The sequence below is a fragment of the Furipterus horrens genome, unplaced genomic scaffold (genome assembly GCF_987537825.1).
Source record: "Furipterus horrens unplaced genomic scaffold, mFurHor1.1.pri manual_scaffold_2, whole genome shotgun sequence".
In the NCBI taxonomy this organism is placed as follows: domain Eukaryota; kingdom Metazoa; phylum Chordata; class Mammalia; order Chiroptera; family Furipteridae; genus Furipterus; species Furipterus horrens.
The window spans coordinates 89,512,196-89,574,950 of record NW_028327172.1 but is presented as its reverse complement, the minus strand read 5'-3'; the positions used below and the strand labels follow the sequence as shown (position 1 = coordinate 89,574,950).

At 50.5% G+C, this 62,755-nt stretch overlaps 2 protein-coding genes and 1 long non-coding RNA gene across 5 annotated transcripts; 1 reads left to right on the top strand and 2 right to left on the bottom strand.

Annotated features, from left to right (window-relative positions):
• Positions 1 to 5,244: 5,244 nt before the first annotated feature.
• Positions 5,245 to 6,797, bottom strand: LOC150019041 (uncharacterized). Its single transcript, XR_016509028.1, has 3 exons — positions 6,417 to 6,797; positions 5,614 to 5,719; positions 5,245 to 5,507 (listed from the first exon to the last, which is right to left on the bottom strand). It is a non-coding gene; the product is annotated as an uncharacterized LOC150019041 (long non-coding RNA).
• Positions 6,370 to 31,563, top strand: BCL9L (BCL9 like). 3 transcript variants are annotated; one of them, XM_090266051.1, is made up of 10 exons: positions 6,370 to 6,469; positions 21,459 to 21,560; positions 22,773 to 23,158; positions 23,255 to 23,296; positions 23,708 to 23,827; positions 26,568 to 26,772; positions 26,943 to 27,027; positions 27,126 to 29,421; positions 29,761 to 30,045; positions 30,410 to 31,563. In XM_090266051.1, exons 2-10 carry the CDS (start codon positions 21,535 to 21,537, stop codon positions 31,501 to 31,503), a joined length of 4,539 nt encoding a protein of 1,512 aa, XP_090122177.1. In that variant the 5' UTR covers positions 6,370 to 6,469; positions 21,459 to 21,534; the 3' UTR covers positions 31,504 to 31,563. The 3 variants fall into 3 exon arrangements, with proteins under 3 accessions (XP_090122177.1, XP_090122179.1, XP_090122178.1); XM_090266053.1 differs by lacking the exon at positions 21,459 to 21,560; XM_090266052.1 differs by lacking the exon at positions 23,255 to 23,296.
• A 2,066-nt stretch (positions 31,564 to 33,629) lies between these two features.
• CXCR5 (C-X-C motif chemokine receptor 5) lies at positions 33,630 to 45,262 on the bottom strand. The gene is made up of 2 exons (XM_090266054.1): positions 45,149 to 45,262; positions 33,630 to 36,358 (listed from the first exon to the last, which is right to left on the bottom strand). The coding sequence occupies exons 1-2, from the start codon at positions 45,203 to 45,205 to the stop codon at positions 35,291 to 35,293; spliced, it is 1,125 nt and encodes a 374-aa protein (XP_090122180.1). The 5' UTR covers positions 45,206 to 45,262; the 3' UTR covers positions 33,630 to 35,290.
• Between the last annotated feature and the right edge of the window lie 17,493 nt (positions 45,263 to 62,755).

Below are 62,755 nucleotides of genomic sequence, written 5' to 3'. Positions count from 1 at the left end.
TGTCCTGCAAAGTGAGAGGTCACCTGTTCCATTCTCAGTCAGGGCACATACCTAGGTTGCAGGTTCTGCCAGGTTGGGACGCATAGGAGAGGCAACCAATAAATGCTTCTCTCACATCAATGTTTCTCTCATTCTCTTCCCCTCTCCCGAAAAGTAAAAAGGTAATAAAAAAGAAAGGAAATGGCAAATATTGATTTAGATATCACAGTTGACAAGAGGGATGAATTGTCCTTGGTTGGGTAACCTGCCTATGCAAGAGTCTTAGATAATGGAAACAGGGAGATGGAGGGAAGTGAGGCAGTTTTTAAAAAAGAAAAAAGGAACCCTTCAAGATCTGGCTTTTGCTAACCTAGGAGAGTTTCTGGGTAGAGCGGAGAATGAAGCTCAGCCCTGCTGGGGATAAGAGGAAATGGTTGTGAGCACCTAGAATCCCTTAAGAGGGGTCTTTTTATGGGGAGAAACCCAGAGGGCAGCTTGGGTGGAAGGGAAGGAAGCTGGTGGGTACAGATGGTAGTGTTATGGTACAGGAATGGGGGTGGGGGGGTGTTCTGCCTTGGTCCAGGCTGTAGTGTGTGGGTTCTCAACTTTGTGTAGAGATTTCACAACATGAGTCCAGGTGACTTTGAGAGTATGCTTATTAAAGCTGGTGACAGTGAAACAAGGAAGCACTTAGGACAGAAGAAGCAACAGGAGAGAGCCTAGGTGGGGCTGCTTTGGCTCACTGAAGTTTAAGAAAAGGGGCCTTGGCGACAGGTTCAGACAGTTAGCTAGGGATAAGCTGTCACTGCCCATTACTCCTCTAACCAGGGGAATCTCGTGGGGACCCTTAGAGTTTAGGAGATGCATGCCTGAGATGGAAGAAAAGCATGCTCTGGGGAGGGAGAGTGAGAGGGAGAAGTAGTGGGTCCTGGGACCTTCTTCTTGAGGGATTTAAAGGCTAGGAGTTTAGGCTTGAGGTTTTAGGGGAGGACCTCAATAGAATATTTATCAGCTTTATGCTGATGCACAAAAATGAGATTTATTCCCTTAACTCCATCCACAAATGGCACTAATGGGATTTCTGCTGTGTATCTCCCTGAGTAGGGTGATTTAAGATATTTACCCTCTGATTGGGGAGAAGTGTAAACTATTTACTCTTAAGTGTCCTTGGTTAGGGAAGATAGAAGGTGAGGGGCAGCTTCCTTCTATGGACCCCTCTATTATGTTCAAAGCTTGGGAGGACAGGGCCTGTGTCTTCTGTTCGTCTTTCTTCCAGGTGTCTGGGCACCGGGACCCACTCGTTGAGTCCCTAGGGCAAGGATCTGGCAGTGGCTGAAGCAGCCTGGTGCGTGGGGATGGCATAGCCCGGGTTGTGGGAGCTCCCTCATTCTGTCAGCCTATCTATAGGAGTCTCTTTCTCTCCGAAATTGATGCAGGAGTCCTGGAGCCGTCTCCAAAGTCCTTCCACCAATCTCCAAGCGAGCGAGCTTTGGCAAGAGACTGCTAAGCCGGATCTGGCCACCAGGGGGAAAAAAGCAGTCCTTCCCGCTTCAATTCCCCACCCACACACACCGGAGGGCCAATAAGGGCGGTGCCAAACCTGATTCTAGAGCCTGGTAGGTTAACCCTCTCCTGCCTAGACTGAAGTACTAGGCAGTCAGTCATAGCAAAACTGAAGAGCAATTCTGATGATGGAGGGGATGTTGCAGAGGAGTGGGGCCAGGGCGGAGATGAAATTACCGTTTCCAATCACTGCGGCCCTTATCCTAGCTGGGGAAGGCTAGCCTGACCTCACTCCGTTGAGTAGCTCACCCCGACTCGCACCCGCGTGAGGGTGAAGGAGGCGCCTGGAGGCAAAAAAAAAAAAAAAAAGCATTGTTTACTAGCGTTGGGCCTCACAGGCAGGATATTGAAGAGAAGGCTGAGGCAACCACAGATCCCATACTTCCGGGTTCCCCTCGGGCTTCCATCTTCCAGGCCCCTTTTCAAAAACTAGTTGGGGTGATGGTGGGTGGGTGGACAAAGAGTGGAAGGAGAGACACAGATACGATTTGGCAAGAGAAAGGACTGGATTGCACAGCTCTCGGGTGCCCGGTTGTGCGGCTTGTCGGGTACAGGGTAGCCTTCCAGGGCTCTGAACAGTCCAAAGTCCAAGGTTGCGTCAGGGCTACAAGGTGTTAAACGGTGGGTGGGCGTGGGGTCGGGAGTCCCTTCCTCCTACCCTCCCTCTCAGCGTCGCTGCCTCTTACCCAGACTGGCACTTAAGGAGTTAAGTTAGTCCGAAATCATCAAGACTAGGGTAAAGGAGAAGGAAATGGAAGGGGAGGGGTAGAAAAGGAGAGAAACTGACGGCTGGGAGACTTCGCCAGGAACCCCTTCCCCAGGGACTTGGCCCCTGGACCCCCAGCGCCAAAAGAGGCCCCGCCCTCCCCGGGGTCTTACTCTGCTCTCCCGCCCTCCAGCTCAAAGTCCCCAGGAGGGTGGGCTGCAGGATTTCTAGACAAGCCTTGGCTGCCTGTTCAGTTTTTCCAAACCCTCCAGTCCGGGAAGGCGGGAGCCTTGTCAGGATAAGAGTCCCTCCCCCACTGCCCCTAGGGCACCCTCTCCCAGCCTTGCCTTTCCTGCCCCAGCACCCTTTCCAAACTTCTTTCCCTTTCCGACCCAGTCCCTTACACCCCTTGTCCCTATCTATATTGGCTCCTAAGATACAAGTTCAGGTTGGAAGGGCCGAGTGGGTGTCACAATCCTGGAGAGGTGCTGGTAAAATCAAACTGCTGGCCGACCCTGAGACATGCTAGATGCCAGACCCGCTCACAGTCTGGCGCCCGCCCCATCCCAGGATATAGCCCCAGGGTTGGAGGCGGTGCAGCGGGCGCTGTACAGTTGGTGCCAGGACCTGGGCAAGCTTCGAGGAGGAGTAAAGTGTTCCGAGCGCTGGCACGGTTCTGTCCAGAAGGTCTATTATATAATAATCACCATCTATCAGGCAGTCAGGCCGCTGGAGTGAGTGGGATAGCCAGAATGCCCGGAAGGTCCTCCTCCAGGCCCAGGAAGTTGTCTTCATCAAGATGGGGCTGTGGGTGCAGCCCAGAGTGAAATGATGTGGGGGTCGAGGGACAAATGAGGGTCCCCTGGCAGTCCAAAGGCGCGCCCACAAACCCTGCCCCTAGAACTCTGACTGACAGTACCCTGAACCAATAACTGAAGTCACTGTGGCTCTCAAAGTTAACCCTTTCTTGGGTCCTAGTTACTTTTGGGGATAGAGTCCCTTCCCAGGATCCGAATCCCTTCCAGTCCAGAATCCCTCTACCAGCTTGAGGTCAGTGAGGAGTACCGGCTGAAGATCCTTTTGTCCTATCACCGCAGGAAATAATCTCAGATAATCAGCAGCCCTAGCGCTGCCCCCCTGGCTCCCCAGCCCCAAAGTAAATTGGATTACAAGACGTGGTTGTGTGCACGCTCTGTGATTCCAGAAACAGGCCCTCGTGGTTCTGCGCCACAAACAGGCATCCTCACACACCTATACCATTGCTGACACACCTGGGACACACAGATACACAGAAACATCTGGTGGTTCTCTGAGTTCGCCAGTGGAGGGAGCCGCTCGATTCTACCCATGGGCTGCCGGCCTCTGTCAGCCTCTCCTCGCTCACTCCAGGATTCCACCCAGAAGTCTTGGCCGCCTGGGGCTCAGCCCCGCATCCCAACCTGAAATCTACACTGGGGAATGAGTCATAGCCACACCCAGGGGATCGTTCTACAAGGCTGCTCCACAGGACATGCCAAATACAGATGAATTTACTGTGTACCACATTTAAGAGACAGCTTTCATCCCCACTAACATTGTGTTCTGGACCCACTAGGAACTGGGCGTTGTGCCAAATGAATCATAACAAGCCCATGTGGGTTGTCATGTATGTAACAGGAGACTGATCTACATGTATGGGGTGAGCCCTTCCTTATAACAAGCATCCTGTTTGAGAAATGGTCCTCTCGCCCTGTAGCTCATATTATACCCACAGGATCCTGGTGAAGGGAAAGGAAATTAAATCCTAATTCTATGGATCAAGTACTAGCGTAGGCCCTGAGATTCTTTCACACCAGAGCTCATGCTCTCTGGGCTTCAGTTTTCTTTTTCTTTAAGTGGGAATAATACCTAGCTCATAATACCTAACCCAGTTCTGTGCTTGGCACAGCAGTTAGTTAGTAGGCACTTGGGGAAATTTTGTTAACTGGATCAAAGCATGATCAAGATGTCTTGTGTAGGAAAATGCTTTGTAAACTGTGGTGTTAGGCACCCATAGGGTTATTATTTTCCCTTCTTTCAGGATTTGTCCCCCTTCTCCTGTATACCCTTTGACCTGGCCCAGTGCTCAGTTGCTGGCACCAGCCCTACTATGACCCCAGCACTTGAGTGTTGTAAGGAATATAGAGGCATAGGAGGCATGGTGTGGATCCTGAAGAATCTTTTGGAGCAACTATATATATATGAGAAACAAAAGAAACATTTAAGTAGGTACCTAGTGGGTATCATAGATATAATATGTGGTCAGAAGAGAGGGAGTTGGAGAGGGCTAGAGCTCTCTGAGCAGGAGCAGAGGAGCTAGCAGAGGAATCAAATAGCAGGAGCAAACAGGCATGCCAGTGCTTTTCCCTTCAAAAACAGTCAATGCTTGTTACTTGCTGGTATTAATTCTGGGTGGGTGGGGGACAGTGGGATACAGGGAAAGTGCCTTGGGATAAGGAGACTCAAATTCTAGTCCTGGGCTTACTGTTTTCTAGCTGTGAAACCTGGAGTGAGTCCTTCACTAGTTCAAACTTCAGTTTCTTCACCAGTGTAGTGGGGCCATAACATCTTTCTCTTGGGTTTTAAACATTGAAATAATATATGTGAAATGCTTTACTATTTATTTGAGAGAGGGGGAAGGAGGGAGAAAGAGAGGGAGAGAAACATCGATCAGATCGGTTGCCTCTTGCATAGCTCTCAACTGGGGACCTAGCTCACAACCCAGGCATGTGCCCTGACTGGGAATCAAACTGGCGACCCTTTGGTTTGTAGGCTGTAACCCACCGAGCCACACCAGCCAGAGCTATATGTGAAATACTTTTAAAAATGTGCTTTACAATTTCTTTTTCGTTGCATCTACTCTCATACTGGTGTGTGTGTGTGTGTGTGTGTGTGTGTGTGTGTAGCAGTATGAGGTTAGGAGAGGGATTTTCTGAGAAGACAAAGATCACACTTTCACATTTTCTTATCGTCTATTTTGTACTGAGAATTGAGGAAAAAATTCAAATTCAGTCTATGTCCTCAAGAACTTCATAGTCTGCTAGGAAAGAGAGAGGAATAAAGGAGATGCATAATGAATGTGTTTGGGTACAATAAAGAGGGGACCCAGTAGTGTGTGTGTTGAGGGCTGAGGGAGTCCAGGGATCCTGCTCCTTCCAATCGGTGTAGATAAGAGGGTAGGGTAGGTTGCCAAACTTCTCCCTAGGGTGGGATGTTGTTGGCACATCTCTTCCTCAGTCCTCTGGAATCGGGAGGAAAGAAGGGTAGAAGCTCCCCCGCTCCCCGCGGCCCCCCGCCCCCCAGTCCCGGACCAATCTGCTTCCCCGCTAGCCCGCGCGGCGCCTTACCAAGTCAGACCACTGGGAGGCTGGCGGAGCCGGGTTGGGCGAGGAGGCAAGAGAGATGGGGGAGCTCTTATTTTGACAGGGGCCTCTCCGGGCTCTGGTATGAAGGCTGAAGGAGGCAGCCAGAGAGCCCCAATGCTTATTCAGGCTAGGGAGAGGAGCCGAGTGGAGGAGCAAGCGAGGCTCCGGCAGCGCAGGGGAGCCCGGCGAGGCGGCGGCGCGCGGTGGAGCCAGTGGCCTGACATGCCCCGGACTCGGGGCCGCTGCACCACCACCTCCGCTGCCCGGAGCCAGCCGGCCGGACGCCCGCACGCCTGGGTCCCTCCGCGCCACGCCACCCGGGGGCTGGGACCCAGACCCTCGGCGACTAACCAACAATAAACGCCCAGACAACCCCCACCCCGCCCTGCACTCGCTGTCCCCGTCAGCCTCGGGGAAAGTGAAAGGAGGAAGCGAAGGAAGGAAGGAAGGAAGGAAGGAAGGAAGGAAGGAAGGAAGGAAGGAAGGAAGGAAGGAAGGAAGGATCAGTAGCTTGAGCCTTGAGGTTCGGGGCCGAGACCCCAGCCCCGAGCTCAGGGCTGGACGGGTGTGCGAGCTCTTCCGCTGCTGCCCGGCGTCCACAACCATGCTCCGCGATTGGGAGGCAGGAACCTAGGCGCTCAGAGACCCCCGGATACCCTTTCCCGGGCCGGGCTGGTATAGAGATCAAGGCGTCCAGGATCTAAAGATTACCTCCTGCCCCCCCCCCCCGCCCCGCACCTCCAAGTGGCGAGCAGGAGGACCCCAATCCACCCACCGACCCTGACCTGGTCATGGCGTCCAGCTCCGGCCTGGCGTGAGGACCCCCGACCCACAAGAGGTGAGGGGTGGGCTGGGGCTGAGGGTAAAAGCCATGCCAAGCTAGCAGAGGAGCGAAGAGGGAGATTCAGTTCGAATTGGGGAGGGGGAACACAGTCTGACTGTCTCTTGCCCTCTGGCACGCGCCCCGGAGCTGTGTAAGGGGTGGGGGGTACCCCCAGGGTTAGTGGAGGTTACTCTTGGGCCCCCAATCAGGTAGGCAGCCCCAGAGCACTGTGGGGAGGGCTTAGGGGCAGCCGGGGGACCCTGCCACCCTAGCGCAAAGAACAAGGCCGGCCTTGGGCCAGCTGGAGCAGCAGCCCTGCCCTGGGGGCTTCTGGGAGATGTAGTCCCCCTCCCAGGCTTACCAACCCTTTGAGTCCCAGCACCCCTCCCTTCCTGATGGGAGCCTCCAGAAGAAGGTGCATTGAGATTGGGGTTTGCTGAGGTCGCCCTCTATCCCCAAGCACTGCCTAGGAGCAGCAGGGATTGTGACTGGAGGAGTCTCCCCAGCCAAGGATTCTTAGTGGTGGGGGGTTGGGAGTGGGTGAGGTAGTCACACAGTTCCTTGGAGGTATCTGTGCACTACTAAGGGGAAGTGGCCCCTGCCTTGGTCCAAAGGAATGTGAGGAAGAAGAGCAGTGAGGCTTAGGGCTTCTTGCTTGGCTGAGATAAGTTCTATCCCAGGGCTGCTGGAATTTGGTTTAAGGAGGCACTGAGGTCTACTCTTCTCTTCTTGAGTGGTGAGAAGGAGTGTTCCTCACAGTCTGGGAATCGGGAGTATGTCTCATTGGAACAGTAAAGCCAGGATCAGCTTCTGTCTTGTCTGTCTGTCCAATTTCCTTCCTTCCGGGTTTTTCTGACACCTCTTTCTCCCTGCTCGTTCTGTCTGCTGCTTGGGGTGTATGTCTGTGTCTGTTTCTGCGGCAGGGAGAGACCTCTGGTGAAGGAAGGAAAAGTGTTGCCTTGGGAGAGGTGAGCTAGGCATGTGATTGTGCTCTGGGAAAGAGCTTACGTAGGAAAACTGTCTTTTCACTATCTGCTGTAATCCTCCTGATGTTTCTAGGCAGCTTTTCAAATGAGACTTCCAAGGTGGGTGGGCTTCCACTCCCCTTCTCCCTCCTGCTCAGCCTTTCCAAGGAGCCGCCCCTTCTTCTGGGACAGGGCTATGTGGATCCTTGGCTGCGTTCAGTGGGGCAGGACCATGATTTCATGGCCCCAGGTGAAGAACATGTCTTTCTGGTGTCAGCTCTGGAGTGCCTGCTGATTGAAGCCTCAGGACAGGGTGAGGATGACAAGGAAGTTGAGGGGTAGGGAGAGTCTATGCCAGGAAGGAAGATGCTGCCTCCCACAGGTGATTAGACTCCTTAGCCTTAAAGAAGAACTGGGCCTGAAGGCCAGCCTTCTGACTACTTCCCTCTAGAGGTTCTCTGCTTACCAGTGTTGCTCCTAATTGGGATGACAGGGGGATTAATGTTGGATAGTCTGTTTGTGAGGGCTAGAATACCTATAATCTTGGATCCAGAGTAACTCTTGTGCTTGGGGTAGCAGGAGATAGATTCTGGAGGTCCATATGGAGACTTAAAATGAGGCTCTAATTACTGGGGTTGATGGTCAAAGTGGGAAGAGATTACAGAGTCCTGGAGAAGGATCGGGGGTCCACAAAAGTGTGGGACTAGCACAACAGTGGGAATGTGGGACCTAGTGAACTTGCTTATTGAATCTGTGTTGGGCACTCATGACTTTGGGTAGTTCTTGCCTCCCAAGTTCTGGGTACCTGGGTTAAGAAGGAGCCCTGGGCTGGGCGCTCAATTTTCATTAACAGATAGGGGTAGCACTCTGGGCAGAGGCTTACTGGGTGGTAATGTCCACTCAGTAAGGGCTGGAATGCCTGGCACCTGCTTTAGATTTAAAGGAGATGCCTGCAAAGAAGGGTTGCCTCCCTGTGGGGGGCGTGGCCAGGATGGAGCTCCATGGACCCCAGGCGTGGGGTGCAAGGAAAAGACTAGGGTTGCAGGCAGCAGCAGCATTAGCAGGATTGAGGGAGCCAGAAGTCACCTAGTTTTGCATCCCCTCCAGGAAGTAAGTCTAAGACAGGAGCTGGGAGCACCCCCATACTAACTCTGGCACCATGGGCTAAATTCTGCCCCAGTGCCTGGGGGGGATAGTAGGGAGGTGGGGCAGCAGTGGAGAGCCAGGATGTTGAGTGTCTAGTCTTCCCAGGACCAAAAGAGGCCTGAAAGGAGGTGGGGGGCACTCTGGGGTTCTTATTGCCCTGATGCCATATTTACTCTTCCTGGGGCTTCTTGGTTCATCATAGCGAGGTTCCCCAAGAGCCTGGGCACCCAAAGGTGATGGGGAAATAGCATCCCTTCCTTGTATCAGGAGATTTGGCTACTGGCCAGGTGCTGACCTGTGGGGAGGATGCAGAAGGGGATGGCAGCGTGGGAAAGTGGGCAACTGTGGGAGTGAACTGGCTACAGGCTGGGTGCCTTGGGCAGGGAGCCTCTGCCAGGCCTGCTCTCCCTGGGGTGGGGCTGTTCCAGGGACTGGCTCAACCTGTTGAGTGCCTGGCTGCTCTAGCTTGACATCTGTGCCCCTGCTTGTCAGCCCTGCCAGCTGCCCACCTACAGCCACACTCTGGGGCCAGCCCCAGAGACCTGGGGAAAGAAGGCTCTGCCTGGCCAGGGGCCAGGATGGGGCTGGTAGAGGCTCACCCAGAGAGTGCTGGACTTTCCCTGATCCTGTCCTGTAACTATTAGAGCTGGAGCTAAAGCAGCCAAGTAGCTAGGAGCTGAGGGGCCAGGGAAGGCCACAGGACTAGAGCCCCTGAGGTGCTGCATGTCACTTGAATGAGTAGCCCTGAAGACAGCAGCCTAGAGGTACTGCCTGGAATTTCCTCTGCTGGGTGCTAGGGCTGGGCCTCCAGATCTGTACACCCAGATTGGCCTGAACTCCCCTCTCTGGGAGAGAGCTGCCTACTTTCTTTGAAGATCGGGGGAAGGGTAGTAAGGGTACACTGCTATCCTGGGAGAAGAAGGGTGACTTCTTATGTGTGGGGGTATGTTGCACTGCCTCAGTCTCCCAAAGTCTCCCCTTATGAAGAGGAGGGAAGCCGTGGATTCTCAGGTAGCAGTGTGGAAGATCCCTGACCCCCGCAGGCCCTTGTTGCCCCCATCCCTACCCACTTTAACCCCTTAGCATTAGGTGCAACTTGGGGCTCTGCTAGGTGGTGGGGATGGGGTTTCAAGGTTCCAGTCTGTAAGAGAGAGGGGGTTACTACCATGGCCTATGAGTAGGGGTAGGGGCACAGGACAGTTTCTCTTTCCTCTCAGTCCTGAGAGGAAGAGAAACCTTTCCTGCTTTCTTTTCCAGTCAGTGGTAAAAGCAGAAGCCTCTTCTTCTTTGCTTCCTTTCCATGCCAGACCCTCCCTGCTTGGTCTAGGGTGCCTTCCTTTCCTAACTTTGGTGCCTTTTCTAGTCCCCTTTCCTCAGGGGCAGGGTCTGTCCAACCTCCTCCTCCAATGGGCTGGTTGGTGGCTCTGCACTGGCCTGCCTTCCCCTCCCCACTTCTCCCCCTTCCCTGAACTTGGAATGGCCCTGAATCCAGCATTTCAAAACCAGGATTGTTTTGAAATCCCTGAGCACTTCTCCACCCCCTCTGACTCCTCTCCTCCCCACTAGCCAAGAACTTAGTCCTCTAACCTGACTTCATGCTGTGCAGTGCCAGGGTGTGTGTGTGTGAGCTTGTGTGCTAGCACATGGTCACATGTGTATTACTGTGTGTGTGTGTGTGTCCTGGTGTGGGTGTGTCTTCTTTCTGTCTGTCAGTAGTTCTGTGTACTGGCCCATGTCTTTTGTTTCTGAGCTTTCCTTGGCCTACTCTATGAGTATGACAGCCTCTGTGGTCTTGAGCCATTCTTGGGGAGTTCAGGGTTATTTTTAGGAGATATCTTGGATGTGTGTCTTTGTCTTTGGGAATTGTGACTGTGTATCTCTCAACTGCACATGTCTGGGAATATCTCTTGGAGTGTGCATGCCTGGGGTTGTGTCTCTCTGATGGGTGTATGTGCATGTGTGTGCACATGCATACAGTCTGCTTCTGGTACCACCTCTCTCCTCCTCCCTGGGAACATGTTTGTGGTGTGTAGTCACATGTCTCCTCGAAGCTGCCTGGGACATGGAGTCCTCTGTTCTTTAACAGGGAGCTTTCCTGGAGTAGGGCCAAGCCTTCTGGCACTTTTGTGGTCCTTGGAGAGAAAGTGGTATAGTGAGGAGACTTTGGGATAAAGTGTCCCCAGGGCTGGGTTGTCTTCCTCTGTCCCTCATGGACACCCAGCACCTTGAGGGATCCCAACACAACCACTCCACCCTCTTCTTGTCCTGAAGATACAGTGGTGGATATTATAGGGAGGCCCAGTGCTCTAAAGGAAAGGGCTGGGGAAAGGAAGTTAACGGTCCATACCTGAGGTCACTTGCTGCTTTGAGGACAAGGAACAGCCAGCCGCATCAGACTTGGGAGCTTGTTGGCTAATTTAAGATTCAGAAAATTGACTTCTCTACCTAGGGGCAGAGAGCAAAACAAGACTAGACACTCTTATTTCCTGCCTCAGAAGAGGACAGAAGGGTCTGAAGTCCTGAGGGGATAATGTGTCAACCTAGAAGTGTGAAGTGTTTGGGGTGGGGCCAGCTGCCATTGTAGTAGATCCTGGGAACTTCTTCTTCATCTTCTTCCTCTTCCTCTTCTTTCTCTTCTTCCTACTCCGTCATTGATTTTTAGAGAGAGGAAGATGGAGCAGGTGAGAGAGAGAGACAGAGAAATAGGAAGAACAACATGTATTTGTTGTTCCAGTTATTTGTGCATTCATTGGTTGATTCTTCTGTGTCCTGATCAGGGATTTAACCCACAACCTTGGTGTATTGGGACGATGCTCTAACCAACTGAGCTACCTGGCCAGGGCCTGGGAAATTCTTGATGCTTAGTCTTATTCCTTCCATTCGCAGTTAAACAGCGTTCAACAGGAGAGCAGGTTGCCAGGTGGGTTTTTCTTTTTGTTTGTTTCTTTTGTCATGCCAAGGGTATTGATGATAGCAGAGTTATGTCTGCATGGGATATGGGCACTGAAACCCCTAATACCTCACTATGACTCAATTTGCCATCCTGGGATCTCAGGCTATAATTGAATGCTTTCCTATAGAAACATTTGTAGCAAATCAGTGAGGAAGAAGAGGACTGGGGCAGGGACTGTTTTAAAGAGTCAAGGGCTTGTGGAGACATTAGCAGGCAGTGGGCAGAAGGTAAGCTGTCCTCTTTATGTATTTTGCATGTTCCTTTATTGCTGCCCCCTCCATGGCCTCTGGTCCCAGGATGAAGTGGGAGGGAGGGGCAGAGGCACAGGTTGGTACAGTGCTCAGTGACCCAGCATGGGGAGGGCCTTGGCAAGGAATTTTCAGTTTATTTCTCAATCTCTGTCTCTGAGACACGCACACACACGTCACTGCAGACACCTTCAGGAGATGAGCCCAGAAAAATCACCCACGGGTAGGGCAGGGCAGTCCCATTTGGGGCCATGTGAAACCAGCCTTGTTCTGGCAGATGCCCTGCACTTGCCCTAGAACTTGAAGTTGAGCCCAGTGAAGGTCTTCTCCCCAACTCCCCCATCCCGTGCCTGGGAGCAACACAGGCTAGAGAGGGTTAAGTCTGGTTGGCAGGGACACCCACTCCCCTCCTGCCAGAGAGAGAGAGAGAGAGAGAGAGAGAGAGAGAGAGAGAGAGAGAGAGAGAGGTGGTTAGCAGCTTGCTCTAGTTGGCCTCTCTCCCAGAATTCTTTGGAAAAGAACTCCCCTTTGACCCCCAGTACAAACTGAGCCCAGCCACCAGCCTCCTGCCTGCCTTTGGGAGCTTCACCCAGCCCCCTCCTACTGAACTGCTATGCCTGATTCTCTCACCCCAGGCCCTCGCAGCCAGGTCTGGTCCCCAGGACTTTGCCTCTTCAGGGGATAAAGGGTGTAGCAAAGGAGACCACACAGGGACATAGGACCTACACTATTCTTTTCCCTGACATAAGATAACCCTGGGGGTGGCTGGTGCTGAACCTGGGGTTCTCAGGCCTACATATCCACGCCTTCCCTCAGGTCCTCCAGCCAGGTTGTGGGAGTTCTCTGTCTGCTCTCTCAGTGGGGCTGAACTCTGAGGGAGTGCTAAGGCATCTTCCTGAGCCTTCTCTCTCCTGCTTTCAGGATGGGGTGGGGGGAGAAGTGTGGTGGGAGAGCTGGTTGGTCCTGGCTCCCAGCTAATCCACTGAAGACCTGGAGGGAGCGGGTGTCTCAGTAGCTGAGAGACTTCCAGGAGCTGCAGGCCATGTGTATGTGTGTACATGTGTGTGTTTACATGTGGTATATGTGTTGGGATGGGACGGGGGTTATGGGAGAAGGAGGGACATAGATTGCTGGCCTAGGGCTTCTAGCTGTGACCCTCTCTCCACAGGGAGCCCCAATTCCAGGCCACACCATTGAACCTGAGCCCAGATATACATTATCCCTGAGGGGAGAGGTCCTCTGCTGTTGTGTGGCCCTTTCCCCCTGCAGCCTCCTTGCTAATCTCTGTCTGCCATGGCCTCCTGCTTGGCTTTTTGTCTTGGGTGCTTTCCTCCTGGCTTTCTGCCCCCACTGCTAACAGCCTGGCAACCTGGACTGCAACCTGGTAGGGAGTCAGAGCTAGACCAGCGCAGAAAGAGTTAAAGCAGCCACTCTAGGGAGAAAGTCCCCACCCTCTTGTTCACTGGATACTCTCTTCAGGTGGGAGGTGAGAGGTCCAGTCCAATCACCCCTGGAGGGCAAGGTTCAATTTCCTGGTCATCCCAAGCCCTTCTCCTTGTTGCTGGCTTTGGCCCTAGCTGGCTGTTCAAAGCCAGGGTGGCTACCCAGCCACTGTAATGTGGTTTCTGCCTTGGCCCCTAGAGACACAAGGCTCTTTCCCTACTGCCACCCCCCTCTTTTCTTCTCTCCCTCCCTCCCCTCCTTCCTTACTTAGCAACAACTCCCTGAAATCATAACAAACACGCCTGTAAGATCCTGATCTGACTAGGGAAAGCTGGAGAAAGCTGTAGACCAGGAGACACTTCTAAACTGTCCTCAGGAGGGAGGGGCTTCTTATCCCCCCATCCTTGCTGCTGGAGCACACTGCCCTTTAGGGACTTGGAGGAAGTGTTTCTTGCTTCTAGCTCAGGCAATGAGAAAAGTGGGGAGCAGTGACAAGTGTGGCTGAGCAGGTTTGGGGGCAGGGTTTGGACTGCACCCCTCTTGACCTTTGACCCTCACCTACAGCATAGGAGGGGCAGCAGACTGCTTTCCTGACTTTGGGCCTCTCTCAGCTGGGGCCCTGTGCTGTTGTCACGGTAACTTGCCATGATTCCTTTCTTGATACTTAGGGATCAGGATCATAATGCATTGAGAGTAGTTGGAATGGGGGCAGCCCAAGAAATTTGCTCTTAGAACACTTGTGGGGCTGGGCACCTGTGTTGAGGGAGTGTGGAGTGATGTCCTCTCTTTGATCTTTTCCCTGGGCAGGAGGAACTGGCCTCTCTAGCTAGCACCTGGTTCACATCAGGCATGGAGGGACTGGAATGAGTGAGTGAGATGCCCATTCTTTCATCATAGCACAGAGGGCTGATACTAGGGTGAATTTGTATTGTGAAATTGTTAAGAACCCAATTGCTGGAGTGTCTGGGTTCAAATCCTGACTCTTCTAACTCTGGATGGTGTACCCTAAGCAAGTTACTTAACTTTTCCATGCCTTACCTGTAAAGTGGGGTCAGGGCACATACAAGAAGCAACCAATGAGTGCATAAATAAGTGGAACAACAAATCGATGTCTCTCTCTTCCCTTCTCTCCTTTTAAAATCAATAAAATAAGTAAAAGTTCTTTTGCACAGAGTTGTTCTGAAGGTTAACTTAGATAATGCATGTGAAGCATTCAGGACAGCTTGATGTTTTAGAGTAAATGCTCAATAAATGTTAGAGATCACCCTCATTATTAGTCATAGCTCTTCACAGGGACTCTTGACCCTCCCAGGGGATTTAGCAGGGGAAGAAATGAGGCAGGATGGGGTTGGGAAGAGAACCTTGCCAGCATTTCAGAGTCCTAGATTCTAATACCCTTCCAGACCTACCTTCTTGCTGCCTCAGTCTCCCCATTGTTGGTGCTGACTGACATTAAAATAAAAAAAGCATTTTTTAAATTTATTGATTTTAGAGAGAGAGACATTGATTTTGTTGTTCCACTTACGCATTCATTGGTTGCTTCTTGTATGTGCCCTGATGAGGGATCTAACCCACAACCTTGGGGTATCAGGATGATGCTCTTAACTAACTCCACTACCTGGCTAGGGCTAGAGCTAGCTGGCTGATAAGTTGAGTGCAAGTTTGCCAAATAGCCATAGGCCTGAAGAGGGGTGTGGGGGACTTAGACATATCTTCTTCCCTATCTCCCAGCACTTTTCAGGGCTGAGCCTTCCCTCCCCCAGGCTGTTAGCTTAGATCACCTTCAGCACCCCTCCAACCATCCCATCCCTTGCTGCTCTGTTCTTTCACCATGCTGAACAAAACATTCTGTCCTTAAACAATTTAAATGGTTGCCTCCTCTCTTTCCTGGCTAAGGGCTCAGGGACCTTCTTCTTAGGCTTGCCTCAGTGCTCCGGGTTCCCTGGATTCTCTGTGACCCACCTGGGCATTTTTCCTGAGTGTGGTGAGGCAGTACTCAGACCTGCAACATGTGTGGAAGCCCAGATGGGTATATCTGACACCTACTGCACACAGATGGGCAGGGAGGAGGCACCCTGAAGTCCAGGGGAGGCATCCTGAAGTCTATGGTGTCCAGAGGACACCCCCAGAATCCTTTCCTGGGCTGGATGGGTGAGTGTGGGCTGCCTGGAAAGTCTGCCTCAGCCCTCTGTGCCCTGGAGCAGGGGAGAGTACTGAGTGATGCTGGGTGAGCAGGGTTCCTAAAGGCCCAGGGATGGGACTGGAATGGTGGAGGGGCTGAGTCTTGGGAACTTCTGGGTAAGGATCCTAGGAGTGGGCAGTAGGGATGATACCTACAATGAGGGGAGATCTACAGATAGGTGGTTTGGATCTTCTGGGAAGTAAGTGTCCAAATCCCTGGAGAAAGTTGATCAAAATGTGGCATTAGTGCCTGGGATACCCAGGCTCCTGAGTTTGAGGCCTTGGCTTGGCTAGCAGGTGCCTTCTCTGGCCTTGTACCAAGAAGAGTGGGCTGAAACTCATTACCTCCTTCTGGAATCAGAGGAGGACACCTCCTTTCCATGGGCCCAGGGGTGAGGGCTCAGAGTTGGCTTGAGCCATGCCTTACTGCTAGGCTAACCATTCGATTGCCTGTGCTCAGTCCCTGGAACTTGTTCCTTGGGCAGGCTGGGGCTATTTTGGGGATTGGGCTGGGACTCTGGGGCTGGTTTCAGATGTTCCAATGTGAATAGGAGAAAATGGGAACAGATGGCTGGAGGGTTCCATTCAGTGGGTCCTGCAGAGAGCAGGTTATTTTTAGGACCTTGTTAACCCTTTTGGGGGCTTGGCGGAGCCACCTTGAGAAGCACCTCTAGTTGAGAAGAGAACAGGTCTTCCCCTTGGACTCTTGATTACCAGAACTGCATGTCCCAGTTGCTCTTTCCCTCTTAGGTCCTCCACTGTTTAAAGAGGTCCATGGCAAGAACATAGGCTCCAGCTTTCTCCCAGCCCAACCCTGCAGAGCCTGCCAAGGGGTCAGGCAGGGAGAGGAGTGCTTGGCATAGGGGATGCAGGACACTGTTGAAGGGAAACCCCCCTTTGCTTGCCTCCTGGGGTTTTGAGACACAGACCTGAGGCTAAGAGAGTAGACAGCTGCTCTCTGGGTCTGAGTGTTTGTCAGTAAACCCAGGGATGCCCAGGGGAGTGCTAGCCAAGGGAACTTGGCCTCTGTGAGGAGTGTAGAGGAAGAGCCAAGTTTTTGTACTCAGTACCATGAATATGATGCCCACGAGCCCTTGAACACTTCAAGGACAAATATCTGAACAATGCCCACCTTTACCAAATGCCCACATATTTGGATGCCATTCAGGGAGTAAACAAGGGGACATCATGGCCAGAGGTGGTCTGTTAGATAGTCTTACTAGCAGTATTTCACTCTATGAATTTATCCTCGTTTTACAGAAGAGGAAACTGGGGCTCAAAGGACCGAAGAGGTAGAGAAGATCCTGTAGCTCAGCAAGGGCAGCATGTGACTGGCACCGTCTGCCTGTCTATAAACCCAGTTCTCATTCCACTGCATCACTCATGCTGCCTTCCAGTGTCCCAACCCTTGGACACCTGGCACTGGACCACCTCAGGGAGCAGGTTTATGGAATGAGTGTGCGAAATGAGGCCTGGGGGCAGGCAACCCTGCCTGTCACTGCTCTCACAATCCCCTAAAGCCCTTCTTGCTTGAGGGTGCCAGGACTGACACCAGCAACCCCACTTGGCCTTCCTGTCTTCCCTGCAGGAGGATCACAGGCATACAACCGGTCTTGTCAGCCCCTACCCCTACCCTATCCTGGCCCACATGCCCCTGCCTCCTGTAGGGTCATGGCAATCCGGATGTCAATGTAGATGGAGCTTGAGGGCCCTCCAGGTAGTGCTGGTGCCAAGAGTTTGGGACAGGCAGGCAAGGCGAGGGGGTTGGGAGGATGTCTCTGCCACTGTTAGTACCTGGGGGAGAGAGCAAAGTAGCGGCAGGCAGTCTTGGGTGAGGTCCCGCCTGTGGTATAGGTTGGCTGTGCCAGCAGTCTGCCTACACTCCACTCCTCCCACAATGGCTCCATTGTTCCTGGCCGCCAGGCAGTTTGGAGGAGGTGGTGCCTAGGCCACCTCTACCCCCCACCCCCCAAACAGGGGCCAGATTAACCCCTTGGAGGCCAGAGGCTACGTGAGGGCCCACACATTTCCATGCCCATTCCTCTCTTCTCAGAATACAGGCTTGGGAAGTCGCACTCTACCTTCCTGTATCCAGCAACAGGGCATCCCCAGGGATTGGGGTCTCCCACAGGGTAGGGAATAGCATTGAGACCCTCTCCCACCTCCACTGTGGTGCAGATGCCAGGGGGAAGGAAGTGCCAGTGGGGTGGCAGGCAGAGACCAGATATATTTGAGCTGGTGGGGCTAATTCCAGCCACCACGGCCTGCCCTACTGGCTCCTGAGCTCCTTTCCTTCCTGTGAAACCAGAGCTGGGTTGGGCCTAGCTCAGGATTTCGGTGGATTTAAAGAGGCAGTACCATCCCTGACAGCTTGGCTTCCTTTCCCCCTCCCCAGGTAGGTCTGGGGCAGATAGAGGACTGGACTGCTTCTCACTCTTCCCTTACCCCGGGCTAACCGCTGGCCCTTGCCCCTGTTGGGGTATCAGGCTTTTGGCACTCCTCTCTCCCAGAGCTTTGGGCGGGTGGGGTGGGCGGGGGTAGGCTGTGGTTTCCTGTGCTGGCTGTTTGTGCCTGGCCCATAGTGCCCGCTGCCTGCCTGGGCTTCCTGCCCTGTCTTGGTTCATTGTGCCCGTCTTCTGCCTCTCCCTGCTGGGGGAGGGAGCAGTCATAGATTGGGCAGCAGACTTTGGGGGCACCTCACTGCCAGGACATGACTGTTTCCCCAGGCCTGGCCACACGCAGTGGTTGAAGGAGCCAAATGAAGTGACCTCAGGCTTGTCTAGGCAATGTTACTTGTCTCTGCAACCTCCAGAAGGTACAGGAAGGTACAATGGGCACCAGAATGGGCAGAATCCCCTGTCGAAACACCTTGTTCAAAGACCCCAAACTAGAAAGGTCTGAGACCAGGAGTTTCCATGTCCTTTCAGGGCTGGGGTAGCCTGACATAACCCTGGAGCTACAGGTGGGGTCAGGCTGGAAAGTCCCAGACAAAAATGGTTGATCTGCATGATCTCTTTAGGCAGGAGGTGGGGGAAGTGAGGAACCTGGACAAGGGGAAGCCTGCCACTCCCCAAACCTGGAAGTTCTCACATAGAGGGTCCCAGAGCAATACCTTGGTCCTTGAGCAGATTGCCTGCTGGGCTGTGAATCCTTGACCTCCCCACCCAGCTGCGTCACAACCTCAGGAAGAGGAAGTGACCTGGGTAGTAGAGAAGAACTTAGAGGGACCAAGGAGTCCTCATATCCCAGAGAAAGAGGACTTAGGACCTTGTTGTCTTGGGGGCTGCATCTCCCTGAATCAGGGGCCAGGGGTCCCATCCCTGTTGCTCCCAGCAGAGCCCTGTCCTTTCAGCCATCATAGGGGTCCTAGCAATCCATTTCCTCTCTAGAGGTATCTGCCCACTGAATGGAGAAGCATGGGCCCTTCAAGCAGATTTCTTACCGCCTCTTTTGGGTGGTTTTGAGCTAGGCAATGAGACCGGTGGGCTAGCCAGAGGACCAAATAGGCTCCCAAGGTGGGGGTAGCTGGAAATAGGTAGGTCGAATTCCCTCTGCCCTCTACCACCCCGTGTTGTACAAGGAGGGCAAAATATTTCAAGCCCTTTGTCTCATCTGCCTCCTGGGCTCTGTTCTGATGGGTATGCTCCTGGCCTTTCACTTAGGAGACTGGCGCCAACTCCCTGCTTGTGAACACTTGTCTCCACTCCCTACCCTAGCCCCTGAGAGGTAACCGCAGCAGTGTGTTGTGAGTCCCATCCCTTTCCCTTTTACCCATCTTAGGGGCTCCTGGCCTAGGGTTAGGAAGCCCCCTTAAGTCAGTGTTTATTTAGAAACTGCATCCACCAGGAACCAGCCCTCCTGCCTGTCATTCCTAAGGCATTCTAGGTCTTTTCTGGGACTGTGTGTAAGGAGGAGGGGTCTCTGGAAGTTGGGATGGCTCCTGAGGGATAAAGGTAGGGGGTGGGGGGTGAGATGGGAACTCTGCTTGTCCTGTGGCTAGGTAGGAGCAAGGGGGTAGTGTTCTCGAGGAGAGTGCAACTCTGGGATTCTTCTGGGGCAGAGCCTTGGCCTACTTGGGACACTGGAGAAGACTAATTTTCTAACAGCCCCTTCCCAAATTATTACGGTCCCAATATTTAAAGCTGTAAACATAGGAATTAGTGGTGTTCCTTGCCCTGCCTCCCAAAGAGGGCTGGGCCCAGTGGCTGGCATGTGGGAAGCCCACCTATCTGATGCAGGCTCAGATGAGCAGTCATGACACACAGTGGGGACGCTGTGGTGTTTGGGAAACACCATGGAAACAAGGGCTTGGTGTTGTCACTTATTGGCTATTTCCTTTTCCTAGACCTCAGTTTCCTTGTGTGGAAATGGGCATAATAAAACTACCTACCTCCCAGTAGGCGGTAAGTAGTAAGGATCAGTGAGGATGGGAGCCTGAGACCCTTGTCAGCCACAGGCCTGCTCTTTAGCCCAGTGCGGACTCCATCTTTTTCCTGCCTCTGCCCTAAACTGAGGTGATGAAGGAGATGGGGGCTGGCAGTGGGCTGCTTCCCAGCCAGGCCCTGGACTTTGAAACCTTCCCCTGAAGCACCTCCCTTCCCAGAGACAGAGCTGGAGCCCAGAAGGCCAATATGCCCCAGGAGTAAGTTATGGTTAGACTCGCAGGATCATAGGCCGGGGCCCCTCAGCCAGAGGGCCCAGCGCAGGCTGCCGCAGCTGGGCAGGGAGCCGCAGCATTCTGCACCGGTGTCTGGCAGGGCCTGTCACCTGTACCAAGCTTGGGCCCAAGGCTTCTTCCCTCCCCTCCCCCACCCAGTACCAGAATCGGCTGGGGGCGGGGGAACGGGCAGGGCAGGGCAGGGGGGCAGTAGGGTGAGGCTTCTGTTTGTTTGTGATGTAGCTATGGCCCTGTGTTGTTTTTTCTCTGTGACTACCAGGTTCAATTTTCTAGGGCTCTCTCGTGGCCGGACTCAGTCTTTTCATCTGTTCAATGAGCAGGCGAGAGCGCTCGGTCTCTGCCTTCTGGCAGCCTCGGTGGCCACGGGCTTGCTCTCTCGGCGGCCGCTCCTTGGGCCGGCGCCTCCCGCGTCCTCCTGCACACCTCTGTGAGGGGGCTGGCGTGGGTGCGCCTCCAGCTTCCTGGGCTCCGTGCGTGTCTTTGTCTCCCGGTCCACGTGTGAGCTGTGAGTGTGTGTGAGGCAGAGTTCGGGTGCTGCTGGCTTTCGGAGCTTGTGCCTCGCGGCACCCCGCGCGAAGCCAAACCTGGGCGCTGTTGGCGGCGCTCGGGCCCTTGTAGCCCTGGGCCGTGTGTCCACCCCTACTGCTTGTGCGGGGCCCCGCGGGGCGATGCAGTCCTGTCCACCTCCCACTCCATCGCCTGTTGGCTCGCTGGCTGTCTCACTCGCTCTGCCTTTCTGCTCTCGCTCTGCCGAAGGGGGTGGGGTGGGGTGCAGGGGCGGGGGGAGGGGAGGCTCCTGCATTCTTGCGGTTGGGGAGGAATCTGAGCCAGCTTTACTGGCCTCCAGAAGAGCCCAGCTGCAGCCCGGGGGCCCCGCCAGGCCTCTCGCTGCCCGCCCGGGCCTGCTGGGATGGGCATGGGCTAGGCTCTGAGTGGAGGGCGGAGCAGGGCCCTCATCCCGATTTCACCCCCCGCCAGGGGCGCCCTGGGTAGGGCGCTACGCTGGCAGTGGGTGGAGGCCGTGCGGGGTTCCCCACCCAGGGTGTGGGGCGTGCCCTGGGAGAGCAAGTCCCGCAGGGTGCCAGAAAAGACCTCAGGGCCGCCACACGTGGGTGCCCTGGCAACCTATCTTCTTAGTGCATTCTGCTTCTGCCGCGGCGGCGGCCGGGCCTTCCTGGAGACTGCAAGCTCCCTGTGGGTAACGTGTGGGAGGGATGGGACAGGACTAGCCTCTAGGACTGAAACCCCACCTAGCAGTCATTTCTTTCCATCCCAACCCTAACCTATCCAGTTCCCTAGTTTCAGGGCTGGTGGGTCCTCCCTCTTACCCTCCCTTTCTTACACCCCCTCCCCAAGTCACAAGTTTTCTCTTTGGGGCTTGTTGCTGCAGTCCGTGCTCCAGTACCGAGTACCTGGCTGGGCCCTGGGCACGCACAGGGGCCGTAGCCCCACTGTGTGTGGGAGCCATGAGGATCCTGGCTAACAAGACAAGGTGTGTGGGTGTCACGGAGGGTGGGATATGTGGAGTGTGGGGAAGGGAAGGGCCCAGTAGTGCCCGGGCTGAGCTGTGCTGGCTTGAAGAGTGAGCCTCCCTGGGCACCTAGCTTCCAGGCCACCAGTGGGCTCAAGTGGGGTCAGAATGGGAAGGCCTGCCCTGAGGCAGGAGCCCACCGCCTTAGTGTTTGGGAGCAGGGAACAGAGGGAAATGGCAACCAGCTATGCCTGCTGTTTAGTCCCTTCCAACCCGTTCCTCTTAAAAACAGTTTGAGTAGGACCCCCACCCCCCACTCCACTGTCAGGTCCAATGGCGCCCTCTGGCTTCAGTCTAGCTGGGAGGGAGGGGCAATGCCTGCCTTCCTCCCCTTCCCCAGGAGGAGCCTGCAGACAGGGCCAGGCGGCAGCAGCAGGACAGCAGAGCTGAAATAAATCTGAGCTGGTGTGGAATGAGGGGGGATAAATATCCTCTCCCAGTGATGTGATCTTTCCAGCGGCTATTAATAGGTCTCCCGGGAAGGGGAGGTGGTGGGGGGAGCCAGCTGGATCTTAAAGGGCCCACAGTTTAGGCTGCCGGAATCCTTGGCTTTAGGCTGCTCTCCAGTCTGCTCCACACACCACTCCCCTTCCCCTTTCTTCCTGCTTCTGCCTGCCTGCCAGGCCTACCAGCCAGCTCTCTTCAGGCTTTCCCCTTCCTGCTCTGGGGAGCTGTCTGGACCAGTGGGTACCACTCAGTTGTGCTTTTTCCCACTTCCCCAGGGGAATGGGATTGAGGCATGAACAGTGACTGTCAGGTCCTGTGCCCCTTTCTGCTAGTGTTGGGACACATGGAAGTTGAGGTTTGGGACCTTGGAAGGAATCTGAAGACAGAAACCCTAGGTCAGGTGCTAGTGTGTTGGGTAGTGGTGCCCTGGAGGCTTGTAGCCTGATGGATGCCAGGGGTGTGGGTGGATTATGCTAAGGAAAGCCTCTAGTTTTCATATGAATTATGGGGACTTGAGGGTGGAGGGGGTTGCCCCATCTTCACTCTCCAAGGTGACTGGCATCAACTTTTGTCTGAGGAGCAATGGAAGGAGGTAGGGAATAAGCTGGTAGTTTTAAAATGCCACTCACACCTACCATTAGGTGAGGCAGGATGGGGCAGTTAAAATCCAGGCATGCTAAACCCCTATCAAGATTAACTTCTCATGTCTCTCTTACCTTCTCCCAGGTTACCCCACCCCAGGAGGAGAGAAGCTCCAGGGAGCCCGCCACTGTCCCCCCGCGGCCACTGCCCCCCTGCCCCATCTAAGCCAATGCACCCAGAAAATAAGTTGACCAATCATGGCAAGACAGGGAATGGTGGGGTCCAATCCCAGCACCAGAATGTGAACCAAGGACCCACCTGCAACCTGGGCTCCAAGGGTGTGGGGGCGGGAAACCATGGGGCCAAGGCCAACCAGATCTCACCTAGCAACTCAAATCTGAAGAACACCCAGGCAGGGGTGCCCCCTTTCAGTTCTCTAAAGGGCAAAGTGAAGAGGGAGCGGAGTGTATCTGTGGACTCTGGAGAACAGCGAGAGACTGGGACTCCATCTCTGGATTCAGAGGCCAAAGGTACTCTATTTCCTGTTCCACAGTTCAAGGCCCAGAGTTGCTGGGAGACCATCTTACTGTCCCCCTTGCCTAATCCTCATCCCCTGCTTCCCTTAGGTTCCACCCATGATGGGGCCACACACAGTGATGGGGTTTCTGGTCAGTCTTCTTCCTCTCCTACTTTCCCACCAGAACCCTCAAAGGGGAAGAGGGAGGTGCTCTGGGATGAGAAGCAGACCTACACATCCCAAGAACCTCCTAGTATCTGGGTTGGTGGGAGCTGCTGAACAGCCACTGGACTGCAAGAGTAGCAGCGGTGTCTCCCCTCCCTCCCCCCAGCCCTAATTAGAACCAGTTGTGCTTTGTGCTGGGTGGGGGAGGGGAGACAGGCAGTTGGGCTGTAGAGAGAAATCAGAAACAAATGGTGGTGTGGGGGCCAAGGGATGGCTAAGTGCCCACCATAGCCTGGGCATTGCCCTGGGATATCTAGGTGAATGGGCCTGGGTGTGAGAGGACAGGGCCTTTGGGCATTCACTCTGACCCCTGCCTCTCACTGTCCTGCCTGGGCAGAGGTGGCACCCCGGAGCAAGCGGCGTTGTGTGCTGGAGCGGAAGCAGCCATACAGCGGGGACGAATGGTGCTCTGGACCAGACAGCGAGGAGGATGACAAGCCCATTGGGGCCACCCACAGTGAGTGCCCATCATGCCATGGTGCTGTTCCCCGTGGTGCCCCTGGAGGATGGCTGCCCTAAGGGAGCCTTTCTCTCTTCACCTAGGGCTTTAGAGAGAGGGCTGAGCCTGGGGAAGAAGCAAGGCTCTGGAGCTTATGCTTCTCTCTAATCCCACCTCTCAGGCTCTGTTGCTCCCTGCACTGTGACAGCTCTGACCCTGCTTTCCAGGTGGCCAGAGGCCGCCTCTTCCTAAGGACTAAAAAGGCGTGGGGTGAACCTCGAGTGGTTTTGTCACTAGTACCTCCTTCCATGAATTCCTGGCCTATGCTGCCACCTACTGGTCAGTGGAGGGAGGGCTGCAAGAGTCCAGCATCACTTGGCGTGAGACAATTGGCTCTGTTGTGCAGTCTTGCTAACTAAGCCTGGGTGTGAGCTGACACACTGGCTGTGTCTCTCGAACACTTCACTAACCTCTAATTGACTCCTAGCAAGTTCCCAAAATACATTGCTAGGACAAAGTGTGGGCATGGGTGGATGATCACTCCTCTCATTCTTTCAGGGGTCAGCATGTATTTGGGACTTGCACAAGTGATGAGGGGGGAGAACCAGACACAACCCTCCCCTTGGGACACCCATACAAATTTTTTTTGGTGCTTTCCCTCAAGGCTTACATCTGTTTGGGAGGTAGGATGAGACAGATTAATGAATAAGAAACCAGCCAGAGAATGTGAAATTGTAGACTTGTTGAAGGCAAGGACTTAGAAAGAAGAAAGAAAGAAAAAAAGCTTGCTACCTTACCACTCTGTGATATTCAGTCCTTACAAAAGCTCTGTGAGGTAGGTGTTACTATGATGCCTATTGCAGAGGAGGAAACACACTCAGTAGGTGCTTGTGGAATGAGTGGACTGTGCCTATGGAGGTGGTACATGGTTCAAGACCTGAATGAAGCCTCTGCAGCTGGCTGGGATTTTAAAGGTCATCTGGTCCCAGGGCTCTCCAAAGGATCTGACTGGCAGTTCATGATCCCCTGGCTGAACCCTTCACTGATAGATGGGGGTGGTCACTGCCTCCAAAGACACTCCCCCCCATTCACCATTGCAGAAACATTGAAAGACACTGGGAAGTACAAATACAGTATTGCTAATATCCCATACCAAGGCAACCACTATTACTGTTCTAGTTTTACTGCCATTAGATTCTCAAAGAGTTCTTTTTTTTTTATTTTTTAAAAGATTTTTTAAAATTTATTTTTAGAGAGAAAGGAAGGGAAGGAGAAAGAGAGAGAGAGAGAGAACCATCTTTATTGGTTGCCTCTCTAATGCCCTCAATCAGGGACTGGCGACCTCTCAGTTCATAGGCCAGCGCTCAGTCGAGTGAGCCACACCAGCCAGGGCTCAAAGAGTTCTTAATGTGGGGCAGTATAATGTAGAAGTTAATAGCACAGGCTCTTCAACCAGATCACCTTGGTTTATATCCTAGGTTTTCACTAATTATTTGTATAAATTAGGGAAAGAGCCTCGTTTTCTTCATCTATAAAAATATTTACCTCATAGCGTCGGTATGAGGAGTAAATGAGTTAATACATGTACCACACTTAGAACAGTATTTATTTTTAGTATTCTTATTATTGTAATAGAATTTCCCTATTGAAATGAAACCTGCCTTCTTGCCTATAACTTGTAATCAGGAGTCCTTGTTCTGTGTACTGAGTATGTATCTTCTTCCCCAGGGTGGTCTTCACACATTGAGGTTGGCTCTCAAATTTTCCCCACTCCAAACTTTTGGCTTTTCTCTTCTTTATAAAATTGGAGGGACAGAGTCCAGAGCAAGGTCCCTATGAGTTAGGACTATCAAAGAAGGTTTATTCAGGGAGAGGAACTCAGTACTGGTCTTGTGGGAAGATGGCTGCTGTTCTGGCTCGAGGAGGCAACTTCAGGCATTTTGCCTGGTATGAACTGAAAGTGCTGTCACTGCCCATCTGCAGGCCAGACATTTTGTCTTCTTCTCCCTGGCATGGGAATGGGTCCACCCATTCACCTAGACTGATTAATGACCAATTGTAGATTTTTTCTAGGCTTGGACTTAGAGTCACATTTGTGACTGTGGAACCAACTCTGTTTTCCCAATGATTTTTTAAATTTGTGATTTTATTTATGAACTTGTTAGAAAAATAGATTTCTTTGACCTGCCCCCTATGCAGGGCAGTAGTTAGTGTTTCCATTTTATAGATAAAGGAATTGAGGCTTAGAGGAGCAAAGTGTCTTGTTCATAAGGTCGCAGAGTCAGTAAGTGGTGGGCTGGCTTGAAGAACCATTAATTGTTTGAATTATCAATTTGTGCGATCTCTTTGCCTTCTTCCTTCACCTGGTCAGTGTGCATACACACAGGCAAACTGTAGCATGATGGGGCAGAGCAGGTCTAAGAGCAGGCTTTGCAGACTCTGTGGGGAGTCACATTCATAGTTATCCATCAGAATGCCAGTCGCATGGTAACCTGTTCATAAGGGCCACACTTCTACTCCACAAGGTCCCCACAATTTCCGTCCTGGCCAAAGACGTGTCTAGCACAAGTAAGAGTGGAAACCAGGCTAGTGAAAACACCAGATTGTGGCAACAAATGACCCTGTGGGCATCAGCTGTAAAGCAGAGAGCCTCTGTCCTTGGGCACCTCTGGGATGGGGTGAAGGGGGTACCAGCTGGTTCTCCTTTCTAAATCTGGGCTGCTTAGCCTCTTACCATCTTTCCTTTTCTTTTATGCAGATTGTAATGTAGCAGATCCAGCCATGGCGGCCCCACAGCTGGGTCCTGGCCAAGCCACCCAACTTCCCCTCAGTGAGAGCAGTGCACCAGGGCCCCCGCATGGGCCCCCACCGGGCCTTCGACCTGATGCCCCAGGGGGCGGAGGTGTCCCTGGAAAGCCTGCCTCACAGTTTGTGTATGTCTTCACCACACACCTGGCCAACACGTAAGTGCCTCAGGGCAGTCCAAGTTTGCTCTCTTTACCTAGCACCCCTAAGCCTGGGGTTATGAGTGAGCACCTACAGGGGGCCAGGGTTGGGTTGGGTTAGGTTGGGTGAAGACAAGGGCTCCCTCCTGCCTATCTCTCTCAGCTGTTTGTGCCTGACTCCTGTGCAGGGCTGCCGAGGCGGTACTGCAGGGCCGGGCCGACTCCATCCTTGCCTACCACCAGCAGAATGTGCCCCGGGCCAAGCTTGACCAGGTGAGTTTGGTGCCTGGTCCAGGTATGGCGCCTCTTAATTGAGAGATTGGCTGGTGTGTCCCCTTACTGTCTCATGCTCTCCCTTTGTCCTCTTGCAGGCCTCCAAAGTGCTGCCCACCCCAGAACCGCTACCCTTGAACACATCATCAGCAGGCACACCACAGTCCCAGCCACCTCCACTGCCACCACCACCACCTCCAGCCCCTGGCAGTGCCCCCCCTGCTCTGCCTTCTGAGGGACCTCCTGAGGACACCAATCAGGAAATGACACCCAACTCAGTGGGAGCTGCCAGCACGGGCGGTGGGACTGGGGGTACCCACCCTAACACCCCTACAGCTGCTACCAACAACAATCCTCTGCCTCCTGGAGGAGACCCCAGCAGTGCCCCTGGCCCTGCCCTACTAGGGGAGGCCGCCCCCACAGGAAATGGGCAGCGGAGCCTGGTGGGCTCAGAGGGCCTATCCAAGGAGCAGCTGGAGCATCGGGAGCGTTCCCTCCAGACACTTCGAGACATTGAGCGACTGTTGCTCCGCAGCGGGGAGACTGAGCCTTTCCTCAAGGGGCCCCCGGGAGGAGCAGGTGAGGGAGGACCACCAGCACAAGCCCCTCTTGCCCCCCAGCAGCCACCCACGGCCCCTCCCAGTGGGCTGAAGAAGTATGAGGAGCCCTTGCAGTCCATGATTTCTCAGACACAGAGCCTAGGGGGCCCCCCGCTGGAGCATGAAGTGCCTGGGCACCCCCCGGGCGGGGATATGGGGCAGCAGATGAACATGATGATGCAGAGGCTGGGCCAGGACAGCCTGACGCCAGAGCAGGTGGCCTGGCGTAAGCTGCAGGAAGAGTACTATGAGGAGAAGCGGCGGAAGGAGGAGCAGATTGGGCTGCATGGGGGCCGGCCTCTGCAGGACATGATGGGCATGGGGGCCATGATGGTGAGGGGGCCACCGCCTCCCTACCACAGCAAGCCTGGGGATCAGTGGCCACCTGGAATGGGCACACAACTGCGGGGGCCCATGGATATCCAAGATCCCATGCAGCTCCGGGGTGGACCTCCCTTCCCTGGTCCCCGTTTCCCAGGCAACCAGTTGCAGCGGGTGCCTGGGTTTGGGGGCATGCAGGGCATGCCCATGGAGGTGCCTATGAATGCCATGCAGAGGCCTGTGAGGCCGGGTATGGGCTGGGCCGAAGACTTACCCCCGATGGGGGTGCCCAGCAATTTTACCCAGAACCCCATGCCCTACCCAGGTGGGCAGAGTGAAGCAGAACGATTCATGACCCCTCGGGTTCGTGAGGAGCTGCTGCGGCACCAGCTGCTGGAGAAGCGGTCACTGGGCATTCAGCGCCCTGTGGGCATGGCCAGTGGTGGTGGCATGGGGCAGGGAGTGGAGATGGAGCGGATGATGCAGGTGCACAGGCAGATGGATCCAGCCATGTTCCCTGGGCAAATGGCTGGTGGTGAGGGACTGGCAGGCACTCCCATGGGCATGGAGTTTGGTGGAGGCCGGGGCCTTCTGAGCCCCACCATGGGGCAGTCTGGGCTGAGGGAGGTGGACACACCCTTAGGACCAGGCAACCTCAACATGAACATGAATGTGAACATGAACATGAACATGAACCTGAATGTACAGATGACCCCGCAGCAGCAGATGCTGATGTCGCAGAAGATGCGGGGCCCTGGGGACATGATGGGGCCTCAGGGCCTCAGTCCTGAGGACATGGCCCGAGTACGGGCTCAGAACAGCAGTGGCATGGTAGGCGGTCCGCAGAAGATGCTGATGCCCTCTCAGTTTCCCAACCAGGGCCAGCAGGGGTTCTCTGGGGGCCAAGGACCCTACCAAACCCTGCCACAGGATATGGGCAATACCCAGGATATGTTCAGCCCTGACCAGAATTCAATGCCCATGGGCAATGTGGCGACCACCCGGCTTAGCCACATGCCTCTGCCCCCTGCATCCAATCCTCCTCCAGGGTCTGTGCATTCAGCCCCAAACCGGGGGCTGGGCAGACGGCCTTCGGACCTCACCATCAGTATTAATCAGATGGGCTCGCCAGGCATGGGGCATCTGAAGTCGCCCACACTTAGCCAGGTGCATTCACCCCTGGTCACCTCACCCACTGCCAACCTGAAGTCACCCCAGACTCCCTCACAGATGGTGCCCTTGCCTTCCGCCAATCCGCCAGGACCTCTCAAGTCGCCCCAGGTCCTCAGCTCCTCTCTCAGTGTCCGTTCGCCCACTGGCTCTCCCAGCAGGCTCAAGTCTCCCTCCATGGCGGTGCCTTCTCCAGGCTGGGTTGCCTCCCCCAAGACAGCCATACCCAGCCCTGGGGTCCCTCAGAACAAGCAGCCGCCTCTCAACATGAATTCTTCCACCACCCTGGGCAACATGGAACAGGGTGAGTCAGCTCAGCTGAGCAAATGAACACTGGACGCTGGTACTGGGAGTCTCCCAGGCCAATGGCTCTGCTTGAAGGGCAGGTGTTGGCAACTGGGTGAGGGCTTTCACAGGGGCACTTGTTAATCTCCCAGGCATTTAGAGAGGGTCACACTTGGGATCTCCTCATTGCTTGGGGCCCTGCAGCTGCAGGAACTGTTTGGAGAAGGGGGGACTGTAGTGATAACAGTGCGGGGCTCTGTTCAGTGGGGTGTCTGAATCAAGGTGTGCCCAATATGAACAGCCAGATTCATTTCCCCTCCCCAGTCACCCCCTGATCTTTGTCTCCCCGCTTCTATAGGTGCCCTCCCGCCTAGCGGTCCCCGGAGCAGCTCCTCAGCGCCTCCCGCCAACCCTCCCAGCGGCCTCATGAACCCCAGCCTGCCATTCACTTCCTCCCCAGATCCCACACCTTCCCAGAACCCTCTGTCATTGATGATGTCCCAGATGTCCAAGTATGCCATGCCCAGCTCCACCCCGCTCTACCACAATGCCATCAAGACCATCGCCACCTCAGATGATGAGCTGCTGCCCGATCGGCCCCTGCTACCCCCGCCACCACCACCACCGCAGGGCTCTGGGCCAGGTGCGAGGACAGGAAGAGGGCCACAGGGAGAAGAGTTGATCCGGGTACTGGGGGTGGGGAGAGTGGGCATGCTGGCTTTCAGGTGCTTCCAGAGGGCCCTGGGAGTTGGGGTGCAATGTCCTGGAATTACAGTTCCCACTTGCATAGTCATTTAGTGAAACCAAACCCAGGGCACTTGAGCAGTCTTTCTAGCATCCCCACAGTGTCCATGGCAAACTGGGCCAGAAATTGGGTCTCTTGGCTTCTAACCTAAATGCCTCAAGTCCTTTTTCTTGCAACCAGGGCAGACCAATGGTGAAAGTCCTCACCCCTGGTACCAGCTGGATGCACATAGTTCCTCATCCCCTTTTTTCTTTCCCTACAGGGATCAGCAATAACCAGTCCAACCAGATGCACCTGAACTCAGCTGCTGCCCAAAGTCCCATGGGCATGAACCTGCCAGGCCAGCAGCCCCTGTCTCATGATCCCCCACCTACCATGTTGCCCTCCCCCACCCCTCTGGGTTCCAACATTCCACTGCACCCCAATGCTCAGGGGACAGGGGGAACCCCTCAAAACTCAATGATGATGGCTCCAGGGGGCCCAGACTCCCTGAATGCCTCCTGTGGCCCTGTGCCCAGCTCCTCCCAGATGATGTCCTTCCCACCTCGGCTGCAGCAGCCCCATGGTGCCATGGTGCCTGGTGGGGGGGCAGGAGGGGGGCCTGGCCTGCAGCAGCACTACCCTTCAGGCATGCCCCTACCCCCAGAGGACCTGCCCAGCCAGCCACCTGGCCCCATGCCCCCCCAGCAGCACCTGATCGGCAAAGCCATGGCTGGGCGTATGGGCGAAGCATACCCACCGGGCGTGCTCCCTGGGGTGGCATCAGTGCTGAATGATCCCGAGCTGAGCGAGGTGATCCGGCCCACCCCGACGGGGATCCCTGAATTCGACTTGTCAAGGATCATTCCCTCTGAGAAGCCAAGCAGCACCCTCCAGTACTTCCCCAAGAGCGAGAACCAGCCCCCCAAGGCCCAGCCCCCAAATCTGCATCTCATGAACTTGCAGAACATGATGGCAGAACAAACGCCCTCACGGGCCCCTAACCTCCCAGGCCAGCAGAGCATCCCGCGGGGGCTCAACATGTCCATGTGCCACCCTGGACAAATGTCCTTGCTGGGCAGGACAGGTGTGCCCCCACAGCAAGGCATGGTGCCCCATGGCCTGCACCAGGGGGTCATGTCCCCTACACAAGGCCTCATGACCCAGCAGAATTTCATGCTGATGAAGCAGCGGGGCGTGAGCGGCGAGGTCTACAGCCAGCCCCCCCACATGCTCTCCCCACAGGGCTCCCTCATGGGCCCCCCACCCCAACAGAACCTCATGGTGTCCCACCCTTTGCGGCAGCGCAGTGTGTCTCTGGACAGCCAGATGGGCTACCTCCCTGCACCGGGCAGCATGGCCAACCTGCCCTTCTAGCAGTCCCTTTATGGGGCTGGAGCTGGGGCAATATTGCAAATATGGATAACCTGAAAAATATTTCTTTCCCTCCAGTGTTGGGATGACCTGGGGTCAAGGGGTGGGTTGGAAGGGGTGGGAGGGGCTTGTGTGGAGAATGGCATTTGTGACAACCAGATGTGCTGGTAGCTTAGTGGGAATGGCAGAGTTGGGTGGGGGACTTTGGGTAGGGGTTTGTTCCATTTCAGCCATCAGACTGCCTCGCCCGCACACCCCAAGTCCTATGGAGCCTCTATTTTCCCTGTGTCCCTGTACCCATCCTCATTCAGCTATGTATGGACTCTTCTGGGGAGAGAGCAAGGGGAAGTGAAATCTCTCTTCTCTATCCCTTTCCTATTTGCTGCTTTCTGCTGCTATCTCTTCAGTGCTCCAGCTTCACTTTCCTCTTGGTTTTTCTACTCCCACCTGGTTCTTCTGTACTTTTCTTCTCCCTGCTGATGTAGCTGACCCCCTCTCCCACCCATTCCTGCAGGTGGCTGGCCAGGTGGGCAGGTGCCAGCTGTAGCTGTAAATAGAGAGCTGCGCTTTTGTGCTGGTTTGTGTGTGTGCTGTATTTCTGTGTTTTGATATAAGTCACACAAAAAAGGGGTAAAAGAAACCTTTTTTCAAATTATTACCTGTTCCATTCCTCTGGACCCAGGGACATGCAGTCTGACACATCTATCCACTGTTAACAGCATCTCTGGGTCCATAAAGGATACCATTCTGGTCTTCTCCCCAAATGGTGAAATGACATACCCCATACCTAAACTGTGGTCAGACCACCTAGGCTTTTACCTGGTGAGCCCCAGCAGGGTTGAGACCCTCAGGGCAGCAGCCTGTCTGCTGCTGAGTGATTCAAGAGAACATGTGTCCATGCATTTGTGTTTGCCCCACACAGGTGACACAGGCCCCTGGCTTCCCAGGTGTGGATGTCTGGTGTTTCCTGCTGCTACATCTTAGCCAGAGGTTGAAGTCCTTGGTCTCCAGCCTGGGATGAAGGAAAGGAGAGGCAGAGGCTATGTGACCCCCTTGAGTGGAGCCATGGAGGAAAGGCAGGTGGCCCAGATGGTCCTGTGCCTGCTGCAGTAGCCCTGGGCTAGGTAACCCCCAGGGCCCTGATGCTTCCAGAGGCTGTTGCCCACTTTTATCACCAAAGGAGGAAGGAAAAGGCTCTGGCCGAGTCAGTCTTTCTCCTCCCACCAGCCTCCACCCACTAGGATGGATTAGAGAAAGAGTTGGACAGGGAGCAGGGGAGCATCCTGTTGACTTTTCTCTGCTTACCACCTACACACTGGCAAAGCCCCCCCCCCCCCCCCCCTGCCCAGGGCTCAGGGCTCTCTGCCCATCACTGCCTCTCTTCAGTCCTAGAAGAGCTCCCTACCCACCTCTGGTCAGAGCTGAAGCCATACAAGACTGGGTGTTTTGCCCCCTCCCCCCCAACCCCCACCCCTCCTGTCACCACCTTTGCCCTAGGAGTAAAACACTTCTCTTTTTCTCACTTCCTTTCCTGCCTCGTGAGGTGGCACGGCAGTTCCCTGGCTGAGACCTCCAGGGCCAGGGGCCATTTTTAGACAAGTTGTTTTCTGCCGCGGCCCCATGCTCAGCCTTCCTGACATGCAGGGCCTGGTCTTGCATTGGCAGCTGTGATACAGAGGGAATTTGCCCCCACTTCTTCCTGTCTGGTGCTGTCCTCAGTCCACTGTCAGGCAGGTCAAGTGCTTCCTCCCCGGCTGGCTTCAGGCTTCAGCCTCCTGCAGCACCTCCCAGGGCCCAGGAGCCAGGCCTCTGTATCCAGAAGCCACCTGCCCTCCATCCAGCCAGACACTTTGCCCTGCCTCAACCTAGGCCTGTGCCCATGAGCCCCCCATCCCTGACCCCAAATTCTCCAAACTGACTCTTAAGTGTTTCCTGCCCAGATAAAAGGGGTCAGACTGCACCAAGCCCAATGCTCTCTTCATTCTCTTCTCCCACCTGCACCATCAGAGTAACTTTTCAAGGTAAACTCCACAGGCCAGCCTACTTCCCTCCCTCCATGGCCATAACCGCAGCCATTTTGTACCATTATATAAATATATATATAAAAATATAAATATATAAATACAATATTGTGAAGACATCTTGGTTTTTATTTTAAAACAATTTTTAGGCTTGTTCCGGGGGTCTCTGTGCTGCCTGTACTGTATTGACCTGTTTTATAGGTGCCTTTTTATTAAAAAGAGAAAATTAAAAATTCAACCTGTTGCCTTTTTGCTTCCACGTCTGGCTCCCCTACTGCCCAGCTTGCTATTGGATGCTGGGAGAAAATAAGGAGGACCCCAGAGTTTCTCCAGTGTCCTGTGGTGAAAGCACAGTTTCCGGGTCATAGCTCTGACTTCCCTTGTAGGGCCCTCCTAGGGAACTTGGCTGATTGGCATGAGTGGGAGTAGGCAACTCAGATGTGCCCTCAGCATGTGCAGGCATATACCTGCTGTCCAACTCCAGCTAGACCAAAGGCTGGGGCGGAACCGGGAGAGCAGGTGGGCTGGTTGGGTGAGCGCGCAGAGAGCAACTTCCTCTGGTTCCATCTGAGTAGTGTCCTCTCGAGGGCACTTCCTGGAGCCTAGGGACTTCCCTGCCCAGGCCTGCTTCTCACACTGTCTAGGGGATAATGCAGGTGGCTCTTGTTGAGGCCCAAAGAGCCTGTGTCCAGGGATTGGCATCCAGGCAGGGGCCTGTATGAGTTGATTCCCAGAGGCCTCTTTCCCTCTGTCTTTCTTCTCAAGGGTCTACATATTATTTTGACTTCTAGCGAAATGCTCCCTTGTCTGTGGTTGGGACCCTTCTGCTGCTTGAGGATGTTCTCCTGGCTATGTGCTCACTGGGAGGAGGCCGGGAGGGACTACACTACCTCTTTCATTGGAGCCCAGAACCCTGCCGCCTCTGGCCTGCCCTGGGAGCTATCCACCCTGGGCAGAGGAGATGGCTGGCCTTGGTTTATACTTATTCTTCCTTGGGACTGGGGAAGGAGAATCTTATTTTTCTCTGGTTGTGCTCTTTTCTGTGGCTCAGCCTTAGTTCTTCTCCAGGACAATGGCTGGTCTCTGAGGGTATATGGAATTTGCCCTCAGTCTGTAGACCTCCCAGGGCCCAGTGACATGGAGTTGGTCCGGTGCCATTTTGGTTAGACCCAGGGACAGCTACCTCATCTGAGTCCGTCTGAGCTTTTTGCTTGGTCAAGACGCCGCAGGGCTGATGTCCTGGCAGACATGTGTTTATTACTATTATTAGAGACTGAGACGTGTTAAGGCCACACTCTATTGCCAGCTGGCTTTTCCTCAGCCTTACCCTCCATCCATCCCCTGGTGTTCAGCTTCTAGCTTCTTTGGGCAGATGGGGTGGGCAGAAAGCAGGGCAGATGATGGACTGCATTCTAGGGGGGCAGGTAATGAATTTCCATATTGGCTAAAACAGAAGTCAATTTGTTTCTCAAGCTTTGGGTGGTTAAGATGAGAGAAGGCGTGTGGGGTCCATTAGCCCAAGGTGATGCAGACGAGCACAGGTATCCTTTGTTTTACCTTTGAGCTGTTTTCCCTTCCCTGGACTCCAGCCTAGCACCAGGGTTGGGAGTAGAACTGGCAGGGATGTCCTGGAGAGAAGTTTTGATTTGTCTAGCTGTTCCCATATAAGAACACCGGCCAAAGTGAGCTCACAGGATCCCAGCTCCTATTGGAAGGGTTCTAGCATCAGTGCATCCCCCAAGAATGTAGAAACAAAGCAGGGCTGGAACCTAGAAGGTGGTGAGGGAGGTGGCATTCTCTGACTCAGAGAGACTGCTCTTGCGCCAACTAGGGAAGAATTGGCAAAGGGAAGCGGGACCAGCACAGCCCAGCTTGGTCAGAATTCGTGACAGGTCACTACGGAACTTCACTCCCGCAAAAGTGTAGAGCATGGGATTGAGGCAGCAGTGGGCCAGGCCCAGGAATTCACTCATGGTGATGGCCACTGAGAGGTAGGTATTCAGCTCACAGCTACTGCCCATGGCCTTCAGCCTCGCTAAGGTGTCCAGAAAAATGATGATGTGGTAGGGTGACCAGCAGAGAATGAAGACACTTGTCACCAGGATGGCCACCCTGACCGCTTTCTGCCGCTGAGGGCGCCGCTGGGCCTGGCAGAGCCTGTGCACCACTCCTACATAGCACCAGCCCATCACTAGCATTGGCAGGAGGAATCCACCGAAATGGTAGAGGAAGCGGGAGGTGAACCAGGCGTTGGTTTCAGCTCGGTTCTCTTGGGAAAATGTGCAGAGCGGTACAGAGTCATTGTGATGGGGTTGGCTGACCTTGGCGAAGAGAATCTCTGGCAAGGCAAAGAAGAAGCCTGCTAGCCAGATGGTCGCACAGGTGATATGGATGGAGAGGAGGCGGCGATGGCGGTAGGCGTGGACGGCATGAACAATGGCCAAGTAGCGGTCCACAGCAATGCAAGCCAGGAGTAGGCTGCTGCAGTAGAAGTTGATCTTGTGCAGAGCAATCACAGTTTTGCAAAGGAAGGTGCCCAGGACCCAGCCAACAGAGCCCTCAGCCACAGCAAAGGGCAGGATGAAGACTAGCAGGAGGTCAGCCACTGCCAAGTGGAACAGGAAGGTCTCCGTGGAGCTGCGTGTCTGCCGATGCCGCTCAAGGATCACCAACACCAGGATGTTACCCATCATACCCAGGAGGAAGATGAGGCCATAGGCCACAGGCATGAACACAGCCTTGAAGGAGGTCAGAAGGGGCCCCTCAACTGTAGAGCAGATGTGATTTTCCACTGGGGGCATCTCCGTGCCGTTACTGTCGTTACCTAATTCCTTGTACTGCATGGGCAAGGAGACAGGAGGACAGAGAACTGAGGACCCATCTTTCTTCTTGGAGAGTGACCCTGACTCCCTAGCAGATTTTTCCTGTCTCCCAGGCTAACTCCTTTTGTCCCTGCACTCCCAATATATCCCACTGACCAAATCCCTTTGCGTGGCCTTGAACAAATCATCTTGCCTTTTCCAACTTCAGCTTTCATCTGTAGAAGGGACTAATTGCTCACAAGGTAGTGATGAAGATGAAAGGAGATACACAGTGTGGATATGTTTCACAGACTCTGAAGGGCTGTGCACCTATAAGTGATTCTGTGTTTGTGTGTCCTCAGGTTGGGAAGGCTGAAGGCTCAAGGGCTAGAATCAGAACTTCAGTTTGGGAATGGCTCTAGTTGGGACAGGAACCATCTGTTCCAATTCCTAAAACCTATTATCCCACTGATGAAATGGGTGCTGATGTGGCCTGTTGGCTTCCTCTTGTTTTGTTCCCCCATTCCTGTCTGTTGTCATTATAATTGAAATTGTAGTAATAGCCGCTCGATACAATTTACCTGCACAACAGGCTCAGGTATGTAATATTCCTATTTTACCAATGTGTTTCACTAAAGATCAGGTTTGTTTGATTCCACTTGATCTAACCCCAGAACCTGTACTTCCACTGCCACCAGGCAGCAGTGCCCAGGCTTCCCTCCCTGCCACTTCTCATTTCTAGCAAGCCCCTCTTCAGCTCTCGTCTCTGCTGACAGCAAGGAGAGTTTCAGAAGCAGAAGGAAGTGAGGGAGACCAGGTAAGGTGTGGAGGAAGGGAGGAAACCTGCTCCTAGTAGAGGGATGTGCCCATTCTCTCCAGAAGCTCCTTTTTCTCCAGCCTCCCCACGCCCCTCCCTTCCTGGGCCCCTCCCCCTAGCACTCAGGTTGTTTACCCAGCTAACCACAAAGGAAGGGGGGGGGGGTTGCTTATGCCTGTTTTCATACCTTTCACTCACAGCTGTCCGCCTGCACCTGCTTCACCTCACTTCCCAACTCTCTTCTTCCCACCCCTCCCCTAACCAGACCCCTCTCCATGGCATTTTGAAACCAATTATAACCAACTACTGTGGGTTAAAAAAGACACTATAATCAATGAGCCCAGGGAGAGAAAGGATGGGAGAAGGTACTATGCACCCTGGCTCTGGGTGGTCTCATGCTGCCCTCCTTCCAGGCAAGTAGGGTCCTGTACAAGCTGGGGTGGTTGCAATGGCACTCAGGGGCCCCAGTTGTGGGTCATACACTCAGTCTCAGTGGCAGGCAGACCCATTCCCCAATCTGGCTCTTTTCCTTCCGGTCCCTGGGGCAGGTGGCTTTGAGGAAAGGGGGTGAGGGGGTACAATAGCAGTACCATCTGCCCATACCCCCACCCCCACCCCAGCATCCCTCTGCCATCACCTCAGTCCAGCGCTTTTTCACCCTAATGCTCATGACTATTTTCTCCTCATGGGTCCTTACTTTTGCCCATCTCCTGCACAGAGGACAAATGAATTTTCCAACCCACAAATCCCCATCACATCAGTGTCCTGCTTTAAGTCCTTTAACTCATTCCCATTTACCTATAAACTGGAGTTTTTTCCTTTTGTCTTTTTTTTTTTTTGGTTCACAATGAATAGCAAAATCAATGATAAGAAAAGTCATGTTTGTGAGAAAGTGCATCAAGATGGGAGTAAGCCAACTTCAGTGCATTCACACAATAGAAGATAATGCAGTGCTCAAAAAGAAAAAGGGTCCAACTACATGTTCTCTTAGGGAAAGATATTGAACCCATATTGCTCAATTTCATAACCAATTGCTTGGCATTCCTGCAGCATGATCCCAATGTTAGGGCTGGGGTGGAGGAGGGGAGGGAGACTTTAACCTTCATACCTCCCTTTAAACCTGAGTTCTCTTGTCTCACGTGGTGTTTCACACATAAGGCTATTTTATTTAAGAAAATGATTCTAGTCCTAGCCGGGCTGCCCAGTTGGTTGGAGCATCATCCAGTACACCAAGCGGTTGGGTGTTTAATTCCCAGTCAGGGCACATACCCAGGTTGCAGGTTCACTCCCTGGTTGGGGCTATGAAAGGAAACAAATCCATGTTTCTCTGTCACATCAGTGTTTCTCTCTCTGTCTCTGTCTCTCCCTTCCTCTGTCTCTAAAATAAATAAACATATATTAAAACTTTTTTTAAAGAAAATGGTTCTAGTTTCATTTGAAAACTCTGGAATTGCAGTGTGAGGTCTAAATGCCTCCAAAAGACCTTTCAAAGTTCATCTTCTACTTTATGGCTTTAGAAAGCCTACCTATCTTCCAGGCTCATTATTCTACTGACTTCCTACCCCCAATACTCCAGCACATTCTGGTCTCTAAAACTTTGCTCAAACTCTTCCTTTTGCTGAGCAGTCCTTCCTAAATGTGCTTATCTAATTCCTATGCTTCCTTCAAGGCCCCACTCAACCCATCCTCCTACCTCCTTCCTAGCTCTTCCATTTGGAACCATATTCTCTTTTCCTACATTATATATGCCCTTATTATAGCATCCAGGGTTAGGGTATCCATTTTCTCTCTAGATGACGAGCTCTTGGAGGCAGTACTTCGGTAGCTACCTTACAAAGCCATGTGTTTTACACATGAGGGACATGTAACAAATGTGTCGTGAACTCTGAGAGCAGTTTCCCAGAGAAGGTCAGGAGCCCTTGTAGTCTTTAGGCAAGTCTCTTTTCTCTCTCTCTCTTAACATTCTGCAGTCCCTTGCTTCCTCTCAATGCCCTTGACAGCCTAGAGCCTATCTTGAGTTCTCTTTCTGTATTGGGAGCTGTTTCCAATATCATCACTGAATACAGCTATTGACTCATACTGGAATTCAGCAGAAGTTAAAGGGGAAAACAGTAAGATGAGCAGTTTTCATGCAGAGAAAAGCAATTCAGAGAGAGTAGAGATGCAGAGCTTGGAGCAGTAGTCAGTGGGGCTAGACTCCACCTCTGTGGCAGTGGTGGGAGCCTGGCTGTCCTGCTGCCCTGTTGAGGGCTTAGGTGCAGCCAGCCTGTCTGGCAGAAGGCCCTTTATGAGAAACATTCAAGTCCTTACTCTCTAAAGCATCCAGGTTGATTGGTTTATTTCTCATTTAAAGCCAATACAGTGGGATGTGTCCCCAGGACCCCAAAGGCCCAACTCCCAAGAACCCAGGTTTAGATGAGGGTTGAGGGTAAGGTATAGTTTCTTCCTCCTTGCCAAGAGGTATTTGTTTGGCAAAGTGCTCAGGCAGAGAGCGGAAGATGGGAGAAAGCTTTTTTGAGGGAACTGACGATACATCTCAGCAGGAGTTATCAAACAGACATTTTGAGGTCTTGGGAGTGGCGAGTGTTAAAGCCACTTACAGTACCCAGGGGATTAGGCACCCTATTCTTCTCCAAAGCAAGCAAGGTTGGCTCTGACCTGGTGGGAGGTGAAGAATCAGGAATCTGAATACCACTAGGGGTGGGGTTCAGAAGGGTGCTCTCCAAGACTCACACCCAGAAGGAGCACCGTGCTGGCAATGTGGCCCAGCAGTAACGGATCCTCTCCTCTTTCACACTCTCACGCATGCACACATATATTCTGACAGCAGCATGCACCCTGCATGGATACAGATGTGCTCATAATAGCGTGGGGTGTAAGCAGGTACCTTGGACCACAACGTTACACGTTGGCCAGGGACCCACGCCCCAAAGAAGGCAAGAAAACATGATGACTGGGATGAAGTCGAGTGCAGAGCCAGGAATATGGATAGAAAATTGCTGTGAGCACCGGGGATGGGACAGGAAAGGGGCTAGAACATTCTGTGTCCCGGTTTTTAGGTGCCAGGAGAAGGGAGGATGGGGGGATTACAAATGTTACTCTTCTTCTTTTCCTTCCTTCCTCTGCCCCTCCCTTGTTTCTTTCCTGTGGAGTCACTGTAGGGCCCCAGCCCCCCTCTCCAAGCCCCATCTGATTTCAAGTAATGAGGCTGCCTTCCTGCCCTGCATTGGCTAGCATGAAGGTCAGCTAACATTTGCTGACTAGGATTCTTAAAGCAGGTGGAGCAGGGAGGTGTCTAGGACATTCCCCAGAGGTATGTCCTGGATCCTCTCCTTTTTTATACTCTCTTTCCCATAATGAATGACATGGTTGGAGGACACTGTAGGACAATGCACAGTTCTTCACAATCTGGAACTATGAGCTCAAACTGACCAGATAGAATTGATAGGGAAAAATATAGAGAGGTAGACTCAGGTTTAAAACTCCAATTGTCTGGGGACAAGTTAGTGAAGATCTGGCTTAACAACACTTTATGAGAAAAAGACCTGAGAGTTTGTTGACTGGAAACTTAAGATGAGTCAACTGGGGGATGTGACCACCAGAAGTGCTACTGCTACTTTACTGTAGATGAACAGAAGCCTACAGGTGGGTATCTGGCACCAACCCAGTTTGCTTGGTCCAGACAAAGATGACCAGTTTGCCAAGGGGTCTGATATTCCAACCTTGGGAGGACATTTTCAGGTCTTGGGGTGTAGAGTCTAGTGAAGAGAAGACTTGAGTTCTGGAGAGCAGTCTTTTTCAAGGATTGACAAGAGACCACATGGGTAAGAGGGCAAGCTGGGCTTGTTATGTGAGGCTCTAGAGGGCATACCAGGAGAAATGCGCAGGGGTTGGTGTTGGGGTGTTACAGTTAGAGGAGAAAGAATCTTTTAACCAGCAGAACTGTACAACAATGGGTTGAAGTCCTTGGGAGGAAAAGGAATGTTTGAGCCCCAGTGTGTGGGAAGGGAGTCATATTCCAGAAAGAAGACTGGGCCCTGCTCTCAAATGCCCTTTGCTTCCAGCTCCTAGATGCTTGGGTTCTCTGGTTGTCATGACTGGCCCAGGGCTGAGTTGGTTATCACCATGGTCTTCATGTTGCTCATCACCTGGGTGAGAGCTATTTGCTTCTTTCACATGTCTGTCCTGTAGCCAATGAATGCCCCAGCCTGACTTTGCTTCTTAGCCTTGAGGAGGGGGTCAGGGTTCCTGAGTGCATGGCTTACCCAGGCAGAGACCCAGGACTCTGAGGGCCTGAGGCACCTATACACAGATTCAGATCATCACTCTGATCATAAGGAGCACACACAGGCTCATCTTCTGTTGTGTCCTTGTTTGAATATTTCCAGCCAAGTGTCAGAAGCTGTGAGTGGGGCCAGCCTCTCTCATTCTACCCTTCAGTGGCTTGAGGGGTGCTGGGGTCTGGAGGAATGAGACTGAGCTAAGGGTGAGGGTAAAGGTCTGTATCCCTTACCCCACTATTCCTTTGGAGGACCACATTCCCAAAAGGCCTTCTGAGTCTGGCTTGTCATTTGTCAAGCTTCTCCGTTCAGGAGTGAGCCTGCCAGGCTCCTTTTCCATCTCTATCCAAGGGCTTTAGCTATTAGGAACATGGTACTACTTGGGATATGGTTCTGGGGGGAGACTTTAAACTACCCTACCTCTGCACTGGGTTTTTAGGTTTAAGGAAGCCCCCCTTGACACTCCAAATCAATTTTCACTTTGGAGACAGAGTCACATAGTCTGAGGGGCAGATAGATGGCTCCTAGGTGTGTACTGACTTGAAATATTTTGTCCCATCATTCCTGAAAGAATACTCATTCTTATTTCCTGATTCTCAGTGCAAAATCCACAGTGACTTTTTATGCCATTGTGCCAGAGTGGACCAGTCTCAAGGAAGGCAAGAATCCCGATGGAGACAGTGGCCTGTGTACCTGATCCCAGATTCACCCCAATGCTGACCCCTCCCCAGGCTGTCTCTGGTCTCTCCCTCATTTTAAGCCTTCCAATCATACCCAGTTGGGGCCTTCTCCACTGCAGTTCTTTTGGGACTTTTGACCTGATTGGAGGGGCACCCTCCCGCTCCCCAAAATAAAGCCCAGAAATGCCTGCACTGGTTTTGGTTCCTCTTCTTCACACATCTTTAATGAAATGAGATTACACAAGGATGGGCTTTGCAACCTGTGATGCTCTAACCACACTGAAGTCATAGTTTACAGGGGCAATCACTGGGGAGGGGGGGTCAGGGGAAGCCAGGCCCTGAGGTTGAACCAGCTTCTCCCTTCTTTATAGCAGCTTCCTCTCCTTGATGGTGTGTAGGGTGGGGTTGAAGGTACAGTTCATGACTGCACCTTCTGTATGTACCCCAGCTTCTGGTTCTGTCTAGAGGAGGCTGAATGCTCTCAGATCAACGTTCCTGTGGACAGAGGCTTTTCTGTGTCTGCTTAGATCTACCTTTCCACCAGGATGCATTCCTGGCATGTCCACTTCAAGGACTCATACACTTAGCAATCTAATTGCTGTTTTGTTTTGTTTTTTTTCCAGTTTGGATCCTCCCTTCATGGGAATTCACAGTCCATTTTAAGAAAATGTACATTTAAGCAGCTAGAGTTGATCTTAGATTGCAAGAGGAGAAAGGAAACAGGATGATCAACACTTGGCTTATGCCAAGAGATCCCAGTTCTTAACCCAACATTGGAGTGTAGAAACCAGTATTCTATAAAAGTAAACCAATATGTGGTTTGGACAAGAACAGGGAGGGCAACAGGAAGCAAAAGGAGTACAAGCTAGACTAACTCCTAGAGAAATAGTGAGCTAAGACCTTCAATGAATCACAAATCAATAAATATTTATTGAGATGCTACTACATGCAACACTTTTCTACTCTGCCACCCCAGGGCCTCTGTGCTGTGAAATACTGTCAGGGAGACCTGCTCAAGGCCCTGCTGTGAATGGGTGAGGCAAAAGAGAGAGAGTCTGTGCTTTTGAGGGGCCACAGCTCTAGGGAGAGTGTGCAGGGGTAAGTGGAGGTGAAACAAGGTACTGGGAGCTGGTTGAAGAAGAGCTCCAAAGCCTGTATGGTCCCAAGACTCTTGGGCTCCAGGCTAGACCCTGATTGAGGGGATTCTGGTACACTAGGATGCCTTGTTCCAGACCACTCCTTTGAAGTGTGACATGAAGCAAATCACCAGGTATCTCTCCCTGGGCTGTAGCTTTTCTTTGATATATGGAATATGCCCTGCTGACTCCCTGCCCCCAGCCACCACCTGTCTATACTAGGTCACGCAGTGGAGTGAGACGTGCAGTTAGGGGAAACTGTTGGGGTTTCTCAGAAGCCAGGACCAACTAGGTCTGGTGTAGGTTACTATGATATTCAACTGGGTCAGGGCTCATGGCCAGCTTGAAGCTGCGGGCAGAGGCAGACACCCAGTAACCTAATCAGGTGAGGCCAGGAGTCAGGACCGGGGACCAGGGTGGCAGCATATTGCCTTGTCAGGGCACTAGGACTTTAGTCGGATTTGGGTATTGCCCAGACTCTGTAATTAAACTCATGGCTAGCTTCATGGGAATGAGACATGTGAAGCGACACAAGGCTCTTCACTTAGAAGAGTCCTGTGCTTGGTTTAGCACTTAGCTGTTGCTATCATGAAATTATTAATAATTTTTGAACAGAGGGCCCAGCATGTCATCTTTCATTGGGTCTGATTAGACAGATGGTTCTGGCTCTACTTTTATCTGGGGATTAGATCTGAGAGGCCAGAGTTAGGTAGTAATTAGCCCTTCCCCTCACCTTCTTCTCCCCAAGTTCTACTTAAGCTTCCAAGCCTTAGAATCTGGGCAAGTGAGTGGCAGACTTTTCCAGGCAAGTCTGGGAACACGGTTGATGGAGTTATAGTATAGGCTCAAGCTATGGGAGCTGGAGGGTGAGGTTAAGGTCAGAAGTGCTGGTGGCTATAGAAGAAAGATTTTGCATCCTTCACAATTCAAACCAGAGTGCAGATCAGAGAGTGGGCCTTTCCCTAGAAGTACCATTGGCCATGGAAGAAAAGGAAGAAAAGACCACAAAGAAGTTTCCAGAAGATCCTTAAAACAGTCCTCTGCTGCCTGGGGTCTCTGGTTGAGATGTTCTCCATACACATCCTTTGAGAGCCCACTGAAAATCAAGCCAACCGAACCACTCTGCTTCACGGGAGATACCTGTGTCAGGGACAGAGTGATGCTGGGGACCATTTTCTTAGCCCATCCAAGAATATCTTATCTCTAAATATTCCAGTCCTAAATTTGAGGGAGGCCACGACATGTTCTAAGACATTTCTAGGATTAATACAGAGTTCTCTTACCAACTTGGTACCCCCCTGCTCCCTGATTCTGATCCACTGGGGTTCTCTTCCTTGCTGACCACCTGTTCTCACTCTTCCTCAATTAAGCACATACTCATTATCTAAGAGCTTCTAGTGAGTGATTTGTTTTTTTTTCTTAGCTAGACCATATGCCAAATTTGAGGGCTAAGACCAGGTCCTTAACTTCTCCATCTGACACAGAAGGTAGTGCCTCCGTGATATAATCATATAACAAGAGATGAATAAATATACATTGATTGGTCAACTAGCAATGCCAGCCTCCTGACATAAAGAAAACCTCCAAAGTTCTTTCCTGTCTAGCCCCTTATGCCAGCCCTAAGAGATATGGAGAGAATGGAGAGGCAAAATGATTTGTTCCAGGTCACATGGCAAGTCAGGGAGGATGCAGGAGCTGAACCAATACTTCCAACTCCTTCTAAAGGATGTCTATTTAAGGCAATGGCTCTGTTTATCTACTTTTTCCATGGAATGGGCCAATGGGCCTGTCTAGATTCTATCAATCCAGAGTGGTAAGGGAATTCACAGCTATCCCCTCTTCCTTGGGACCTGGGCACAAAATATTTAGAATTCCTGAGCCTGGGCAACCATGAGCTATCTGTCCCTACTTACCAGGTCCTCCAGGTTGTAGTTTATGAAGTCCACGTCCAGGGTTAAGGGGAAGTTCATAGTTGTAGCTGTTTGTCACCAAACTGGTCACTCGCTGTCTGATGTTGAGAAACTCTCCGCCTGGTACCTATAGTGAGGTGGCAGCTGTCAATGCAAATTTAAACAAATGAGCTGTGCATTCTCCTGGGGCTGCATAGGACCTGCTGTCTGCCTCACAACTCATCACTTTTTTTTTTCCACTGGGTCTTTTCTGTGTATGCATGTATTTTTTTTTTTTTTTTTTTTTTTTTTTTTTAAGAAAGAGGGAAAATCCCCATAGCCTCAGTGCTAGTCAAGCATTTCAGTTTCTTTCCTGGCAGTAGTTGTCTCATTTGGGGCTTGTGACTTGCTCAAAGGCTGCCCTTCTCCCTGTATCTCCACCAGCCTTCCAATAAGGGGATCAGTCATGCCTTGTGATGAAAACCACCACACCAGTCAATGGGGCAATGAGGGAGACTCCACATAGAAAGGGAACAGGAGCGCCCTTCCAGGACCACACTTCCAAACCATCTCTTGTCACGAGGGTGACCAATCACCCAGTTTGCCTGGGACTGAGAGTCCCTTGTTCTGGAAAACCCCTAAGTCCTAGGCAAACTGGGAGACTTGGTCACCTTATTTGCCACCATCCTTCTGTGGAGGCTGGGGCAAAACCTCTTCCTTCTCTAGCTCAAGTTCAGAAGAAATAGTTTAGAAATTTTCAAAGGGAACAACACTGAAATATCACTAGAAGACAAAAATGAAATTACCCAAACTACCAAGCACAAAAACATAAACAATTACAGAGTTATTTTCTGATTCAAAAATAATGACATTCTAGCTACAAATTAACTTGATTGGCATAAAAATAATTAACATCATATACTGACTACCCAACTAGAGTAGATTTTTTAAAAACATATTTTACTTATTTAGTTTTAGAGAAGGGGGAAGGAAGGGAGAAAGAGAGGGAGAGAAACATCAATGTGTGTGATACATCAATCAGTTGCCTCTCTAACGTCCCCAACTGGGGATCTGGCCTGCAACTCAGGCATGTGTCATGACTGGGAATCAAACCGGCAACATTTCGCTTTGCAGGCTGACACTCAATCCACTGAGCCACACCAGCCAGGGCTAGAGTAAACTTTTACTCAGAAAGACCCTGAAGCCCAGAGAAGGAGAGTAAAGTCCCCAGGATCCACATCTAACCAGTGGCAGAGCCAGGACTTGAAATCAGGTTTCCTGACTCCATATTCAGTGTTTTCTCCACTACCCCAGGCTACCACTCTTACAGGCTCAGGTAACCCCTTTCCATTCCCTCAACTCTGCCTGAGGACCTCTTCATTTAAGAAGCCTCTTTGTAGACATTGATCAGTCTCTCCTCAAGTCTCATCTTTGTGCCTTTTCTTTCCAGGAGAGGGTATTTTTTTTCCTTGTGGTCCACAATGGTGTAAAAACAATGACTACTCACACAGAAGAGCCCACACATGGCCTGCTGTTTCATTGCCCCACCTCAACCCTTGTGATCATCCTCCCCTTCTAGCTAAATTATCATTTGCTGGGATTCTATCTTTTCTAGTACTCTCCCTCACCTTTTTCTCCATTCATCTTCCCCCTTTCTCTGTTATGCACCTTGCTTAGCACCCTCACTTCACCCCCAACAGATACCTCTTTTTGGGTGTTCAACCTCTATTTGTGCTGTTGGTGTCTTTCTTTCCTCTTCATTCACTACCTTCAGCAACTGCTTTCCAGGAGAAAGACCCTGAGAAAAGAGTAGGAGCTCCTCTCCTGCACTTTCCATCCTGAAACCTTTGGGAGGAAATAGCCCTAATGTTTCCTGTGTCTCAGGCTTCTTGTGCACTTCCCATTTTTCCCACACGCCCAACACCCCACCCCTGCAATCCGTTGATATATTCAACTTAGCTTTTTCTACTCTAAGGACAATGATCGGGAAGGAATAGAGTATATAAAATCATATAGGAATTGGATGATTCATACAGGAAATAAAAGATTTTTGTCACTACATCCTCATCAGATGGTCACCCAGTATTGAACAAACACCATCACTCGTTGCTTTCAAGAGATGGTGTTTTCATGTAGGATACTTTAATCATTAGAAACTTAACCCTCATTGCTGTTCAAACGTGTCTCCCTATAATTCATCCCCAGAGGTCCTGGCTCTGCCTTGTGTTCAGACAACAGTCTAACTCCTCTTCAAAGAAGCATCCTCTGAAGACACATACACATCCTCATTAGTCTCTTCTCTGAAATACATATTCCAAGTGTCCTCACTCAGTCTTCAAAGGACATGGCTTCTGGAACCCTCTTCAGTCTATCCTTTGACTTCTCGGTGGCATGTGGTTAATGGTGTACATCTGACTAGGACAAAATACAGGAAGATAAGAGTTTTCTTATTCAAGATTCTATACTTATATAAGTGCAATTAAAATGGTCTTTTCTGTGGGCTCCCACTTTCCTTAACAACATGACTAACAAACTTCGTTCTGATGGTTTTAGTCCATTATCTCAGCTTACAATGGATAACTTTTGAAATCCTGAGTCAGTCATCTGGTGGTGTGATGACAACTTAGATAAGCATGCAATCCTTCGATCTATCCAAGTTTAATGAAAATATTGACAGGACATTGCTAAGACAGAATCCTAGTTCATGCTGTTAGAGACCTACTATTCTCAAAGGTCAGGGAAGTCTTCATGGAAGAAGCAGGACATGAGCTGGACATTGGAGGTTTGGATAGAATGAAGATATGATGTGCCTGGAGGGGAGGGTGCATGGTGGGGAGCATGGGAGATGATAAGGATTGCAAGAGCAAATGTGTGGGAAGAATTACTCAAGATGTTGGGGGTCTGGTTATGATAATGAAGGTGATGATGATGTTGGGGGCAGCAGGAGGAGGTTGGTCTGTGCACTGGACAAGGTAGGAATTGCTCTGTGGCTGCCTCCTCTCCTATTTTTCCCACAGTGGTCCATAACCCTTGATATGTTGCAGGCCCAGAAAAGAGGTTTGGGGGAAAGCTCAGGACTACTTCTCAGATATAGCAGCAGGCTATGGCAGTAGTTTTAGCTACGATGGTGTGGGGCAGTGAGTCATCTACTTTTTCTCAGTAGCTGACCTGGGTTTTATGGAGTAGAACTCCTCTCCAGTCCTTTGACTTCCTGGAGCTTCTTGTACCATGGACCCATTAAGATAGATATCCCTTCCTGTCTCTATAGATGCTGGGACATACAAGGTCTGTCCAGAAAAAGTTCAGCCATTGTTAATATAACAAGAATGGTTTGTGCAACATCTATGTAACCTGGCAGCCGAGGAGAGTGGACTGGAATGCGCATGCGTGAACAATAACTTCACTGTACTAATCAGCAGGGGCAGTAGATGCCATTGAGTGAGCATGTGTACCATGTGGTCATGGCATTCAAAATGACTGAGTGAATAGAGCAATTAATCTGCATCAAATTTTGTGTTAAGCTTGAACATTTCTCCATAGAAACTATGGGTGATTCAGAAGGCTGCAGCTGTGGGCAACTGGTGATTGGCAGCTTCATCATGACAACATGCCTGCTCATGCATCATGTCTCATGCAGAGTTTTTTGCGAAACATCAAATTATCCAGGTGACTCAGCCCCCCTATAACCCAGATTTGGTGCCCTGCGACTTCTGGCTTTTCCCAAAACTAAAATCATTTTTGAAAAGGAAGAGATTTCAGACTGTCAATGAGATTCAGGAAAATATGACGGGGCAGTTGGAGAACTATGTGAGGTCCCAAGGTACCTACTTTAAAGAAGACTGAGGTGTTGTTGTCCTATGTACAATGTTTCTTGCATCTTGTATCTTCTTCAATAAATGTCTATCTTTCATAGTACATGGATGGATACTTTCTGGACAGATCTTGTACAATGGGTTCCCAAGGCCCACTTGCCCAGGCATTGACCTTTGATGGTCAACTCAGTTTGCCCTATATGAATAAACACTTATTGACCATGAGTTTTAAAGTTGCTTAGGAGGTTCAGAGAATAACTACTTGTGCTTGAAAAGATGATTTTATAATCTTCAAACCCAAAGCCAGACCAGCCCGCCCCTCCCAGTATAGACAATGCCTAGGATGTGATCCCTCAACTTGGAAGATGAGAAGGAAGGGGTCTCACCTGTGTGTGATGATCAGATGGGGAGGATGCTTCCAGGTGAGGCAGCCCAAATTTTATTTCAATATGACACTTGTTTATATTTTTACTATATGAGATCCTGATCTCTTCCTAATGGGCAGCACATCTGAGGTTAAATTGTTTGCCAGGCTTCTAAACGGGCTCAGTTGGTTGCAGCATCATCCTGTACATCAAAAGGTTGTGAGTTTGATTCCGGATCAGAGCACATACCTAAGTTGTGGGTGATTGATATTTCTCTCTCTCTTTCTCTCTCTCCTTCTCTAAAAATCAATAAACATATATTTGGGTGAGGATTGAAAAACAAAAAAAAACAACAACTATTGTTTAAAAATAGTTGTTTTCCAGGCTTTTCATCAAAATGACCACTGGTGGTTCTGCCAAGAATGGGTTTGTGTCTACCTTAGGTAGATGGCTGCTAGTATTGGCTCAGGTGAATTTTTCTCAGTAACTTTACTTTACAAGTCATGGATTATATTAAATTTCTATTTATTCCAGATACTAGATACAATCACCAGTCTTGGAGTTCATTTCCCACATTCCACAGAAAAATTGTTTTCCACAGAGAGTAGGGGAACAGAGAATTGATTGGGATTTCCCCCCCAATCTCTTTCACTTACCTGGGACTCCCTCTCTCTCTCTGACCTGGGCAGAGATCTTGCTTGTTCTCTTCTTTCTCTGGTCTTTCACACCTGTTCAGAACAGAGCTCCACAGGTCTCCACCCAATGAGGACTCAGCATGAGGAAGTGTTGGGCATTCCTCTAGGCACCCAAAGAGAATAACAATAACATTTGCATAGCATTTACTTATCTACAAACCTCTAGAATTTTTAACTTTAGTTTTACCTAATCTTCTTATTTAATTTCACATTTGGTTGTATTTAATCCTCAAATGCCTTGTGCAGGAGGTGTTAGCATCATCCTTGGCCATATATTTGAGGGGCTGAGCAGACTGAGGTGCAGTCTCATGATTATAGGAAGAGTAATTGGCGCTAAAGCCATCTCTTGGATACCAAACCCGGGGCTGTCTCCACCAGACCACACAACCTTCTCTCAGAGATTTAGTTTTGCAAAAAACAGGCACTTACCTGGCTATCTAAGGGGAAAACTGCCTAAACACTTTATGGGCTGTTTATCAGATACTTACTATGTGCCATGTACTGTGCTAAGCTCTTCACACACATCATTTCCTTTCATCCTCTGAACGGTCTGTAAGTGTTATTTTCATCACATTATCACACGTGTGGAAACTGAGCAGTAGTGGGAAGTAGTTGTGAGTGTTAACAGCTCACTCAGACACCAGAGACACAGAGGCACAACACAGGAAGTGGAGTGGTAAAAGTTCTCAGTGCTGGAAGCCAACACCCACGCATAGCTTTTCTTTCATTAGGTAACAGGTAGGAGTCCTGCAGGGAGGAAATGAACTGCAGGTGCTGGGTAGATACAAGTTTACCTCAAGGTTAGAGGCGCCAGGAGTATGTCTGAAAACCTCAGTCTGGGGACAGGCTATGGGGCGAGGGTCTGAGAGTGAGTTGGATGGTTGTCTCAGATGCTTGTGTGCTGAATGCAGCTGAGCCCCAGATGGAGGGGAGATGTGAAGATCAAGGGAGGTGAGATTCAGGCTCTGTTCTGGGAGCACTTTGTCTAACAGAGGAGAACAGACACATGTATGCAAGTTTGCACACGCATATACACACATGAAACTTGAGCACATTTTCAAAACAGTGTTATGAATGTACTGAATCAATGAACCCAGTGAGGGCCGAGTTGAGCAGTGTGGAAGGCACACAGATCAAGAAGGATGAACCCAGCATTCCTTCACACGTAATTACTATGCATCAATGTGCTGGGTAAACTGTAGAAAGAACTCTAAATTTTATAGCAAAAGGCCTGCATTGGATGCCCAGCACTTCTATTTTTCAGCAAGGCTTGCTTTTAAACCAGATTCTTGGTATTCTAAGACACATCAAACATAGAATGCCAAGAAAGTGGTTCTCAAACTCTATGCCTTAGAATCACCTGGAGGGCTTGTTAAACACAGATTCCTGGGTCCTCCCTCAGAGTTTCTGATTCCAGAAATCTGGTGTAGGACTTGAGAATCTGCATTGCTCCTACATGTCCAGGTGATGCTAATGTTGCTAGCCTGGAACCACACTCTTGAGAACCACTCTCCTAGGCTGCATAGGATTGGTACGCAGAGAAGGCTTGCCCTGACACAGCTGGTATCCCAAACTGGAGTTCCCAGCCCATCCCAGCTCTGCTTTCAGCCCCTCCACACAAATGCTCTCATGCCTGTCTAGATCAACTGATAGAACCTCATAAAGCTGGCACCACAACCCATGGCTGGTTTCCGTCAGAACATCCGGCTTCCCAGGGGGCCAAACTGGCAGGGCTAAGGTTTAGATCATGCCCCTCCAGACTCCAGCTGGCTCCTACCTCTGGCACTCTCTGGTCCATCTCAGCTTCTACTCTAATTGTTGGCACTTAAGGTCTGCTAGTTAACCTTCAGCATGCCACATAACCCAGTCACTATGACTGTGGCCCACAACCTAGTTGTCATGTGAGCAGGCATGACATACACACATGCGCATGTGCACACGCACACATACACGCTTATTTATTTAATCCTCACTTGAGCACTTAGAGGGGCATGGAGTGGGGGTGGGGGGAGAGAGAGAGAGAGAGAGAGAGAGAGAGAGAGAGAGAGAGAGGCATCGATGTGGGAGAGAAATGTTGATCAAATGCCTCTCATATGCACCCCGACCAAACCAAACCTGCAACCTTAGGCATGTGCCCTCACTGGGAATCAAACTCGTGTCCTTTTGGCGTGCAGGATGACACTCTAACCAACTGAGCCACATCAGCTAGGAGCTTGGAAAGGAAGGAAGTTTAGGCAGGACTTTGAGAAAGGGGAAAGGGAAGGTCTCAGCCCCAGCAGAGGTCTGTCTACAGATGGTATGAGCATATCTTGAGAAGAGGATGGTGGGCAGTTGGTCTGGACTGGGGCCAAGGAAGATGTGAGAGAAAGGTAAGAGGCAAGGAAAGTGTGCTGACTGGCATAGAGAGCCTGTCTGGGCATTTGGATTGCAGACAGGGCAACTGGGAAGTGTGGCAGATTCTTCAGCAAAGGAACTTCACAACGAAGCTGGAATTTAAGGTTTGTTCATTTCAACTTCCAAAAAAACCATTTCTTAAATGCTTGCTATGTGCTGGGGTTTAGCAGTGAACAAGACAGACCAACCTAGTAAATGTCTTTAGTAAGGATGGGTGGTGGGTCCTCAAATTACTTATCAGTTAATTATTCCTGAAGTCTGTTATATTCCAGGCACTGAACTAGATGCTAGAAAAGTAATGAGAAACAAAGCAAACATGATTCCTGCCCTATCATAGCTTACACTCTGGAGAGGAGGAGGCATTAAACAAATAAACTATTTGTTCAGTAATAATGATAACTTATAGTTATAAAACTCTGTAAGTGCTATGAAGGAAAAGAACTGGGTGCCAAGTGGGCAAATAATAACATGAACTCAGTTTTCACAAACTAGTAACCACAATCATAATAGTCCCAGGTTAATTTACAGTTTATAAAGCCCTTTCATGTTCTTTGTCTCAAGAGAGCCTTGTCTGAGGCCTGTGGAGTAGGCCAGCTAGGAGATCTTAGCTGATTTTATTTATGAGAAAACCAAGGCTCAGCAACTCTCATGAGTTCCCTAAGTTTATCCAATTGGATAGGAAGCCCAGCCAGATCTTTTGACTCTGGACACAGCACTCTTCCCTCCAAAGCACAAGAGATGAACTGGCCCCTAGTGGGGTAGTTACCTGGCTTGTTTTAGCAGAGAAGTAAAGTGACAAAAAGTTCATCTTTCCCATGAGAGCCTCTAAGTGAGGTTAGAGAGAGGAACTGTGGTCAACAAGGAGGTAGGTTTAGAGGTCTGGACTTGGGTGGCCTGGAGCAACCTTGAAAGGCAAAGGCAGGAACCAGCCAAGGCAGGATTGTGCAATGGCTTTGTCAAAGGCCTGTACACCACCTCCAGCAGTGAAAGTGAACTAGGCCCAAGGCAGAGGTGATGATAGCCCAATGAAACTCACCACTGCTCAGTGCTTGGGGACATGAGGAGCCTGGCCCACCTGCCATATCAGCACATTCATCACGGAACTCATCAGAGAGAGGTTTTCAAATGACTCACCCAGATGCCCAGAAAGGAAGCTTTCTGGGTTGCAGTACGGGGGCTGTTGGGTGTGGGCCAGGCTCTTGAAAGAGGGTAAATGATGACACAGCAGTGAGGGACAGGGCTCTTGACACTGTGGATCAGAGAAGGCAGGGATCAGCCAAGATGCAGCAGTCACTAAGCTTTGCCACTGTAACAGAACCCCTGGGATGCTCCGACTGAAACAGAACCCACGGGCTGTTTAGTTAGGGGCCCGATTGCCTGCCACCAGAATTATAACTCTCAATGCCAGAGTTTAGTGAAAAGAAAAAGAATTGTTTATTTGCACATAGCTCTATCTCCCCCTCCCACACCTGGCCAGTCTTAGGAAAGTCAGAAACACCGTTTCCCTACTTCCTAGGCACAGTTCAGCTTTACCAGTAGCTGCCAATTACTCAGTTCTGATTGGGGAGGTCCTTTCTGTGCTGTGGTGCCCTCCAGCTCTCAATGCAGAACCGCCTGGATTCTCAGCCTCCTTGTAAACTGCCTTCTTCCAGTAAACCACGTGGATCTCCTCTCCTCAAAACCGCATGGCAAGAGCCTCTTAAAGCGGCCTGGAGGCCCCCTCCTCCAAGCCACAGGGAGGGAGCATGCCCGCCAAAATATCCGCAGCTGCTATATATCCCTGACTGCGTCCTCTGACGCAGTGGGTGTTGCAAGCAGTTCTGACCATTCACAGAACCCTACGCAGGCTCTGTAGGCTCCTTCCTATCATCCCACAGTCCAAGAGCCCTCCCATCTTCCTGAGCCTTGGAAGTTTCAAAGCGGATCTTTGTGTAACGAAGTCTCCAGCCACTAGCCCCAGGCGTGCAAGGCATCCTGAAAGCTGCTTCCTTTTCCCTATCTCCCAGCCGCAAACTCTGGGGTTTGTTTTTGGACACCCCTGTTTCTGTAACACCACCAAAGGAGGACATCAGGCTCCCTGTTAGCAAGGAAACAAATGCCAGACTTGGGGTTTGACACTATAGGTCTCAGTAATCTGGTCCAAATGCATTACTTTTGTTTTTGAGGTAAGAAATATTTATAGAATGTCTATTGTGTTTCCCCAAACTTATTTCTCACTATCCCCCACTTTAGGTGCACTATCTTCCAAACCCACTAACTCCTGTGGTCATCTCTCTTCCTCCTCTCTTCTTTCTTTCCTGCCTCCTCACTTTTGCTTTATGTATTTCCTGAAACTTGGCAGCCATTCCTTCACTGCTGTGCTGGACTAAAATCTAAATATCCTCCGTGCCATTTCAGTTCTCCTTTCTCAACAAAATTTTCCTAAACAAAGTTATTTTTTCCTCCCTTAAAATTCATCTAGCATTCTTACTTTTTACCCTGCATTGTACTTATTTATGTACTATACTCTTCTACTAGGCTATGAGACTCTTTGGTAACAAAGTCATTCATGACTCATCTTTTCTCTCTTGTGCCCCAGAACTTTGTACCTAGCAGGTGCTCAATAATTGTCTTTGACTGACTGACTGATTGACAAATGAATGAGTAAGAAGGGAATAAGGGCAGGGCCAGTGAAGGAGAGCACCCAGGGGAGTTTGGCTCTCCCTGGTGGCTTTCTGTGGTGCTTATCCTGGGGCTGCAAGTAAGGTCAGGAGAAAGAACATGGGCTTCAAATCTCAGTCTTGTTACTCAGTAGCTGTGTGACTTTCGGCAAGTCTCAGTATTTTCCTTCAACTGTTAATGATATAACACCTACCTCTGAAGATTACTGTGAGGATCAAAATACGATCAATACATGAAAACACCCATACCTAGTAAGTGCTCAATTAAGTTTGTTGACCAGTTATCCAAGTGAGAGTAATTTTTATCCTCTTTTTCTAGGTGGGGCTGAAGGTGGGGTGGGCATTTGCTTTACTCCTCTTTGTATTAGGGATATCTGTGTACTTGTCGATTCTTTTCTAGTAGATCATAACCTAGCTCAGTGCAAGCACATAGGGCGAAGTCTACAGTCCACAGAGGTTTGATGAATGGAAGGATAAACACATGCATGAAAATTAAATCAACATCCTCTGGAGTCTAAAATCCTACTTTCAGTTCAGCAAGGTATTCTGGAAATTAAATGAACACAAGTTGTCACTGTTCCTGATATTCTGCTTCAGGCAGAGGACTTCTTGTCTTCTGGAAGGTGATCTGCCCCTGACCCTCCAGGGACCCATCTGGATTCTAAGAGTTGGCCACTGAGGCAGAATTAGGGGAGAGACTTGGCTTACCCACATGGACAATCACCCTTTGCTTGATGGCGGATGCAGAGACAAATTGGTGCTTTTTGCCCTTGCCAGGCCTAGGGTAGGAGGAAGAAGCCACAATACACTGAGACCTACAAACCAGCCCAGTGTGGAAAATGGACATTGGCCCTAGGCTTTATGACTGTGGAACTCACTGTCCTGGATATTGGTCCAAGAGTCTGAATCCTGTTCAGCTGCAGAGAGAAGACTCCTTGGGCTGGGCAGTGGGGAAAGAGTCACTGGGAAAGTTCCAGGGGATAGGAAAGGAGCCCCAAACTGGCCTCAATAAGTTTCTGTGCACCCAGTTTCTCCTGAGAGAGGTTCTCAGAACAGCGGCACAAAAGGTGTATGAAGGCTCCGGTCTGTACTCTGAGGCTAGCGCACAGTGACCTGGCATGTGTGGGCGCACCCTTAAGAGAAACCAGCTTTGCTGTGGCCCAGAGGTTGCGGAGCTGCAGGAATTTTTAGTGGGAGGACTCTTGGGAGGCCACAGACTCTCAATAGTCTTTTTCACTCTGGGATGAAATCTGTGTGGAACCTTTCAGAGGGTCCATCTACTTTTTCCTCCCCATGCTGGGGTTCTCTGGTGGAAGATTTTATAGCCCTGCTAAAACCAGCCGAGGACTTTGGAGTGTGCCACTTAGAGCCATATCCTGAGTGCAGTGGAGCTCGCCAGCCCTAACATCTGACTTTAAGAGAAGCAACTGGAGCCTAGGCAGGAAAAGAAGAGTTTTGTTGCTTTGGGGAGTCTTTAAAGATTTTATTTATTTACTTTTAGAAAGAGAGGAAGAGAGTGAGAAAGAGGGAGAGAAACATGGGAGAGAAACATCGACTGGTTGCCTCCCACACACCCCGAACTGGGGACCTGGCCTGCAACTTGGGCTTGTGCTCTGACTGGGAATCGAACGAGTAACCATTCGATTCACAGGCCAGTGCTCAATCCAGAGTCACACCAGCCAGGGCACTCTGGGGAAACTTTAGTTACAGATCATACTTAATTTTCTTTAAAAAAATTTTTAAAGTATATTTTATTGATTATGCTGTTACAGTTGTCCCAATTTCATTTCCCTTTGCTCTCCTCCACCCAATATTCCCCTTCCCTCTAGCAATCCCACCCCCTTAGTTCATGTCCATGAATGGTGCATATAAGTTCTTTGGCTTCACCCTTTCCTATACTATTCTTAACTTCCCCCTGTCTATTTTGTACCTACCAATTATACTTCTTAATTCCTGCACTATTTCCCCATTTCTCCCCCTGTCCCCTCCCAGCTGATAACCCTCCAAATGATCCCCAAACCTATGATTCTGTTCCTATTTTGGCTGTTTGCTTAGATATTTTTTTTTTTAGGCTCCATTGTTGATAGTTGTGAGTTTGTTGTTATTTTAGTGTTCATAGTTTTGATCTCCTTTTTCTTAAGTAAGTCTCTTTGACATTTCATATAATAATGACGTGGTGATGATGAACCCCTTTAGCTTTACCTTGTCTGGGAAGCACTTTATCTGCCCTTCCATTCTAAATGATAGCTTTGCCACATAGAGTATTCTTGGTTGTATGTCCTTGCTTTTCATCACCTTGAATATTTCCTGCCAGTCCCTTCTTGCCTGCAAATTTTCTTTTGAGAAATCAGCTGATAATAGTCTTATAGGCACCCATTTGTAGGTAACTCTGCTTTTCTCTTGCTGCTTTTAAGATTCTCTCTTTATCTTGAACCTTTGGAATTTTAATTATGATGTGTCTTGGTGTGGTCCTCTTTGGGTCTAGCTTGTTTGGGACTCTCTGTGCTTCCTGGGCTTGTATGTCTATTTTCCTTCGCCAAATTTGGGAAGTTTTTCTTCATTATTTTTCACATAAGCTTTCAATTTCTTGCTCTTCCTCTCCTCCTTCGGGCACCCTATGATTCGATGTTGGCACATTTAAAGTTGTCCGAAGAGGTTCCTAAGCCTCTCCTCATTTTTTTCAATTCTTGTTTCCTTATTCTGTACTGGTTGACTGTTTATTTCTTCCTTATGTTCCAAATCATTGATTTGAACCCTGGTTTTTTTCCCTTCACCATTGGTTTTGTGTGGATTTTCCTTTGTTTCATTTAGCATAGCCTTCACTTCTTTTCTTATGCATTTGCCATACTCAAGCATATCTGTCAAGCCTGTGAGCATCTTTATAAACAGTGGTCTTTTTTTTTTTAATGTGTTTTATTGATTACAGTGTTACATTTGTTCCAATTTCCCTTCCCTCTGCTCCCCTCCACCTGGTGGCCCCCCTCCCTCCCCTTGTCCCCCCCCCTTTTAGTCCATGTCCATTGGTTGTGCATATAGTTCTTCTCAACCTCTCTGTCTATTCCATTCCCTCCTATGATGTTTCTTAATTCCTATACCATCTCCCTCCCTCTCCCCCTTCCTGCTGACCTCCCCCCAATTTGCTCCCCATACCTATAGTTCTTTTTCCACTCTCATTGCCTATTTAGTTTGCCTTTGTTTCAATTCCCTAGCTTCTGTTGTTGTTTCTTGTGATGCAGTTTTCATTTTAGTGTTCATAATTTTGATCCTCCTTTTTCTAAACCAGTCCTTTTAACATCTCATATAACAGTGGTTTGGATCTAATGAACTCTTTCAGTTTTATTTTGTCCTGGAAACACTTTCTCTGTCCTTCTATTCTGAATGACAACTTCGCTGGATAAAGTATTCGTGGTTGTAGGTTTTAGATTTTCATTACTTTGAATATTTCTTGCCAGTCCCTTCTTGCCTGCAGGGTCTCCCTTGAGAAGTCAGCTGATAGTCTAATTGGGACCCCTTCGTACATGATTCTTTTCTTCTCTCTTGCTGCTTTTAAGAGTCTCTCTTTATCTTTAACTTTTGACATTTTGATTATAATGTGTCTTGGAGTGGTTCTCCCTGGGTTCAGTTGTTTTGGAACTCTCTGTGATTCCTGGGCCTGTAAGTCTATTTCCTTCCCCAAGTTTGGGAAGTTCTGCTTTATTATATTTTCACTTAATTTTTCAATTTCTAGTTCTTCTTCTTCACCCTCTGGCAATCCGATCATCCGTATATTGGATCTCTTATAGCTGTCCCAGAGGTTTCTGATCCTCTCATCATTTTCCTTGCTTCCCGTTTCCTCTCTCTGCACTGGTTGACTGTTTGTTCCTTTTCTATGTTCTGGTTTGTTGATTTGAACTCTGGATTTTATTTCCTCACCATCTGTCTTGTATGTGGTTTTGTTCCTTTCAGTGTGAGTGTTTTTCAATTTTTTCTCATCTTTTTCCAGATCTTTTGTTAATTCTGTAAGCCACCTGATAACAATGGCCCTGAACTGAGCCTCTGACAGGTTTCTTATTTGTTCATCTGTCAGATTCTTCATCTGTTGCCTGGTGACCTGCGCCACCGGGATTTCTATAGTTGTCTGCCTCATTTTGACAGATGGGTTTTGTTTTCTTGGGCCGGCTATAGGGGGCAGTGCCTGTGTACTCATCACAACCCAGCGACCAGCGGCGATCCACAACCTTTTTTGCCACGCTGTGGCACTTTGTCGTCACTGCCCAGCGACCAGTGGCTATCCGCAACCTATTTCACAGCGTTGTGGCGCTTTGTGTGGGGGCGGGGGTCCAAGATGGATTCCTGCAGTTATTCCGCTAGGAGACTGGGATCCGTCCTCCCGCCCTCTGGGCCTCACTGTTCGAGGTGATGTGGTGGCTGCTTTTCCCAGCATTGGGGTCGCAAGCTGCCGGGGTTAGACTGCAGCTGAGATTGCTCTCCCTGCTGCTGTCCCTGGTGCTACCGCAAACAGCACCACCCCCTTTCGCTCTTCTTACCTGCCCAAAGGGCGCCGCTGGTTTATAACTTCATACGTTGGGCTTCCGTGTAGCTTTATTTTCTGGAATTTCTAATTATCTTTTGTTTTGAAGTAGTTGTATTCCTCTCTAGTTGTAGAAGGAGACCGAGCGTGTCCGTCTAAGCCTCCATCTTGGCTGGAAGTCCTATAACCAGTGTTTTGAACTCTGCCTTTGTTAGGTTGGCTATCTCCTCGTCGCTTAGTTCTCCCACTGGAACCTTGATCTGTTCCCTCTTTTGGGCCATGGTTCTCTGTTTCATCAACTTGACAGGCTTCTGTGTTTGCCTCTGTGTCTTAGGTAGAGCTGTTGCACTTGTTACATTGTAAGGGGTGGATCCTTATGTATTTGTCAGTATGGGGCAACCTGTTTCACCATGTTGTGGTGCTGTATGTGGAGGAGGTGTCTAAGAGGGAACAATGCCACTTGCTCAGCACTCACCCCTTTTCCAGGTATTTCTCCTGCTTCCAGTGTGGGACTGGCACCTCTCTAGCTGTTGCCCTGGTTGTGGTTCCCAGAGTGGGTGGGTCTGTGGATGTTGTAGGACCGTGTGGGCCCTCTAAACAAATGGACTCTGCTTAGACTGGCAGCTTCTTCCTCTGCCCTAACCCCCACTGGTTTTCACGGTCAGAAGCAATGATGTTTTATTTTTTCCCAGTGCTCTAACTTCAAGCTGTGTGGTCTGGTCTGGTGCTGGGAGGGCTCCCTAGATGTCTCTCCCTACTTTTTTTTTAAATGTGTGACTGCTTTCTGCCAGCTGGCCACAGCCGCTGTCACCGCTGCCTCCACACCACATCCTCTCTGCCCTGGCTCCGCCCCTCCTACCTGTCTGGATGAGTATTTCTGCTTTATATCTTTATTTGTTGTACTTCCATGCAGCTTGATTTTCTGGAACTTCTGGTTGTCTCCAGTTCTGAGGTATTTGTATTCCTTTTTAGTTGTGGAAGGAGATGCGGCATGTGTACCTACACCTCCATCTTGGCCGGAAGTTTAAAAAATTTTAAGTGTTTTTTTCTAGCCTTGATTTTGAAATTGAATTATTCAATGTAAGAACATATTATTTTTATAAATGATTTAAACATTACCATAGAAATCCTTTGATAAATATCAATAATATGCTCCCTTTTCTCCCCAGGAATAAGTATAGCGGCAAGGTCAGTGCCTTATCTGTCCAGATATGTCAGGGCACCATAGAAGAAAGTTAGGTATAGTTTTGCTTTGTCGTTGTTGTTGTTTTTTCATTTTAAACAAGAAGTGTATTTAAACAAGATACTTGATGTGAAGGGATTACTATCTAGAATTCATTTCCTTTAGAGTACTTTATCCCCACTTAAAGGCAGATTGCCCTACATGAAACAGCTACATACAAAAAAGTTATTAAATTGTCCTTGGTTTTACAATGATAATAAAAATTAAAGTTATCCTACCAAACACGATATGCAAAGATTTTTACATTGTTGTTTTTTTTTTTTTTTTAATTTTTTTGTTAAACAGGGAGAGCAAAATAACTTGGTGGAATATAGAGATAAGAGCTGAACCATCATGGAGAAAGAGGTTTTTTCATAGAACCAGTTTTTTTCCCCATCCCATCTCCATTTGGTATCAATCAAAACATACCACTGGCCATTCAGTTTAAAAAATGCAAACACTTGTGCACATACATCAGTTATTTTATGTACAATAAAGGAATAGGGAAAGGAAAATGAAAGAATAGAAAAAATTATGTGTAGTAGTCAGGATGTGGTGGAACCAAATTGCAGTTTTCTAATTGAGAATGTCTTCTTAGTAAGGAGGAACAGAGTTCTGAAGTTAAGTAGCAGGTTCCCTTTTTAGTAGATACCTCCTTTCTGATGCTGGAACACATCAATTGGATCTTCTGTCTCCATTTCCAACTGTGCAGATGTGTCTGTTTCATTGATTGGCTGCCCATCAAATTAGAATCTGATCTGCCTCATCGACAAACCTTGTGGTTCACAATAGGCTTTCATTAATTTACTAAGTAGTGTATGCCTCTTAATTTTAACTGCACCACAGAACCATCCTGTACCTCGATCGATCTCGATCGGCAGCCGTCCGTCTCGAGAGACGATGGTGTAGCTTCTTAAGAGTCTATCTGCACCGCCGAGAATGGTTGTGCAGTCCGACTCGGGAGTGACACGGTATCTGTCTCCTCCCGTGTTGAATCGACATCTTGCGATGACGCTGGAGTGTCCTCTCCAGTGAAGCTGAAGCTACAGAGCCTGGGCAGGGTGATATGGAGGGTCTGCTGTTGCCCATGCAGCAGACCCCCCCTCTCTTCCCAGCTGAAGGGTCCAAGGGAAAGACGGAGTCAATACAGCTTGGCTTCAGGTGCGCCGCAGGAATTGCCGGTGTTGACTACAACGTCGAATTGCCTTAGGGACTCCAGCTCCGGATTTTCTGTCGGGGTTTACTCCCTTAGCCTTTCCCCTGAAGAGGTATGCCGCAAGGCAACGGAGGTTTTTTGGAATCAGAGTTTTCCTTCTCTGATGTGCCCTGACTGGAAGATCGAACCAGCGACACTTAGCTCGCAGGCCGACGCTCAATCCACTGAGCCAAACCAGCCAGGGTCATCCTGTATCACCACTTTCAAATTAATATGATCATTTTTCTCAGCTTTGACCTCTCCTTTGGACTTTGTGTCAGCCATGGCAAGCTCCAGAGTCTTCTCAGCTGCCATTTCACAAAAGAGGTACCAGGTCCACACTGAACAAGCATGTAAGCAGCACCAGGAGTGGCAGAAGAAGGCAGTAGCTGTGGAGAAGGGAAAGCTGCTTTGTTTTTATGTAAAGGATTTCATGTTGTTCCTATTTCAGGAAGTTAAAAATTTTATTATTTACTCATTTATTGAATTGATTAAGGTGACATTGATTAACAAAATTATATAGGTTTCAGGGGTACAATTCTTTATTTATTTATTTATTTATTTATTTTAATTTTTTTTAATTTATTTTTTGTTATTAAATTACAGTTGTCCCATTTTTCCCCCATTGCTCCCCGCTCCCAGCCCATCCCTTCTCCCACAATTATATCCCTCCCCGTTGTCCATGTCCATGAGTCATTCATATACGTTCCTTGACCTGACCCTTCCCTTACTTATCCCCCTTCTCTCCCTCCCCCCTCCCCCCTACTGACTACTATTC

Coding starts and splice junctions, on each gene's coding strand:
- BCL9L (XM_090266051.1), top strand. CDS start 21,535: ATGAGGATCCTGGCTAACAAGACAAG. Junction 29,422..29,760: donor CCTGGGCAACATGGAACAGG/GTGAGTCAGCTC, acceptor CCGCTTCTATAG/GTGCCCTCCCGCCTAGCGGT. Junction 30,046..30,409: donor ACCGCAGGGCTCTGGGCCAG/GTGCGAGGACAG, acceptor CTTTCCCTACAG/GGATCAGCAATAACCAGTCC.
- CXCR5 (XM_090266054.1), bottom strand. CDS start 45,205: ATGAACTTCCCCTTAACCCTGGACGTGGACTTCATAAACTACAACCTG. Junction 36,359..45,148: donor ACTACAACCTGGAGGACCTG/GTAAGTAGGGAC, acceptor TTGCCCATGCAG/TACAAGGAATTAGGTAACGA.